The sequence below is a fragment of the Esox lucius genome, chromosome 2 (genome assembly GCF_011004845.1).
Source record: "Esox lucius isolate fEsoLuc1 chromosome 2, fEsoLuc1.pri, whole genome shotgun sequence".
Lineage (NCBI taxonomy): Eukaryota > Metazoa > Chordata > Actinopteri > Esociformes > Esocidae > Esox > Esox lucius.
The window spans coordinates 4,419,717-4,491,805 of NC_047570.1; the positions used below are offsets into that span (position 1 = coordinate 4,419,717).

Sequence of the window (72,089 nt, forward strand, 5' to 3'; positions counted from 1 at the left end):
ATTGTTCACATTATAGGTCACATTAAAGGTGGAAAAAGTTCTGACATGGTTTATCGTTGTCTCATTCTTTACATCATAAGAACCTGGCATTTTAATAGGGGTGTGTAGACTTTTTATATCCACTGTATACAGCTCTGGAAAAAATTAAGAGACCACTGCACCTTTTTCTTTCACGGTACATTATCCTTAGGAAGGTCACATTTTCTCACAGTAACAGGTTTACATTTATTCGGGCTCTATGAGAGAAATATTTGAGGGGTTGAAACAACAAGAACAATTATATAGCCATTATACATCCAAGGTCAGTTCAATTGCATTGTCTGCACTGTTTTGAGAGCATAAACCCACAGGAATGTTTGAATCTTAGCGTGTTTATATTTGACTATTGTCATTTTTAAAAAGTCACCTTAAATCATTAGCATTATACATCATAATGATGTATCTTATTACTTATTGACATTAACAGTGTTTATTAGGATATATACCTTTATGTCTTTGACAATCTTTTCATCAGACCTTTTGTACACACTGCTATTGCCACAAATGATACAATGTAAATGGTACAATACAAATTGTAAATGTAAAAGGGAGAGACAGGAAGTGTGTTGAGTAATGGACAACTACCGTTGGGGATTGGGGGTGTCCTATTTCAGAGGCCTGTTCTGTACAGGGGAATTGTGTTTCCAGTGCGCCGACTGGAAGGCCTTTGGGTATGATGAACACCACGTTGCTGCCATGGGAGAGCGTGGTGCTGGGCCTACCATGTGCTGGGACATTGTTCCCTGTCAAGTTTCGTGTTACGCCTTTGAATGATGAGCCTATTCCCAGATGACAGAAGCATGTGCTAACAAAGCTATGGAACCAGCAGCAAACATTATCCTTATGAGGTCTCGTGTGGTTTCTGGAGTTGTTTGTCTGATTTGTGTGGAAGTAATTTTGTTTTTACATGTTTGCTCTGGCATGTTTCTGAGTGTGGACAGAACCTTTTGTTTCATCTTCTGCAGGTTCACAGTTTTAGAAGACAGCTGTGATGGGTGCCCAGCTATATTTACTCCATTCAGGTCTAATTCACGCCCCTATCGTCTGGCCCCAGTGTCATACACTGACCTTTGAGAGGGAACACTATCTCACACAATGGCAAGTGCATTATTACCTCATTCACTTAATTAAAGAAAGACATTGGATATACACTTAAAGCAATGGTAAGCAGCTCATATAATGTATGTACTTGATGATCATTAAGACGGTGATCCAGAATCATCAATGAGACTGAATAATTTTGTTACTCATGCTTTAGGTGTCTATATCGTGTTGTCACCTCTCTAAGAAACTTGATTTTTCCTTTCAGTGATCTGAAAACTAAGTGACATGTCTGCATGTTGAAGAGAGCGGTTAGGCTGCGGCCGACAGGTATTGCTGCTGTAAATGTCTCTCTGCGGAGCTGTGAGAAGCAGAGAGAACAGATACAGCACAGTGTCGAGGACTTGACTGATGTGGCTGGCGCTCGTCCAAGAGTCAGATAATTGCAGAGCAGTGGACCCATTTAAAATATTTAAAGAGTGCCGAACTAGAATGACTTGCATAAGGTTTCAAAACCTAAAGACCCCTTCGGAAGAAAATGTAAATCTCCCTGTCTCTAGAGTCAGAGGTGAGTGATACAAGGGGCTGGTCATAAAAACACATTCTAGCTAAATGAACAGTAACAGACTGAGAACTAGTACCTCTATGTTATTAGTGTAACTGCTTTCATTATTAATAATTAATTATGGAACAAAAGGCACACTACAAATTAATTCCAACCTGCATCAGTTGATAGCCTTCTTGTTAAAGTAGCTGATTTTGTACACTATGACTCATATTTTGGTTTGAGTTTTAAGAGGGTAACGGTCTTGAGAAGTCCATGCAGCACTTAGATTTTCTGAGAATGCGTGGGCTAGCATGTTTTGGAAAGGGCGCACAAGGTCTTGTCAAGAATATATTTTCAAATGATTATATGGAATGAAAATCCAAAAGGAAATTGTCAAGAGTGGTTTACAAAATATGGCTGGTTATTAAGTAGCCTTAAGGCAACTGGGTGACAGATGTAAGAAAACTTGGAACATTCTAAAATTTGAGAATTTTTTTGGATCATGGATTGCCAGTGGAAACAATACTTGTTTTTCAGGGTAACATCTCATTCTAAATGGAATTCAAAGTCCTTGTTTATTGTAATTTAATGTGTCTTTTGAATATCTTTGTACAGGTCAATGAATGCTTTTGATGATGAAGTGCTCCTCAATGTAGAAATCTAATGTAACTATCTAATGTTCATTGCACATCTAGAATTGCCATTTGTACTGCAAATACATTATACTGAATATGTAATACTTATACATTTTCTGTCCTCTTCTATATGCACCTCTGGTTAAATGCTAACTGCATTTCATTGTACTGTACTTGTACTTGTTCAATGACAATAAAGTTGAATCTAATATAATGTAACATATTCAAAATATTGAATCCAGCCAATAATTTTGTAATCACTCTACAGTGAAATCAGAACTCAAAAATATTTTAGAAATGTATGCCAATTTATTGAAACTAAAATACTCAAAGCACGTCTTCCTACGCTTTCTTGGGTACTTCGTAGAAGAACATTTGGCATCGATGACTGTTTCTTGGGTATGCCTCTGACAGCTTTGCACACCTGGATTTGGGCAGTTTCTCCCATTCTTCCTTTTAGATCCTCTCAAGCTCTGTTAGACTGGCTTGAGGAGTATCATTGAACAGTGATCTTCATGTCATTGTTCAATGAGGTTAGAGAACAGACTGGCTGGGCCACTGAAGGACATTTACTCCAGCACTGTCATGGCTGGAGTAATTAATCTTTGCCCCATTCAGAGATCCTGTGTGCTCCTGATCAGGATTCTGATCAAGGACCTCTCTATATTTTGCTCCCTTCATCTCTCAATTCTGATCAGCCCCTAACCCTGAATTTCCCAGTTAATGAGTGGTACAGTACATCCCCCGTATCCGCGAGGGATCGGTTCTGCCAACCCTCACCGATGTGGAAAATCGTGGATAAGTGACGCACCCTTACAAATCCCTACCTAACACCCACTTACCCTACACAACATGCCCCGTTACCCCAGTTACCCTACACAACATTCCCCGTTACCCCAGTTACCCTACACAACATTCCCCGTTACCCCAGTTACCCTACACAACATTCCCAGTTACCCTACACAACATGCCCCGTTACCCCAGTTACCCTACACAACATGCCCCATTACCCCAGTTACCCTACACAAAATGCCCCATTACCTTTCCATGGTCTTATTGCACGATAATATTGTAAAAACATTGTGATTGGCAAATGAGATCACTGTTTCTTTATGACTTTCAACATGTCACTATAAACGGCGACAGATGATTATAGTACAGAAGATATAAAACACTTATAAATACATTAAATACACATAAAACAATGTGTTTTTTTTATAGAAAGACTTCATGCAATTAACCGGATTGAAATTAGCGTGTTTTTTTAGAATTTCGGACTTCAGTTCGCTGGGGGAATACTGTACCTTGTTTTTGCAGGACGTACCGCTTGGCAGTTAAGTTTAGCTTTTTTTTTTTTACCTTTGGTAGATCTGTGTCTTGTCTACAAAAGTCTACAAAAAGTTCTGCAGATCTGTGTCTCTGAAGTCTCTGAAGAAGTTCCTTGGACTCCAATCAAGTATTAGCAGAATCCCAAAATGGACACAGGATGCATCCAGGCTCAATTTTGAGTGTCATGGCAAAGGGTCTGAGTACATTTGTCCCAATGTATTTTCAATAAATTGACACAAATTTCCAAATTTGCACTTTAACTTTATCAGGTATTGTGTTTAGATTGATGGCAAACAAGTTAATAAGTTAAAAATGCAGTCTAAAAGAAAGCAAATTTAAAGAATCGTGAAAGTAAAGGGGTCTGAATTTGTTCTGAAAGCTCCTTATGTTAATGGACATTGAAGGAAATAATAGGAAAATAGGATGGTTGCTACTCAGATTAGGATCTTATTCGCATTATGGACATAACTCATAAATTATGAGGTGACATACCACCCATAAGTAATGTTTTTGCAATACCTTCAAGCCACTCTCGCACTGGAGTGCAGATCACAGAGACCCAACAGTTAGGTTTTCTATGTTTTTATTTAATATATTATATATTTTTTCTTTATTCAACATTGCACATACTCCGTTTTTGATCACATCTCATATTGCTGCCTACAAAAATTATATGAATGTAGAAAATCCAAAAGTCTGAAGATTTACCAAAAAATTAATAAAATAAAACCAAGGGTAGGAAATGAACAAGCTCCAAAGATAGTACATAGAGAGGAAGTAATCTGAAGAAAAGAATACAAACATCTCCGATTAGGAGAACCAAAGCATCATGCAGAAGAAAGCAAGGCTGGCCAAAACATGGTTACTTTATAACATTTGGACGGAAGAAATTGAAACACATCCTGAAATACATTTATGGGGAGTTTTACTATCAACTTCAAGAGACAGTTCCATTTTGCTTACACCCCTTGTAATAAATACCATCCTGTATTTATGAAAATGAATAGTTTGCACACATGCAAACGCACGCACGCATACACATACACACAGACACACACACAAACAAGCATTAACATTTAGTTGCATTTGAAAGAATAACCCATGTAATTTCCAACTTGATGTTCATGGTAAATTGATGTTACAGTGGTCCCATGGCTGAAAACGTATAACCAGGGTTGGGTAGGTTACTTTTTAAATGTAATCTTTTACAGTTAGAAGTTACCTGTCTATATTTGTAATCAGTAACGTAACTTTTGGATTACTCAAATTCAGTAACATAATCCGTTACATTCATATTAAGAGACATGGGAATATAACCAATTTAACACCTATAGTTGGATCAATTAAGAATTACAGTTTACACACCTGGCCATAAATTAATTTAGCCTTTGACCTTATTGTTTATGTACAGTGTCTTAGGAAAGTATTAAGACCCAATCACTTTTCCACATGGCAAATAAACAATTGTCTGCAATCTACACAAAATACCCAAAAATCACAAAGCAATTTATTTATTTTTTAATCTTGCCAATTTATATTAAAATAAAAAACTGAAATAGTTAATGTACTTAAGTACGAAATAGTTGGTCCAGATCCTTTGTCCAGATCCTTTGGCAAGACACTCCAAACTGATCTTAGATGCATCCTATGTCCTTTAATTGTCCTTTAGCTGTCTCTAGAACTTGATCTGAGTCCATCTGTGACAAATTCAATCGATTAGAGTTCATTTAAAAGGGCACACACCTGTCTATATAAGGTTTGCTTGTCCACTTCACCGTGTATGTCAGAGCAAAAACCAAGCCATGACGACTAAGGAGAATTTTGGAACCACCAAGGTTCTTCCTAGAGCTGGCCATCCAGACAAACTAACTGACTGGTCAAGAAGGGCCTTGGTCAGGGAGGTGACCAAGAATCCAATGGCTACCCAGAATGTCAGCGTACTCTGCAGATATGGGAGAACCTGTTAGAATGACAACCCTTTGTGAAGCACTTCATTAATTTGGTCTTTATGGTAGAATGGCTAAATGAAAGCCACTCCTGACTAAAAGGCAAATTACAAGGACTCTTTAGAGAGCAAAAATATTATCTGGGCAATTTTCTGACCATAATCACATTATTACACCTGAATACCATGAATTACGTTAGGCAACATCAAAGTAACACTCATCACTTGGCTAACACCATTCCTACGGTGAAGCATGGCAATACAATCATCATGCTATGGGGATGCTTCTCAGCAACAGAGATTGGGACACTGGTCAGGATTGAGGGAAGAATGAAAGGAGGAAAATATGTCCTGGAAGAAAATATGATCCAGCACACACAGGAACTCAGATCTTTCAGCCTGACAATGACCCTGAAGCACACTGCAAGGACAATGTTGGAGTGGCTTTCAAACTGTGTCTGTGAATATTCTTCAGTAACCCAGTCTGAGCCTAAAATATGTTTTTTTGCTTTGTCATTATGATGCATTGTGTGTAAATTGATGGCAAATACATTTGAACAATTACAAATTAAGTTCATGATACAACAAAATGTGAAGAAAGTAAAAGGGTCTGAATACTTTCCGAAGGCACTGTATGTTTCTAAACTATTGCTTTCTACTTCAATATAATGATTGGTCTACATCTGTGAGACACTAAAGGTCTGTCAGATTTTCAGTCATTACAAAATATTCAATAACCTTTGATGTTCAAAAATGTGACTTTTTACCTGAAAGAAAAAGGTCCATAGCTTTTCGCACCTACTTTAAATATACAGTTGTCTAATGTTTTGCCATACAACCCAACCGTGCCTCTCATGAATTACATTCATATGGAACTATTTTGTAAATCATTTTTAAGTTCTGTATAAATATAAATTGGAGGAATGATGTTCAGAATCATATATCCCCATGGTCCTTCACGTTTCGCTATTATGTGGGTCCTTAACATAATATATTCAAAATGAACGGTTAACAGTTACGGTTAACTGAGGGTTAATGTTAGGCATGACAGTACTGGTGTTAAAGTTCTGAATAAGTTTAGGGTTAGGTTACGGATACAGTACGGAGGTTAGGGATAGGAAGAAGGTTAAGGGTTAGGTCACAAAAAATTCCCCAACAAAACAATGTCTCGCCTCTTGCTGGAATCGAATTTGCAACCATCGAACTGAAAGTCAGATATGGAAATGTCGCTCACCATCCCTGTTCACAATGCCCCTGACCACCATTTATACGTTTCACCTGCTCAAACATAACCTGCCACCAACAATTGACTTTCAAATGGAAATACAGTGTTATTTACATTTGCATTCTTACAGCTTGAAGTCAATGTCTTCAGCAGCCAATGATAACTAATGATCTCACTTTTTAGAGGTTTAGAGCAAGCAGAATCCCATCGCCTACCCTTATGAAGTAATGGAGGTGACATTGAATGGAAATCATTACTTGTCATTCATGGACATAGTGCTTGCCAACACACCTTTCCTCCAGAAAAATATTGTGATGAATTCCATATTATGGTTCATTTTGAAGGCAGCGCCATGTTAAAGCTATTTGTAGATAAATAATAGCCTAATCACCTAAACAAGTCCTGTCTGATATCTGAAAAAGATAAAATACCAGGTAGCCTATTGTTTTGAGAAAGATGCATCAGTAGTAGTTTACTAAACCACATTTTCTATGGGTAGGCTAATATTAATGTAGGCATACTCTGTTTTTACCAGCAGAACTTAAGAAAATTTAAAAAGTGCTAATCACACACACCTGAGGCGTGCAACTTTTAACTTTCAATAACAGTGTTTTTTAAAAATAAAATGCTAGGTTTCATAATTATTTCGCTCAGTTATTCTTTCTGATTTTAAAAGTAATCCAAGAAGTAATCATACATTTTTTTAAACTGTAAATCCATTACAATATTTTTGCTGGTAATGTAATGGATTACAGTTACTGTTTTTTTGTGCAGTAATGGATTTTATATAATCCATTACTCCCCAACCCTGCATATTACTGTATATATTGGTTCTGTCTGGGTCCATATGAATCAAGTTAGAATAAGAGTACTGATCTTGGATCAATTTATATAACAATGAAATAAGATTGCATGGAGAGTGCAAACCAGATCCTAGATCAATACTATGAGACACTGATTGAATATGAGCCTAGTTTAGTCTGAAGACAAACCAGCTAGTTGTAGATTTTCTAATAAATTGTCACATCTTGAGGTGACACCCAAGATCTATAGTAATGATACTGTACATCTAAATAGCTTGGCTATGCTGCGTCTTTACATACATATATTCATGAAAATTAATTTATTTGAAATTGTCTTGACTGATAATTACAAAAATATGTTACCATAATGTAGTCCAAAATAATTTTTGTGCTCCTCAGACTATGCTGGATATAACAAGGACTTACAATGGCAGTTTTCTTTTTACATTCTCATCATCATGTGAAGTGCTTTATGCCAGGACATAACACTGACTGATATTTTCAATAGAAATCATCACTTTGGAGTGAAACAATGGATTGGGAAGATAGGACAACGGTCAGCTTTATTAAACACTTACTAAAAGTAATACGATAATATACTAGGAAGAGATTCAATAAAAAGATGCATATTTGTCTTTCATCATCTGTAAATAACTAATTACCTTTAAGGATTTGATATGAAGTACGTTTTTAGCAAAGGCTTGCATGGTAAGTATTATAATGTTTTCTAAACATTGAGGAAAATCAGCTCTCTATGGGCTCTAACTGAGGGAATGAGAACAGATGCCAATTAACTGTGTGTATGTGGAGAGTGTGTGTCTGTGGGTTGGTGTGGGGGGCTGAATGATTTGGATTTTCTATATTAGCAGACACAGAAAATGATTGATATGTAGACATGCTGATACGCAATTTTCGTCTCCAGATTTAAGTGTTCTCTGTCTTTTGAAACGTCACAATTAAGAGTCCATTGTCTACTCAAATCATACATAGCATGAGGTTCCACCCTTTCCAAAAAAATACTTAGAATAAAGAAACCTCAGTGCAGTTAATGCACCTTGGCAAAGTGAGACATTGCGATAATTGACAGGACACCCAAGTGAGCACTTCTTGATCTTGGCTGTTGACTGAATGTAGAAGGGATGGGCTGGAACGTAAGATGGCATTTGTTTTTTTCAAAAAGCTAATGATTTGTCTGACAAAGCTGCGACAAGCAAGCAATGCGTACAACCCTCTTTCTTTGAAAGCAGGCCGAAGGAGAGTGGGCGGATATTCGACAAGCAGTGAAATGAGAACAGCACAAAAGAAACAGCCCACTTGCCAAAATAACAAAAAATAAAGAGAAAAACAAATAATGCATCTTGTTGGAGCAGCATACAGAACATGTTAATTGTTAATGTAAATAAAAATGGAAGATGACTTCTGAAGATCTGAACATTGCTAACAGTCAAACAAAGTAGAATTGTTTCAAATGTCATGATTTGTGACACATTGTAGGATACAGAAATATAAACATCAGCAATATGTACATATGTTCTACTCGATGTGTATCTATTTTCACCACATCTCCAGGAAGGAAGTGTCCACCACGTACAATAAAATCAGGGTTTAAACTTTGGTTAAGGAATATTCAAGGCTAGGTTTAAAAAAATATATAACACACTTCCATGTTAGTTTGCATACAGTTACCTTTAAATGGATCGAGGCTTGTGTCAACAGAGCAGCTGGTCAATTCTATCACTAACATAGTTGTCACTGAAATACAGTTTGCATCTGAGGGAGAAAACCCTTCGGCGGATCACTGTGTGTGTGTGTGTGTGCAAGTGCACACCTGACATCTTTTTTTGTGTGAGAGACTGTGTGAATCAATGCTTACAGTGTGTAAGTAGCATCATTTTGAATGTCTTACACAATGTAAGAGGTGCCATTCTGAATGTTTATCTCACTTTGGAGACCCTACTATGGTTATATAATTACTTACGTCATAACTTGATGATGTGAATTGAAAGACATTATAGCCGGTAGCTGAGCGAGCAGCTCTGCCTCGAGCCAGCTTTATTTTGGTTGACAATACGAAAACGAGATAAAAATAGATCGACTCATTCGGCTGGCTGCATGTATGCAGGGAGCAACTCCACCGTTTGGTTATCAATGACACCTACAAAGCAGACCCAACTAAAACATTACAACCAAACAATTGTTCTCTATCATATTAAAATATTCACATCTGTTCCTTACAAGACACTGTTTTACACGTAAAGAAAAACATCTTTGAACTCAGATAAGTCTCTAGTTTCATCACTTCGTATATATGTTTATACTGTATGTAATAATTAAGGCAATCGTTTGGGCCATGACTTACTCATTTCCCTGCCTCCAGGCATACTAGGAAGGATTTCTGTTGCTTGTGCACGCTGCATAATGTCCCAGTGTCCAGTTTGTCCATTTAAACTTATGTCCAATTGCTTGGTTCAATCTTGCAGTAGATCTGTAGTTATCCATGTCCATTGTCTCATCCCAGATGACCAGTCATAATATTAGCTGTCTCTGAAAATTCCAAGAGTACCAGCCCGCACATCCTCCTAAGCCATCTACTGATGGCACTGCAACAGAAGAAAAACAGGACATGAAGTTATCTATGAATACAAGGTTATCATTCAAGGTATGATATAATAATATTGTCTCCTAAATGACATCATGTTTCCAAAAAAGTTGGGACACTGTGTCAAATGTAAATAAAAACAGAATGCAAAGATGTGCAATTTTAAACCCTACATTCAATAAGACAACATAACAAATGTTGAAACTGAAAATGTTTATTGTTCATCTCTGATGATTGTGTCATTGTAATTAATATACAGTGATGAATGACAGTTGAAATTATTGTTGATATTGATATTGACAGCGTTTTAGTATTTTTTTTTTTACTTTACTGAATGGCTTAATAGGCAGTCTATTGTCTACTTTATATACCTTATCACTGTTACAGTTGAACAAATCAAGTGTAAAATATTAATAAATGCAAATGTACTACATTGTACAAATATTGCATTATTTGACAAATATTTGTTTTATTACATTTTGTTCCTGAAAACCACCCTGAATGGTTTCCCAATCCAACAAAAAGTTTTGAACAACACATACTGCTGGTTACGTGATCTAATCAAATTTCAGAATCATTTTATTTCTTTGGAACAACACATTTTCAAGATTTGATCCAATCCAATAGCCAAAATTTAATCAAATTACTTCTGAACAACTGGGCCCTGGTTATCATTCCATGGTATATACAAATGCTGGTATATTATATTTGGAGCATTTCAGTGTTTATGAACAAGGAACAATCCCAATATTAGTACAATTATTTACATGGGTTATTTATTAAGTGGTATATCTGCAGCATACCATCACAGATAACAGTCGTTCTAGCTGGGCCATTAAATCAGAGTTATTAGTTTCTTGACAACCTCTGGTCCGCAGTTCATCTCAGAGACAAACTCCCTATGTAGTTCCAAGACATTAACCTGGATTACCATTGGAGAGCCTAGAGGCCAATGTGGAGGGGTGATTTCTGACCACTTGATTGCACCCTTTGAGGCAAGGCCTCATTGGGAAATAAACCAAGATTTAAAGCTGTGTAATAAATGTGTATAACAAAACCTATATAGTTATTGGTGAATATATGACGAATTCAAGGAAACCCTTTTCTTTAAAGAAAACAATGTTTCTGTATATATGCTTCGGTATTTGCAGGATTCACAGTTTGCCGTGTTGTATAGGCATATACAGTGTTTTGTGAGTTATTCCAGAGAGTAGAGAACTACAAATTGTCATGTCTCAATAAGTTTCAAGCTAGTGATTGATCCCTAGATTTCTCTTCAAATTAGCTTTTATACCAAGCCTAAAACCCACCAATTTGACACTGGGGTGAATTATTTGCAGAACTTTTTATGTGAATAATTAACGACATGGTCAAATTAGTGAGAACATTTTATCTGAATGGTATCCAAAAGACATGCCGACGGAATTAACAAAATTATTCTACTGCCTTAGTAATGATTTTGGTGAAGTTCTGCTTCCAACTTATAAATGAAGCATTATACTGAGGAAGCATTTTAATGCACTAGAAAGCCAATACATTTTTGCAAGTAGCTAACATTTCCTTGGACATACACCCACATTTCAAATTATTCTGTCGTACAAATTATCTAAATAAATTCAGTTTACTCAGTAACTGCTACCATAGAATTGTATGCTCACTCCCACTAAAGACAATTTGAGTGTCTCTCTTGGGGAAGAGACCTCAGATGCCATGTCTTGTGTGGTAAGGATGGGTGTCTGGGAAGTGTTATTTAACCACGTTTTTCACACCATTTTGGAGATAATTAATTCTCCATTGAGGCCCTGCCTCATTGCAGCAACGCCCAGCAGACTTGGGACAATCAATGTTGACCTACAGTATCTCACAAAAGTGAGTACACCCCTCACATTTCTGTAAATATTTGAGTATATCTTTTCATGTGACAACACTGAAGAAATGACACTTGGCTGCACCCTCATACTGATCACTGGAACTTCAACATGGCACCTCATGGCAAAGAACTCTCTGAGGATCTGAAAATAAGAATTGTTGCTCTACATAAAGATGGCCTAGCCTATAAGAAGATTGCCAAGACCCTGAAACTGAGCTGCAGCATGGTTGCCAAGACCATACAGCGGTTTAACAGGACAGGTTCCACTCAAAACTGGCCTCGCCATGTTCGACCAAACAAGTTGAGTGCACATGCTCAGCGTCATATCCAGAGGTTGTCTTTGCGAAATAGACGTATGAGTGCTGCCAACATTGCTGCAGAGGTTGAAGCGGTGGGGGGTCAGCTTGTCAGTGCTCAGACCATACGCCGCACACTGCATCAAATTGGTCTGCATGGCTGTCGTCCCAGAAGGAAACCTCTTCTAAAGATGATGCACAAGAAAGTCTATAAACAGTTTGCTGAAGACAAGCAGACCCATGACATGGATTACTGGAACCATGTCCTGTGGTCTGATGAGACCAAGATAAACTTATTTGGTTCATATGGTCTCAAGTGTGTGTGGCGGCAACCAGGTGAGGAGTACAAAGATAAGTGTGTCTTGCCTACAGTCAAGCATGTTGGTCGGAATGTCATGGTCTGGGTCTGTATGAGTGCTGCAGGCACTGGGGAGCTACAGTTTATTGAGGGAACCATGAATGCCAACATGTACTGTGAGATACTGTGGAAGAGGACCCCAGTGGGAACCTGTGAAGCTCTGGTGAACTCCATGCCCAAGAGGGTTAAGGCAGTGCCAGATTCTTGTAATTATTTTTTTATTTAACCTTTATTTAACCAGATAAGCACGTTGAGAACAGTTTCTCATTTGAAAAGTTGACATAGAGACATTGAGTTACACATTAATACACAACATCAAAATAAACAAATGAAGGGTTTGTACAGTAAGTGCAACAAATGTCAACATATGGAGGTAGATATTTGATAAGTATAATGGCATGGCAATATACTATACACTACAGTCAATGTGACATAGGGTCTGGGAGAGAGAGAGGTAGATTTATAGTAGTACAAAGTGGCAGTGCAAAAATAAAACTATAAAAAAATAAAAATAGAACTTTGAAGGTAGTTAAAGGGATAATAGATTCAAGCTTCAATCATTTCTGCAGTGTGTTCCAATCGTTAGCAGCGGAGAACTGGAAGGAGAGGCAGCCGATGGAGGTGCGAGCTTTTGAGGCAATCAGAGAGATATACCTACTTGAACGTAGATTAAGGGAGGGTGTAGCTCTGGAGATTAATGATTTTAGGTTAGGTGGGGTTTTGCCTAGTAGACACTTGTAAATGAGGTGATACCAGTGTGATTGTCACCGGGTGTGTAGTGAAGTCCATCTGATAGCACTACAGAGGTTGCCGTGATGAGTGTTATATGAAGCATTGGAGACAAACCGGATGGCGCTGTGGTACACAACATATCATTTTCTAAGGAGGGAATTTGATGCAGATCTGTAAATTACATCACCGAAAGTCTAGTATAGGGAGGATGGTCATTTTCACAAGGGCATGCTTGGCAGGAAGAGTGAACAAGGCTTTATTACGAAATAGGACGCCAATCCTGGATTTAATTTTGGAGTGGAGCTGGTTGATGTGGGTCTGGAAGGAAAGTGAAGAGTCTTACCAGACCCCTAAGTATTTGTAGTTTTCTTCATATTCAAGTACAGACACTGGAAACTGTCTGAGAAATAATTTGTGAACCAGGCCAGTCAGTCCTTTGAAAAACCCAGGGTCTTTAATCTGCCAATGAGGATGTGGTGACTGACGGAGTGGAAGGCCTTGGCCAGGGCGATGAAGACTACTGCGCACTAATATTTTTTATCAACGGCAATTATGGTGTCGTTTTGGACTTTGAGTGTGGCTGAGGTGCACCCGCGACCAGATCGAAAACCGGATTGCATGTCAGAGAGACTGCGATGGGATTCGAAATGGTTGACAATTTGTTTATTAATAAGGCTTTCGAAGACCTTTGAGAGGCAAGGCAGGATGGAAATCGGTCTGTAGCAGTTTTGGTCTAAGCTGTCCTCCCCTTTGAATAGGGGGATAACTGCAGCCACTTTCCAATATTTAGGGATCTCGGATGAGTCAAAAGAGAGGTAGAAAAGGCTGGGGATGGGAGCAGCGATAATTACCGCAGACAGTTTTAGAAATGAAGGATCCAGATTGTCTAAACCAGCAGATTTGAACGGGTCAAGGTTTTGCAGCTCCCTCAGAACATTGGCTGTCTGGATATGGGCAAAGGAGAAACGTGGGGGGCTTTGTCTGGATGCTACAGAGGGTGAAGGGCTGTCAGTTAGGGTCTGGGATGCCAGATGGAAAGCATGGCCTGCCATAGCAAAATGCTTATTGAAGTTCTCAACTATGGAAGACTTGTCAGTGATGACAGTACTATTTAGCCTTAGAGCTGTGGGAAGCTGGGCGGCAATGTTCTTGTTCTCCATGGACTTTACTGTGTCCCAGAACTTTTTGGAATTGGTGCTACAGGAAGCACATTTCTGTTTGAAGAAGCTTGCCTTAGCATTTGTAACCGCCTGTGTGTACCTGTTCCTGGTTTCCTTGAAGAGTTGCCAGTCGCAGGGATTATTCGAGGCTAGAGCAGTACGCCACAGAATGTTTTTATGCTGGCTCAGGGTGCTGAGTTCTGGAGTGAACCATGGGCTATATCTACTCTTAGTTCTAAACTTTTTGAAAGGGGCACGTTTATTTAGAACTGCCAGAAAGGCATCCTTAAAGAATGACCAGGTATCTTCTACTGAAGGGATAAGGTCGATATCCTTCCAGGGTACCTTGAATAGATCTAAATGATGGTGGCCACACAAAATATTGACAATTTGGACATTTTCACTTTCACTTGTTGCCAGCGGTTTAGACGTTAATGGCTGCGTGTTGTGTTATTTTGAGAGGAGAGCAAATTTACACTGTTATGCAAGCTGTACACTCACTATTTTACATTGTAGCAAAGTGTCATTTCTTCAGTGTTGTCACATGAACATATATATTCAAATATTTACAAAAATGTGAGGGGTGTACTCACTTTTGTGAGATACTGTATGTGCTAAACCCCAAACTCCAGATGATCCTGGCCAGTAGCACCTCACTCAGTGGGACTGCTGGGCTTTTTCAAGAGCTGGATAAAAACTCTGGTCTACCAATGTTGCAGCTACATACCTTACGAGGCAATTACTTTACAACTGCCTCAAGTTATGTGTTAGAACAGACAGTTCTGTACTATTTATACCCAACACTTGCTCCAAAAAATCCATTTGTGGGGACCTGGGTTGGTCCAGTTGTCTAAGCTGTTGAGGCATGGACTCTACAAGACCACTGAAGGTGTCCTGTGGTATCTGGCACCAAGACATTACAGCAGATCCTTCAAGTCCTGTAAGTTGCAAGGTGGAGCCGCCATGGATCGGACTTGTTGGTCCAGCACATCCCACAGATCCTCAGCCGGGTGGAGATCTGGGGAATCTGGAAGCCAGAGCAACACTTTGAACTATTCATCATGTTCCTCAAACCATTCCCAAACAATGTGTACACTGTGGCAAGGCACATTATATTGCTGAAATAGGCCAATGCCATCAGGTAATACCATTGGGATGAAGGGATATACTTGGTCTGCAACAATGTTTTGGTTGGTGGCACATGTCAAATTGTCATTCACATGAATGCCCAAACCCAGGGTTTCCCAGCAGAACATTCCCCAGAGCATCACACTCCCTCCACCGGCTTGTCATCTGCCCATACTACCCTGGTGCTATCACTTCCCCAGGTAAACGGCATACACGTACACAGTCGTCCACATGAGATAAAAGAAAATGTGACTCATTGGACCTGGCAACCTTTTTCCACTGCTCCAAGGTGGCGTCAGAATACCCTGGCTTTGGTCTTATAAAATTTAAATACCTCCCCCTATCCTAGTAACCAGTGAATCTATATGTTTAAACCCAGTCAGATTCTAACATAGGTTGTCCCCCAGGAGTTTAATCTCCTCAACCTCCTCAGTCTCCTCATTATTCAACATTAGATCAAGATAAGGTTTAGCATTGAGCAAATGGTTGGTCCAAAACTATTTCTGTGATATTTTGGGCTAGCTTATTGCATGTTTACTACTCCAAAACGAACTCAAGTACCTTGTTCATTGTTTCATAAATTCCTTTATTGTTTCAGCTGGCATGTATGCATGTTGTTTCATCTGTATGTAGTACATAATCACACAGGCTTTTTTCAAGGTCAGTGGAAGGTCATTTGTGGAAGGTCATTTATGAAAACAGAAAACAGTGAGACCAACATACTCATCTGTGTTCGTTTTAGAGCTGATAGGTAACTCTCGATCTTTGGGCTTAATGCCATAGCATTTTTTTTCTTGTCTTCTCATTATCTATATAAGCCAAACATCAACCATTTGTATGTTGAATGCCCTTCACTATAGGCTTTATAAGCATGCATGCCTTTGCCCAATATAATAAAATACACTCACTGGTCTTAGAACTGCACATACAGTTTGTGCTGATCTGCTCAGCTCTCCCACACAGGGCCAGCTCCAGGCATAAATGGCATAAGTTATTGCTTAGGGCCCACAGCCACTAGGGGGGCCCACAACCAACAAAAATCAATAAATAAATCTCAATCAGGCAATTGAGAGAAACAAATAGCACAATACACACTATTCCAATTACAAAATGTTATTCTGCAACTGTATTTATGTGTCTTATATAAATCAGTAACCTCATTAGCTGACTATTATTGTAGAAATGTAAAATGTTTTACAACCCTGTTTCCAAAGAAGTTGGGACACTGTAAAATGTAGATAAAAACAGAATGCAATGTGTGCAAATCTTTTAACCCTATATTAAATTGAAAATAGTAAAAAGACCAATTAAATGTTTAATGTTGAAACTGAGAAATGTAATTGTTTCCTGAAAAGTACATGTACACTTCGAATTTGATGCCAGCAACATGTTTCAAAACAAGTAAAAGAACCAGGCAAGCCTAGTTCAGCCGGCCCGCGATAAGAAGGAATGAATGTTGTTGCCCTAGCTGGATTCGATCCGCGGTGTGACAGACTGTATCTTTAACCATTACGTTATTTAAACAAAGGGTGTTGTTGCACGTTTTGCGTGTGAAGAGATGTGGTGTCTGTTTACTTCCTGCATTGTCAAATCAATTAGTCGAAACTCCACAGTTCTTGAAACAAGTTCCCTACATTACCTATTAACAGCCAAACCAACAACAGATATAACAGAATCGCAACACTACATTCAATGTGTTAAATTAGAAAGAGATTACTGTAGATGGCTAGCCAATAGCTATACAGTACCTATAATGAAAACAATGACTCCAATCACTCCATGGCTGGTTTGTTTCTTTAGAAAACAGTGATAGTTGAATAGCCCAACCATTACGATATATGAACTGTACAATGTAAATCGAAATGTTCCTTGTCTGTGCAGTTTGTCCATCGCAATATAATCGTGAACAGCTTTACTTTAGGCTTACTATAATGTAGTTCTGATGCTTGTATCCGGAACAAATCCTAATGACGACTTTGTTTGGTCCGTGGCGAGGATTGAACCCCAGTCAAAAACTGTCAGTCCATGTCTCTAACCACTACGCTATATAACAATTATCTGCCAGCCAGCCAGCCAGCCAGCCAGCCAGCAAGCCAGCAAGCCAGCAAGCAAGCAAGCAAGCAAGCAAGCAAGCAAGCAAGCAAGCAAGCAAGCAAGCAAGCAAGGAAGGGAGGGAAAGGAAAGGTCTGTCAGAAGAGAAGATGGTAAGAGGTTCAACACTCTGTGAAAGACTGCACGGGCAAATAGGGCAGCAATTTAAGAATAACCTTTCTCAATGTCAAATTGCAAAGAGTTTGGAGATCTCATCATCTACAGTACGCAACACAGTATGTTGCTGCATCCACAGTTAAAAAAAAACTACTGTGCAAAGAAGAAACCATATATAAAAATCTGCCTTCCCTGGGCCCACGCTCATTTACAATGGATAGAGGTGATGTGCAAAACTGTCCTGCGGTCTGACAAATCAAAATCTGAAATATTTTTGACGCATTATGAAACAAAAAATACAAGAAAGGAGACCCCAAACTGTTGAGCAGCTGAAATCCTATATCAAACAAGAATGGCAATACACTTCACTTTCAAAACTACAGCAATTGGTCACTTTCAAAACTACAGACAATATCGATGGCCCGATGGTCCCGGGCCAGTAAAAAAACGTTTGCAAACAGTCCCTGACAAGCCCTGCCAATAAAGCCCAGCGGATGGCTGACAATCCATCTTCAGGGCCCTTTACCGTACAGGTCAGGAATTTAAATGCAGATGCCCACTGGGTGATGCACAACTTATAACACATACCTAGTAACTAAGATGGACCAGCTCACCTTGTTCCCCGGGAATGAATGAGTTAGTGTTTTATTTAAAAGTGAAATGTTTTGTTGTCTGTTATCTTTTTATACAATTTCATACTTAGGAATGCGATGAAAGAAATATAAAAATAGTTTTTGTTTTATTTATCCAGAATGCTTTTCATGGAGAATTAAACATGCAAAGTAACAAATGTATTTGGTTATATGTTGTAACGCTGATGAATGACAACTTTTGGGTCCAGTAAGTTATATATAAACTTACTGGACCCAAAATATATTTGGGTATATTAAGTTTCAAACCCATGAAACTTACTTAAAAAATATTAACGATGAGCCCTGCCTCAGTTCCCAAACGCTTACAGAGTATTGTTAAAAGGGGTGATGCAACACAGTGGTAAACACTTTTTTGAAACGTATAGCAGGCATCAAGCAGGGCAAAACAATAACGTTTCTCAGTTTCAACATTTGATATGTTGTCTCTGTACTATTTTCAATAAAATATAGGGATGAATGATTTGCACCTCATTGCATTCTGTTTTTATTTGCATTTTACGCAGCGTCCCAACTTTTTTGGAAACAGGGTTGTATTAGTAATAAGTCTAGCCCGCGATTTCATCTTGTAACAATCATGAAAACAATGTTTACTCTCTTTTGTTCCTGTGATGGCATCAGTAGATCTGTTTTTCACTGCTTCATCTGTTTTGATGCTGTCACAGTAGCTTTTTCCGGACTGGAAATACTAATGCTTTTTGCTAAACAACAGTAGTGCCTAATGTTGGCATTGTTGAAACCTCAGATTCAGACCATTTTAAGGGAATCGTTGTTATTAATCCTATTATAAGGTTATGATGGTTAAAGAATGAAATCTAGCTAGACATTACATTTTAACTGTAGTCAGGGTTTATAGCCTATATGGATTCAGTTGGTTGCAGTCAGCCAGAATAACAATGTTACGAACTGTAGTCTATGAGAGCATAGAGGGCCAGGTTAAACAAGGCTATTGTATCTTAAGTTAGAGGTAAAAGTCAATTATTTCATGGAAAGCCTAAAATGTCTGTGAAGCTGTTTTATTTGAGTTAAAAACTATCCTGTACATTTAATGCTTTCTTAACTTACCCAGTGAAAGGTGTACAAACGTTTTTGAATGCTATTTAATATTGGGGTAGGTATAATGAACAATAGCTGCAGCAATGTATATGTGACAAGCGTGACGTGTGTGCATGCAATTGTATATGTGATGTGTCAGTATACATCTATGTATATAGGTGTACACTATGAATCTGTGTTTGTGTGTATGTGCGGTGTGTAAATGCTATTGGCCATGTAGACAAAGTTTTCAATACTGTTGGCATATATTCACTGCTGAAGGACTGTACAATGAAAGACATTTGATAATTATGGACAATTGATAATATTTCATTTGGCAGTCATTTTGTCTTATGATTTGGGGTAGAAGCTATGCAAGGTCCTGATGTTTACTTCAGGCACTGGGCCCTCAGGCCATGTCTGCCATTCAGCAGTATAGAGACTAGATTTTGTCTGGAGTGGCTGGAGACATTGACTATTTTAAGGGCCTTACTTTGAGACAGCCTGGTTTAGAGGTCATGGATGACAGGGGGCGTGGCCCTGGTGATGAACTCGACCATTCAGGGCCTTGCGATCGAGGGTGGTGCAGTTGCCATATCAAGCTGTTATGCAGCCAGTCAAGATGCACATGATGGTGCAGCTGCAGTGCTTTTTGGGGATCTGAGGGCAAATGTTAAATGTTTTTAGCTTCCTAAGGGATAAAAGTCTCTGATTGTCTTTCTACAGAACTGCCCGAGCGTGTGTGGACCATGTTTATTGGTGACGTGGACACAAAGGAACTGAAATGTCTCTAACCACTCCACCTCAGCTCCCTTAAATGTAGATGGACCCTCTCTTTACTGTAGTCCATGATCAGCTTCCTTGTTGTGCTGACGGCGAGGGAGAAATTGTTATCCTAGCATGAAATGGAAGCTTGTGCTTCTGGAATTTAAAGACTGATTGAGTAGGTGACATTTTTGGAGTTGTACTCCAATTATAGAGATTGTGAAAGAGACAGTTCCTCAGTTTAGGGTTCTTTCATATTTTTTAAATCACTCAGCTGTGATTATCCAATTCTCTGCCAGTTTTTCCATTCAAGCTGTTATCTGGAAATAAGAAACATGAACATCAATACTGGGATAAAGCACTATTAATTTAGCAATGACAAAACAAAAGAACTAAGCAATTACCATCTACAATGAAGCCTTAAAACAAGGTACAAAAGGCCAGCAACAAGTTTGTTTTCCAGGTTGCTAACTTGTTCGTCAACATTTCTAACAATGAACACCGCAACTAGCAATAAGTGCCATGCGGGTTACAGTATTTAGAAAAATAGGACTAAATATTGAGTGATTTGTCAGTAAAACAAATACATTGTTTTCATAGTGTTTTTCCATTTGTTATAGAGGTGGTGTTGTTGAATAATAAGGATCCCTGAACATTGTGTACTGTCATGTTGGTGCTGATTTGTGGCCTGTGTCCTCACAACCACAAGCTTTCAAACTTAGAATTTCATGTTTAAATGAGGTATGATAGAGATTCTACTTACTGAGATTCACATACTGTTTAAACAACATATTAAACATTCAGCCCAAAGAGAGGAGTTTTACTCTTTATCGTAAAAGTCACAGACTTCATCTTAAACTCATCAATTGATTAGAAAATAATGTCTATATTAGAGTCTAAACTTTTTTGGCCGACGACCCCATTTTGATATATAAGAATTCTCGCAACCCCAACCATGTGAAGAAACATTATATAATCTAACTTTTTTTATTTGAGGCTATGAGAGTCAATTGTAAAACAATCTCCCCCGACCACATTTTCATATCAGGTGACCCCCACATGGGGTCGCAACCCTTAGTTTGGGAACCTCTGCCATAGGAGTATGTGGCAGATATATGGACAGAATGATATTATGATTATTTGCTGTAGTCCAGTGGCCATTTATTTATTTTTTTTACTCTGCAATCACATGAACACTACCCAATTCACTGCTAACCAATGGTCTTTTTCTGGTGCGCCAATATGAATGGTCCAGGGAATTGTTTTAATTTCCTTTCCTTAATGAAATTTCTCCAGTAAGAAGTAGCAAGAAACCAGGCAAGCCTAGTTCAGCCGCCCGTAATTGAAAGTGGTGATCGTGGCTGCCCTCTCGAGATTCCAACCCTGGTTGCCCACATGAAAGGCTGTGTCTTTAACCACAATGCCACAGAGCTGCTCATTTGCCATGTGTCAGTATAGCATATTGAAATTATATAATATTGTCATGCATTAACATCACGTCAAGTTTGAATATTTCGTTAGACACCATTAACCATCGTGTTAAACTGAGTAATGTTTCTAATTTAGTTTACCTCCACCACAAATAGTATCTATTAACTGTATGGCTTTTACCACTGGCCGTTTTAACAGCTTATTAGCCATTCGTGAATGACATTGATACAATAACTACTGTATCAATATAGGTGACGATAACTGACTTTTACTTCAAGTGAAAAGACGAGAAAATCCTATACCCAGCGAAGTGTTTGACTATCCTGAAGAAATCCTAAGACATAAATCGAAAATCCACCAGAAATAGTCGCAATATAACAGTAAACTAGTGATGGCCATTCTTCTAGCAGCAGGATATTATGCTAGCAGCGCTAACTCAGATTTTCCTTTTCCAAAATAAAAGCCATCATTGAACTATATTAGGCGATATAATTAACAATTTAGTTTGTTTAATGTCCGTTCCAATGTTGTTCTTGTCTGTTGTTTTTTTACATACTAGATTGTTAACTATATGGCCTTATACATTTTAATTATGGCTTTTATTGTGACAATGAAAATCTGAGTGCTGCCAGCATAATATCGTGCTGCTAAAATATCGCTAAAGAAGCCTCGTTTGGCCATCACTACAGTAAAACAGTTTCATTTTAGGCCACCCGTAGCTACAGAAAGTTGTAGCCAGCGAATTTTTTGTCTATTCTGAACAAAGCCTCTTTTACCACTGGCCGTTTTAACAGCTAATTAGCCATTTGTGAATGACACTGAGTCTCTATCAATATAGGTGACGATAACTGACTCTTGTCAAGTGAAAAGACAAGACAATCGTGTAGGCAGCGAAATGTTTGTCTATCCTGAATATCCTAATATACACCAGAACTGTTTCATTTTAGGTTTCCTATTATGTAGCTACATAAAGTTATATCCAGCAAAGTTTTTGTCTGTCCTGAACCTCAGACATAATGCGTTTAGACTGTTAAGTGAGTGGAACGCGGGGACCTGTTGTTTCGTAGCTCGCATCTTTAACCACTACGCTATTTATCAAGGGGCAGTCAGTCAGTCACTCAGTAAGAGACATTCGCTCTTCTAGGCCGGCTCTGCTTACGTGGTCTGGCAAAAATAACACTTTCAATTTGTGGAAATAATAATAATGCTATTTTGGTGTATTAGCTGATTGACAAAGAAATTCTGAATGTTTGATCAGGATAAAATAATTGGATGGTAGTTAAAGGGGTATGCTGTCTAGACCAGCTGACCAGGCATGTAAATGTAAATATCTTCACATTTATTTGCTAAGGCTGGCACTAACTGAGCATTTCAAGTGCCAAAGGTGCTTCAGGTACATGATTAAACTTTTTTTTGTTGTCTAGGTTGGTCCTGTAGCCTAAGGCATGGCCTCCGGAGCACCAATACTGTTAAAGTGTGTGCTTGAATTCAATCAACTTCTTTCTCACCAAAAATGTTCTCCTATAAATGTCACTGTGTTTGGGATTTTTTTTTTATTAAAATGAGATTTGGAGAGCAACCAATACAATCACACACAAAAATGCAACATTTCACAGACCCCCACCTTCTATGCACATTCAATTGGCGGGAAATACACAACACTGGACACTAATCAGAAATGTTATGATGTCTGTCAAATTATTTATGGATTGTACATCAGTTACTCCGTTGTGTTGCTTCCATGGTCTTTAACATAATGAGACTTCAGTCATATTGAAAAACTGAAGTTGAACAAGGGCTAATTACTTTAAACAGGGGCTGATTACCGTATCATCTATATTGTTACACTATAGAGGCTTGGAAATACGTTCACCAGCTCCTAATAAGGATGCACCAAGGAATGTTTAGTTGTATATTAGATCTAAAAATATGGTTGTGAGTATTGTGAAATCTCCATTAAATACCATTACACAGTAAGTGTCCTTTGACCTCTTACATCACCACTCACTTGACTACAGTACACACTGGGCAACGCAAAGTATTCACACTGCAGTGATACACTGAGAGTATCTATGGCGAAAAGGTCCCACGTTACCTCGCTTTGACAGTAAACTATTTAGATTTTGAACTTTTTACATTAAAAAATAAGCATTGTTATTCAGAATGATTCCATTGTTAAGTAGTCATAGAACATTTTTGAAAAGCATCCTAAATTGCTTTTGAAATTGCAATAACCTCAAAAATGAAAATAAATTATTGCTTTGCTAAATTAGACAACTAGCAACAAACAAATAGACTATCAGTATGACAAATGAGAACCAAATTTGATGCCATAAATTCCAACATTTTACAAAAAAACAATGAACTTATCATGTATGAATGTATTTTCATGAATGAACCCCATAAAATATCTTAGAATCATGTCACAATGGTCCAGATTAAATACCAGCCTGGTATCGGAATAATCATTTCTGAGTTTCTAACTTCTAACAAATATGGCACATTCCCAACTATTAACATATGTTCAATGCTGCAAGTTAATTAACAGTGAAAAATGCAATAACTTTGTAGCTGCTCACTGAGCTTCAGCAATATCACACAAACTGCTTCAGGAAAAAAAATAACAGTAAATTATTTTTTCTTGAGACAAGATAAATCAAAGCAAGGCATAATGGAACTAATCTAGTAATTGTCATCAATTCTTTTCCTGTGACATTTTATTTACTACTTCCAACTTTCAGGCACTTGCAATAAAAAATGGCATAGCTGTGAGCTGTGTTTCGCCAGAGTCAACCGTGTAATTAAGGCTTATTGTTTAGTAAAAGAGTTTTGTAGAATGGCCTTGAAGAAGATATCAAAGAAATGGAATGTTAAACCAGGAAGTAAGACAGTAAGGAGAGAGTTAAGGGTTTAATTGGTTGGAGTGGCCTTTCATGGGGAATCATAGTTTAAACTAACCTCTCAAGGGCTTTCCAGTAGACTGTTAAATATTTTGACATGCTAAAAGTAGTCTACACTGACGCAATAAAAATCATGTTGCCAAAGGTAAATAAACTACGATTTGAGGGAGTTCTGAAACATCTTTTCACAATCCGACAAAGACAATGTTTATTAGGTGCTTGCACCATGGTGAACTCAGTTCTGCCCAGGCATAGTTAGTCTATGTATATCCAGGCACTGTACAAGGAAGACACACTGTTTTACTATGACCTTCCTATTCTAAATTACCTGTGAAGTAGCTGCCTATACTTACTGCCAAAATACTTTTAGGCACAGATAGATATATAAATTATAACCTCATAAGCAATAATGACCAACCCAAAGGCACATCTTTCCCAGATATCATTGAACAAATCCCTTGAGGCAGTGATAGACTGGTAACATGGAGACTCATCATAAAAAAGGCTTGCTAAGATTTTTGAACAGCCGCATTCAGATACAGAAACTCAGGAATCAGCCTGTCATAAAGGGCTTCAAGACAATTCAGAGACTGTAATGAGAACGCCACACTGTAGCTTGCAGGGAATTCAGACAGACAGCTTTAAAGACCCAACAGACACGTAGCTCAGGGGAGAAGGAGGGTGCAGGCTTCACTTCCTGCACACTGACACTAATCTAAAGGCTGTGGGATTCTTGCCTCACTCCCCTGCAGGCACTGCTCCTAGATCAGTCCTGACATTCATAGACTATAAATATTCAGGCCAAATACATCGAACATACACACACACACACACACAATCAAAATTCTGTTTACAATGCACCATTTAAAACATTTTAACATTTATAAATTAACTAAGATGGAACAATTTATTATATATTTTATCTATTTGATGTCCAATTTAATAGTCTTTTATTTTAAACTTAATACAATTTAGAAATATTTGGTATACTGAAATATTAGAAATTTCTCACCTGGGTTTCTCAAGCTCATTTTGAGCCCACAGCTGCCAAATATATGTTGAAAACATTAATTAGTTGTTTTGCTGCTGTTCATCTCTACAGACATATCAGCAATGTACTCTTTGCTAGCACGGTTGAGTGGCCTCACAGACACTGTTGTTTCTTTTACTCATTGGCTGTGCCGTACTGGTCATCTGTGCTGGCCAAGGGAGTGCATGCGGTTGTGGTTCTCAAGTTGATTTAAAGCGACAATGGGGGGCGCCATTGGGAAAGCACATGTGCAATGCACTGTGAGTCATATGACACCATGACAGACCGTCACGGCGAATTAAAGGCACGATGCTGGCGGGGGCAACAGTCACAAAACATCATTAATGCAAAAACGCCCTCGTCCCCTCTAAACAAGCTCTGTGCACATGGTTTGCAGGACTGGCAGGAGTAGATCTATGAAATACGGTTTTTAGGAGAGAATTCACTACAAATTGACTGAGGGAACGTATGCATCTGCTACTCAAATCACTTCAGTCCCACAAAAGCTTGTTTGTGCAAACATTGTTGAACAACTTACGTTTAGAAACTATTCTACAGGCCAAGCTGGATCATATGCTTACAAGTAGAAAGTAAACCAGGTTATGTCAGGTTTTGGTGCAGCAAGAAATGCAAAAGACATGGTGCTAATATGATATGAGTATGAGTATAACAGAAGTCCAAAGTAAGAATATGCAATACACCACAAATGATGCTCCACACCCCTGGGTCAGTCAGTGTAATTTAGTTAATGCCAAATCTCTGTACACAAAGCATTAATGACCCAAAATTAGCCAAAATCATACCTGAAAAATCGGAGAAATCAAGTTGATTAGCAAGACCTATTAACCTGAGCATGTGTGTCAAATATTATCACTCTTAGTTTAACTGATCACAAGATACAATGTCACCAATATGAATATTCTTGAATTGTCTTGACAGTGTTTGCAACATGTATTCCAAATGTTGTTACAATGTGAATAGATTTAGCTGAATATGCATGTAGTGTATGTACCAGACCATGGCCACATTCCTGTTCATTATTTCCTAGTGGACAATTTGTTTTAGGTAATAGCATGAAAAATATGTCTATCAACAACCTTTGTCCATAGATTCAGCATCTAAAGTTATGTGCAGATGGGTACACTAGATATTTTTCCCAGAATGACAAACGGAGGAAAATGTGTAATGGTGGACCTATACAAATTCAATTACACTGATGTTCAAGATAACACTGTTTTATATTCATTGATTTACTAAAATTAAAAACTGATATTATGCAACCTAACTAGATTAGAATGCAAAAGCTACTATATTATTTCTCTTTGCAGGAGATTAGACACATGATCTGCAGTCACCAGATCCCCAAATTGGGAGATAAAAACATTTTCATGATTGTTTTCCCTGTATCTTTTAAGGACTCAGATACACTGTGTCTGTGTATCTGAGTCCTTAAAACACAATCCTTTACAAATTACCAAGTCAGGGAAATTGAAGAGTGTGACAGTAACCATGTTTCTATCCAACCATTAAATGCAGATTAATTTCATAATGTAGAAACAAAGTCACGACTGGACTGATGGAAAGTCACTTACATTTTATAAAAATGTGCAATTTGTTTGTTCAACATGATGCAATCTTTTTGTCTATGTAAAATTAATGCAGTCATGAAATGGCAGTTGCAACTCCTTTATGCACAAATATTGATAGAATAGCCATTAAATTGAACTAAACTTGGTTTTATGCAATGATTCATGTGGTATTCCCACAAAGTATGAAGAATATTTGAACTTGAAATGGTGGTGAAGGTGCACAGTAACAAGCTTGATGGTCCTCTCCAATAAACATTAAGGGTTAGGGTTATTCTGGTGACATGATTTTTCATGCTTGGTTGCCATTTGTCTTGACAGATAAAAAGAGTTTGAGATTTGATATATAAAATAGCAAAATATTAACAGTGTTTAAAAAAATGTGGAAACAAAAACAAAAATGTTTTCATAGTTGTGATGTCTTCAATGTGGATTCTTCAATTCTACTATGTGGAAAACAGTAAAACTATTTAGTAAAACTAATGTGTCCTGACTTTTGACTGGTACTGTATATTCAGGTATTTTATGCTTTTTTGGACATTAAAGTGGAGTAACAAAGAAAGAGCAAAAAAAAAATGTTGCTGCAAAACATACAATACAGTTGTAAAACTGACCATCCTTCAGTTCTACGCTTTGGTGATGGACTTCACATGGTTGCCATTAACATTCACCTCAATAAATTAAAGGGGCACTGTGTAAAATCCTGTCTCTAACGTTTACAAGACTGAATTTAAACAATAACGTGACTTGTCCCCTCCTCTACACTTACGAAACATGATCAGAATAGTAGTTGCTAGTGTTGGTTGGGGGGAAGGTACTGTAAAGTGTCTAGCAAGTAAAGAAGATTACACGTCAGTGCAAACTGATGGATGGACTGGCAATACATTTTTAATGGGTAATGTCCAAGCATTTAGAACAATTTAGTAGAAAAAAATATTTAATACATTAAGTTAAAACATAAACTGCAGATGTCTTCTGGTCATTAATGCTTTATTTATTTATTTATTGCTTTATTTATTTATTCTAGTATTACAGTAAAAATCTTACTTGCCATATGCACCTTTAAATGCAGTTTCTGGTAACAATTGCCATCAGCTTTGTTACCAGGGCACCCTACAATACTCAGCCAATGACTTGAATGACGTGCAAAAGACTCTAAAACTAAAAATCGCATCAGTCCTTACACTTTGAAAAAACAATTGCCTAAACGTCTTTCAGATGGGATGTTAAAAGGGTGTCCTGACTCTCAATAGAAAAAGTTCCAATCTGGCTTTCAAATCTTCATGGCTACCTAATCATCCCTAGCTTCATAAAAGGTTGACCTTGTAAAGGTCAAATCAACCTCACGTACACCACATACAGACCTATACAGTTCCTTGCAAAAGTATTCAACCTCCTGTCCAATTCTCTCATTTTATGGAGCTACAAATGTTACATTTTAATTTCATTCAGTTTGATATTTAATTTTACAAGACTAACATTCAAAATCCATTTTTGTAAGAGAAAAATAACTGAAATATTTAGAAAATATTAAATATTAATATATCGAATGCCTTGTAAATGCCAGTCAGTACTGTTCAATCACTTATTAAGAAGTGTAAAATTCAGGGATCTATTGATACCAAAGTTAGGTAGACCAAGTCAGGTAGACCAAGAAAGATTTCAGGCAAAACTGCCAGCAGAATTGTTCAGGATACAAAGAAAAACCCACAGGTAATCTCAGGAGAAATACAAGCTGTTCTGGACAAAGATGGTGTGGTTGTTTCAGGGAGCACAATACGACGATACTTGTGCTGCATGGAGTTGCCTGAAAGAAGCCTTTACTGTGCCAATCCCACAAAAAAGCCTGGTTACAATATGCCCGACAACACCTTGACATGCCTCACAGCTTCTGGCACACTGTAATTTGGAGTGACGAGACCAAAATAGAGCTTTATGTTCACAACCATAAGTGCTATGTGTGGAGAGGGGTCAACAAGGCCTATAGTGAACAGAATACCATCCCCACTGTGAAGCATGGTGTTGACTCACTGATGTTTTGGGGGTGTGTGAGCTCTAAAGACACAGGGAATCTTGTGAGAATTGATGGCAAGATGAATGCAGCCTGTTATCAGAAAATACTGGCAGACACATGGGAAGCCCTTGGACTTTCCAGCACGATAATGACCCTAAGCACAAGCCCAAGTTGACCCTCCAGTGGTTACAGCAGAAAAAGGTGAAGGTTCTCGAGTGGCCATCACAGTCTCCTGATCTTACAGGTGCCTTATGCAGCATTTTACATTTAAAATATAAGATAATAACCATTACATACCATCAGTTAACGTTAAAAAACTGTCTCTGGCAGAGTGTCAGGACTGACACTATCCCCAGTGCCATGGTTGCAAAGTAAAATGCTCCAGAAACGAAAATATACAGAAGGAACACGAGCATAAGACAAAAGAGGGCACATTATGCATTTGATGGCGAGAGCTGAAGTTTGTGTGAATAGTGATGCAGAGTTGGCTACCTTTCTTCTTGACAAGTAGGTTACATTGGCTCATTTAGCTAGTTGGCTAGATAGTGAAGGAAATCTATGTTACTTGATGATGACGGAGAAACAATAATACTACGTAGAAAATCATTTGATGTTCTTGTTTATTCTATTTATATGAGCGCTGATTTGTTTAACAAGCTAAGTTGTGTCTGAGCAGACAATCCTTGATTCCATTTCTGGCTGGAAAATAGTGTTACAACCTGGTGCAAAATGTTTAAAAAAATAACTTGCTTTGTGGGTTGTTTGACTAAACCTCATGCATAAGTGAAAATTTCTCACAAGAAGCAATTATATTGCCTTTTAGCTAGATTTAGGCTTGTGCAAACTGACCAAAGTGTGCATATTATTGTTCCAGCTAGCACTAGCTAGCACAATTATGGTTTCATGGTAACTAGATAGCCATCAACGAGTCCCTGAATTATGGCAAGGCATCTAACGCAATAGATTATGTTTTGAGGTTTAGCTGTTTACTTTGTTTATTCTGTGTCCCGTAGTTATGGAAAGGGCCCATCAACTTTAACCCCCATTTGAAACGAAAGTCTGTGTTCATTGTTCCAGCATCGATGGTTGGAAGTGACACTGCTTCAAACAGGTCAGTATGCTCATGGTTTGTAATGACAATGTCAGATCCTAATGGAGTTATAGAACCGATATACAACTCACTGCTGATAGGTGCCATTAAATTGCATAAGGCACCTTTAATAACATCGAGCCACTCTGGGGAGATCTCAAATGTGCGGTTCATGCAAGACGGTCAAAGACTTAACATGACCTGGTGGCATTTTGCCAAGATGAATGGGAAGCTATAACACCTGCAAGAATTCAGGGCCTCATAGACAACTATTACAAAAGACTACACACTGTCATTGATGCTAAAGGGGGCAATACACAACGTTTGCTCATTCATGTTTTCTTTACAAATGGTACATATTTTACCAATTCTCTACTAAGGGTATGCAAACTTTTGAGCACAACTGTAGTTTTTCACAGGGATTTCTGGCCTCTCCGTAGCTACTCTCACAAGTGTCCTTCTTGTCTGAGTGCTGATTTTTTAATGGTAGCCTTTTTTAGAAATATCTGACTGGTGTGCTAATAATTGATTCAACTCTGCTTACTGGGATATCAAAAAACTTATTTTGTACCTTTTTCCTAATCTATGCATTTGTTTTACTTGACCACCAGCTGAAAAAAAGGCATTGGTCTTCATTTTCCTTCAAATTTAGAGTAAGCTGATCCCTTATCAGTGGTGTATATCCAGAAGATTTGACAGCTTTAGTGCTTCACAGGTTGAGGAAACTGGGAGCTTCATTGGGTAATTTCTTCCTGTGTAATCTTGGAGATTCCACAGCACAAGAGTTGCTTATTTTTTTCTTAAAACTTTTTCCAACCTAAAATGTAACATTACAATATATTTTTTTCAGGGTAAAAAATTATTTAGTTTTTGTATTTTTAAAGAAAATATCATACAACAAAATTTGAATGTACTCTTTATATTTTCTAAGTGAAATGAGAGAATTGGTCAGGGGATTGAAGACAATCCAAAGTATCGTGTCTCACTTTTGTAATGTAATACAAAAAACCCCAGCTGTTTTCATTTTCTTTCTATGTTCCAGTCAAATACATACAAATATTTACTGCTATTATATTGCTGCTGGCAATAAAAGTCTTCATACTCATCTTTTATATTTTTTTCCTTGATGGGAAAACTGGTTGGTTTTGTTTGTCCCTAATATTTCAATCAATCAATCAAAATTTATTTATAAAGCGCTTTTTACAACAGCAGTTGTCACAAAGTGCTTTACAGAGACACCCGGCCTTAAACCCCAAGGAGCAAACAACAGCAGTGTTGAATTTCAGTGGCTAGGAAAAACTCCCTAAGAAGGTCGAATTTTAGGAAGAAACCTAGAGAGGACCCAGGCTCAGAGGGGTGACCAGTCCTCTTCTGGCTGTGCCGGGTGAGATATTAAGAGTCCAATTGGAATAATAAATAAATTTCTCTTGGCTAAATCCAGAGTATATTCGATTTTAGACTAGGTCAGAAGTATGACCAGGTGGACAAGGACAGGAACAGCAACGGTCCCCCCAAACCAGGTAATCCGCCGGTGTGGACCAGGACCTCATCTCCTTCTAAAATTTAAAATTGGAGGAAACTGAGAAAAGTTAGTAGTACATCCCTCATGTCCCCCAGCACAATAATATAGCAGCGTAACACCTTGGAAACTGAGACGGGGGGGTCCGGTGACACTGTGGCCCTACCCGGGGGAGGCCCCGGACAGGGCCCAACAGGCAGGAAATCAATCCAACCACATTGCCAGGCATCAACCAAAGGGACACCCACCAACCGCAACCCCCCTGAATGAGGGCCGAGTATTGCTAGCAGCGTACAGCCCAATTGCACAAGTGCGCAATAGAGAGTCAACAACAAGCCAGTGACTCTTCCCCCGAAGGGCATTGGAGGGAGGGCATCCCAGTGGCGACGAGAGCCCACCTGGCAAGACAGCAAGGGTGGACAGTATCAAGCCTACTGGTCACCTTCACGCCCCCGGGCCAGGCTACACCTAATTATAAACCGTGCTGTAGAGATGAGTTTTTAGTAGACACTTGAAAGTTTGCACTGAGTTTGCATTTCTAACCTTAATTGGCAGATCATTCCACAGGAGTGGAGCTCTATGAGAAAAGGCCCTGCCGCCAACTGTTTGTTTAGAAATTCTAGGTACAATTAAAAGGCCTGCATCTTGCGATCTAAGGTTACGTGTAGGTATGTATGGCTGGATCATTTCAGCAAGGTAAGTAGGAGCAAGTCCATGTATTGATTTATAGGTTAAGAGTAAAACCTTAAAATCAGCCCTAACCCTAACAGGCAGCCAATGTAAGGATGCCAGGACAGGAGTAATGTGTTCAAATTTTTTTGTTCTAGTTAGGATTCTAGCAGCTGTGTGCAGCACTAATTGAAGTTTATTCATTAATTTGTCTGGATAACCAGAGAGAAGAGCATTGCAGTAATCTAATCTAGAAGTAACGAAAGCATGAATTAATTTTTCTGCATCAGTTTTTGATAGAAAGTTTCTAATTTTTGCGATGTTTCGAAGATGAAAATAAGCAACTCTTGAGACATATTTTATATGTTCTTCAAAAGAGAGGTCAGGGTCAAGGGTAACGCCAAGGTTTTTTACAGTTTTTTGGGATACGACCATGCAGCCGTCGAGGTTCACAGTGAGATCTGCTAACAACGCTCTTTGTTTTTTGGGTCCTAAAAGGAGCATTTCTGTTTTATTTGAGTTTAAGAGCAAGAAATTCTCTGTCATCCACTTCCTAATATCTGAAACGCATGCTTCCAAAATAGCTAATTTAGGGGCTTCTCCATGCTTCATTGAAATATATAACTGTGTGTCATCAGCATAACAGTGAAAGTTAATATTGTGATTTCGGATTACATCGCCCAGAGGGAGCATGTATAGTGAGAAAAGTAATGGGCCCAGAACCGAGCCTTGAGGAACTCCAAAGCATACCTTTGACTTGTCAGAGGATATGCCATCCACACTAACGAACTGATATCTTTCAGATAAATAAGATTTAAACCAGGCTAGAACATGTCCACGTAGCCCAATATTGGTTTCCAGTCTCTCTAAGAGAAGGGAGTGATCAATAGTGTCAAAAGCAGCACTAAGATCAAGAAGCAACAGGACGGATGCGGAACCTTTGTCTGAGGCCATTAGAAGGTCATTTGTTACCTTCACGAGTGCAGTCTCAGTACTATGATGAGATCTAAAACCAGACTGGAATATTTCATAAATGTTTTTTGTCTTTAGGAAGGCATTCAGTTGTTGGGAAACACATTTTTCTAAGATTTTTGAGAGGAACGGGAGGTTCGATATTGGCCTATAATTGTTTAATATGTCGGGATCTAGATTAGATTTTTTTAGAAGAGGCTTAATTTCCGCAATTTTTAATGAGTTTGGTACGCATCCGGAGGAAAGGGAGCAATTTATTATGTTCAGCATTGGCTGACCTAGCACAGGAAATAACTCCTTAAGTAATTTTGTAGGAATCGGGTCTAGCTGAGAGTTTGTGGGTTTAGAACTCATTACAAAATTTGTAAATGTGTCGAGCGATACAGTATCAAAAAACTCAAGTGTCCCCATAGACACCTGATCAGGGAGGTTCCGGAAATTTTTTGGACAACTGAGATTTTTAGGACCATAACTATTTAAGGATTCAGTTATTTGTTTTCTAATGGTGACGATCTTTTCATCAAAGTAGTTCATGTATTCATTACAACTAAAGTGAAGACCCACTTTCAGAGAGTTGGTCTGCCAGCTCCTCAGTTCAAAAGAGACAATTTGAGAGCAGGTTCTTGTCCTCCTTCAGGCAAAGGGCAGGTGGCCAGTACAGTTAAATTATGACCAAAAACTCCTGCCACCTGAAAATGTTTCTGCCCTGTGCTGTGGCCCTCAGTAATTGGCAATCTGCCCCACAGAGACAAACAAAACTATGGAACACTCAAAAGTCTGCAACAACTAATCAATAAAACGTTGATAATAAAAATATTTGGTAACAAAATAAATTATTGATTAGTGGGGTCTATGTGAGATGGAGCAGAAAAAAAGATGGAGGAGACTGTGGTGTTCAGCATAACCTAGTTTAAAACAATTGTCCGTTTTCATTGAGCTTTTTCTTTTCTTTCCAAAAAAGTTGAAAAGGAAAGTTTCGAGTGAGGAACAGAAGCATTCAATGGTCTCTTAATTTTATCCTTCTGTTCCTCACTCAAAACCTTCCTTTTCGACATTTTTGGAAAGGAATGAAAAAGGTGCAGTGGTCTCTTAATTTTTTCCGGAGCTGTATGAATGTTAGGTGTATGTATCGTTATAATACTTTTTCTGCAGGAAGGTTTCACTGTATTTCTGTCTATTTACTTAATTTTATGCATTTAAACTGTCTGATTACTTTGTGCAGTGAGTCCAAAAGAGACATTTGGAATGAAGTGAATGGGACTGCTCTGTCAATGCCTATCTTTGCTCTTTGATATGTTAAGTCAACTTTGGGTGTTAGTGTCCATCTGCCATTCTTTTGGGGGGCTATATGAAGTTGATTACACATGATCAACAATAACATTGGTGAATCTATTTCCATGTAACATTGGGATGGTGCATACTTCTGAATAAAACGATCTGTGGTCCAGTGGTAACCCTGCTCATGTAAATATGCGTCTCCACCCAATGACCAACGCTCAATACCCATTTCCACCCCTCACCACTGTCTCTTCTCTCCACCTGTTTCTCTATAATTCTAATTTTCAATAAAAAAGATTGAAAAAAGCTATAAAAATGAGTACAGAGAGTGACCAGATTAAGTAACAATATGTATTCATGTTTCCTATACTCCATTCATCACATTTTCCTGCTGGCTGGGTGTCTCCAAAATCTGTTATATCGCAGTGTGTCAGGATATGATGTCCTACAACCTGTAAAAAACAAAGGAGGGGGGAGAAATTTACCTCACTGCTCAAATGCCTGTGCTGGTGGCTACAGCATTATCTTTATTCAAGTGCAATCATTTTATTAACCGTTCAGCAAATGTACAGTCCTTCAGAAAATATTCAGACCCCTTCCTGTTTTTCCAGATGTATTTGTTATAGACTTAATTTATTAAATATGATTTATTTTTGCCAGCAATGTACACTATTGACAAAGTGAATTCACATTTTTAGAGATATCAGAAATATCAGAAATTTCTCATGTAGGCTACATAAGAATTCAGACCCTTTATTTAGTACTTTGTAGGAATGCCTTTGGCCGCACTAACGGCTTTGGCAGCTTCACCAGATTGGATGGGGAGCATCTGTGAACTGCAAACTTCAGGTCTCCCCACAGATGTTCGATGAGGTTCAAGTCCAGGCATTGGCTGGGCCACTCAAGTACATTCACACACTTGACCAGAATCTACTCCAGCATTAACAGGTCATTGTCATGGAGAAATAACCGCATTCTGAGGATCTCTGGATCAGGACCTCTCAATACATTGCTTTGTTCACCCTTCCCTCAAACCTGACCAGTCTCTGCCACTGAGAAGCCGCCCCATAACATTATGCCCACACCACCATACTTGACCTTAGGGATGGTACTATCCAGGCAATGAGCAGTACCTTGTTTTGCCAGATACAGTGCATGGCCTAATAGTTTTATTTTGATCACATCTGCCCAGATAATCTTTTTTCTCATGCTCTCAGAGTCCTACAGGAGGCATGTCATATGTCTTTTATTTAGGTGTGGTTCCTATCTAGCCCCTCTATCATAAAAGTTACATTGATGGTGCTGCAGAGATGGTTGTCCTTCTGGCTGGATCTCTCATCTCTTTAGAGAAACTTTGAATCTTTATTAAAGTTGCCATTGGGTTCACTTCCCTGACCAAGGTCCTTCTTGCCCAGTTACTTAGTTTGGCCGGGTGGCCAGCTCTTGGAAAAGTCTAGGTGGTTCCAAATGTCTTCCATTTCACAGTAATGAATGACAAGCAGTTCCTGAGAACTATGCTTTAGCCATTTTTTGCAATTTGTTTTATAACCATCCACAGATCTATGCCTCAACTCAATTCTATCTTGGAGGTTTATGGAGAGTTCCTTGGACTTCCTGGCTTGTTTTTTGCTCTGACCTGCACTATGAAGTGTGGGACTTGATATAGATAGGTGTGTGTTTTTCTTAATTATGTCCAATCAATTGAAATTGCCACAGATGGCCTTCAAACAATTTCTAAAGAAATTTTAAGGGTGTCCAAAAGAAAAAGAATGGATATGAGCTTGATTTGGATTGTTATGGGTCTCAGTACTTATGTACATTAGTTCGTTTTTTTCAATGTCAATAAACTGGCATGCATTTTTGAAAACATAATTTGTCATTATGGAGTATTTTGTGTAGAGAATGAAGTATAACTCAACAAAATGTGGAGAAGATTCACTTTCTAGAGGAACTGTCCAGGCTTGATTAATTTATTTACAGTATGAGTGCAATACTCATTTTTACTAGTAATACTCGACTCAATGGATACGAGAAAGGAAAATGAGAGTTACCTAATTAACGTGGGTAAACCTTTTTACATCAGCAGCTGTCACAAAGTTCTGATACCCAGCCTAAAATCCCAAAGAGCAACCAGTAAGATGTTGAAGTACAATGGCTATGAAAAACCTTCAAGAAATGTAAGATCCTAACAAGAAACCTAGAGTGGAGACAGGCTACAGGGGGTGTCTAGTCCTCTGCTGGCTGTGCTAGGTGGAATTTATAAGAGTACCTTGACTTGCTAAGGCCAACCGTTCATCAAGATACATGCAGCAATCTAGCAAGCTCACTAAACAGACTCATTAGCTGTGCTCAATAACTTGGCTGGCCAACAAGCCTGGATTGAACAGAAAACTGCTGGCTTCATTTCCTACACTTTTCATTAGATAGTGTTAAAATGTATTACCTCCAAATTAGTCAGGCAGGCATGTTTTCTCCTAGCAAGCCAATGCAAAGGAAGTGAAACATTATCAGTTGCCCTCTTCAGTCCCTGAAAACAAATGGAGAAAAGTACATTCTGCTACCTGTCTTTTGTTGGCTAGAAAGTTCCCTAATCCATGATGTACAAATGGTCTGGGTCTTTACTATTGACACATTGCTAAATCTATGATTAGTTTAATTGTTAATCTCTAAACAGCAGATATTGAAAGGGAATGATTTAATTTCAGAAATGTCTCCATGTGTCTTAACCTCTCATTCAAGACTGCAGAGCTACATAAGCCTTTGTGGAATACAGTAAATATATGAAAATAAATGTTATACTGTAAAACGGTAATACTACATTTTGGTAGCAGAATTGATTATAAGATGTACATTTCATGACATACACTTCGGTCAACTGGTCAAATCTTAATTTTCTTTGCAATTACAAAGGGAAGTAGACTAAAAGCTTACATAAACACACCCGCAGTTTTCTAAATACATCAGACAAATGACAAAAACTACACTCCTTTTACTATAGTATGTAAGTCTTTATTTTCCTATATAGCCTAAACCAATGTAAGTCAATGTCTAATCCAATTTGAATCCCATGAAGTACTCCCACAACTTGAATAGTTTACTGAAACAAAGGTTTCTATCACTTTTAAGACAATAACATATTTGTATACCTTTCTATCATGCCAGCTATCTAGCCATATCAAATAATCTAATGTCTTATCTTCATAAACTATACTTCATCCAAATCAAATAATTCTGTGTTTTGTTTTTATTCACTTTCAATTACGTAGTGAATAGCCTATTATTGGACACCCAGTACAACATTTGATTAATGCACTACCCTTGATTTGAAAATCACAGACATTTATGTTTGGGAAAAATGAAGGCTGGTTCGGACCAGACTAAATCTTAACCATTCACAGGTGTCTATGTTTAAAGAACATCTAGTTCAGCCCCATTTGGGAAGGCAAAATGTTTGTCTATCATTGTTTCAGATTTTGGCTGCTCATTGGCTTCAAAATGGCACAGTGGTTAAGTCATTGCATCACAGTTTAGCTGTTTAATTGCAGCCAGGAGTTCACAACCTGGTCATGACATACAGACAATGCCCAGGGGTCTGTTAGTGAGGGAATGTCAGACACGGATGCCATGCCAGGTGAAACTCTATCGACTCCTTGTGGCAGGTTAGGTGCCTGCAAGCTCAACTGTGGTTTTTGGCTCTAAGGTTGTTCTCTCCTCCAGGCACTTATGTTTAGGCATCCTAGATGAATGTGCAGTGTGATTGGGCATCACAATACTGTCTAGGAGGAAGGAAATAATTGGGTAAATATTTTAGATATTTTTTTTTATAATAATACAATAAACAAAGGTTTGGTCCAGAATTCTTTGTATGTTAAAAATCAAGGCCAATACTGATTATGGTTCTTACTTGGTATTTAGTAGTACCCTGTGAACTACACGACTGAGAAAACATTTGACTTTGATAGATAGTAGTTAATAAAACAAGGAATGATTTTGTTTGGGTTGTTGGTTGACATGACAGAAAGGTTGCTACTCTGATATTTTCTTATCTAAAATGTGGATAAAACATTTGCTACAGTATCCACTATAATTTTTTAGGGCTAAAGTTGTGGGTGTCACGCATTCACTCCCACAGGTTTAGGCTATACAGAAAAATATTAAAAGCGAGAAATTCCTTTTGACAATAGGCCTGTATAGTAAAAACCTGTTGTTTTGTGTGATGTGTTTGATATATTTTTAATACTGCTGGTGTCTTTATGTGTGCAGCTACATTAATCAAGTGGAGTGCCAACTGAAATTGTCCCTCAGTGTTTATCAGAGATCTCAAAAAAGGTTAAAAATGTTACCACAGAACCCTAATGTTTCTCAACTATAATGCTAACCCAATTGATTATGTTCACTGTGACTTTATTTTCTAAAGAAGGTGTAATCACATGAAAGTATTATCTTCAACAGAACATATGTAACAGAATTTGATGAATAAAAAAACATTATACTTACACTTCACAACGTTAGTCCTTATACTTTTGGAAAAGTTTTTCCCAAGTGAGGATTTCTGTGTCCCATTAATTCTGAATTTTATTGGGTGCACAGTGTTGAAAAAGCATATCGGTGAAGGATACATGAAATGCTGCCTTCAAAAGCCCCTGAAATAAGGCTTTTTAAAAGACCGGTCGCTACCTTGGGAATGGGAAATGGCAATTTTGACGTGAAGCTTAGTAATGCCACCTTAAAAAGCAGAATCCTTGTTGATCGTGACACAAACTATCTACAACTCACCGACTCCCACAGACAAAGTTGTGTGCTGTCATCTGCTTTTATAAACTATGAGGCTGTACTACCAGGCAAGTCTAGTAGAAGGAATTTTTATTTTTCTTTGCAGGGTGTCTTGACTATGCTACCAATGCCACAGTTTAAAATACTAGATTTATTTCTAAAATACCAGAAAATATCACTTTTCAGTAAACTGTAAAAATGAAGAACAGAATTAAGGTGTTTCTCTATAACTTGGCATAAATCATTCTGCAGTTGTCACAACCATGATAATAATAACTATAATCGTAATATGTTAATGTCTTGTTTTTTATTTTAGGAAAGTTTACATCTATTTTAACTAAATATACAAAAGTGAAAACAAAGGTTTGTGACTGGAATAAGAAAACCCTCCATGGTGTGATGCCAAAGCCAAGCTAGCATTGGATTCTCAAGCCTGCACAGCCAAAAGCAGAAACATTGATGTGTCTCTGACTCCTTACAAGAGGAGAAATGCCAGAGTGGTTGATTTATAGCTTCGCTTTCCACCTAATAAATCACACAATGCTGCAAAAAAATTATATCAGCAGTCATCTCTACCTAGACTTCCATCCCTCTTCTCTGAATGCATTTATACTGCCAATGACCTTCATCCATATGAGAGCGATAAAGCCATATTGTTTTCGATGGATTGCAGCTCTTGCCAATTATCTACCCATGACTGCTGTTAATTTGTGGGTTTGTGTGTGTGTGTGTGTGTGTGTGTGTGTGTATGTGTGTGTGTATTTGTTGGGAGGGAGTGTGAGAGGGAGGGAGAAAGTGAGTCTGAGAGAGACGGGAGAGAGAGTAAGAGAGGTAGAGGGAGGGAAAAATAGAGTCAGGGAGGAAGAGAGGGAGTGAGGGAGAAAAAGAAAGAGAGACAAATAGGGAAAGAGAGACAGTGGGAGACAGGTAGAGTCAAGTGAGTGGGGAAAAAAGAGAATGAAAGACAAGGAGAGTGAGTGAGAAAGAAAGGGAATGCGAGGGACAGAGAGAGAGTGATAGAGAAGGAAATAACCATAAGTCATTTAGTTTTGTGTGTGGTGATCCACTGTTCTTGTTTATCACAAAATATTTTCCAATGTTTTTGTGCTTTTGTGGTGTGGTAACATGTCGATGTCAGAATACAAACAGCAATACAGTAGGTACAGTCCATAAAAGATTACGTTAGCTACAGTGGTCCCTGGTTTTCTCCAAGTTAGTCAGACAGCTAATCAGCTAATTTGCGACACTGCTTTCAGATGTGGGATGGACAACAATAGAACTGATATGACCTTACCCACACTAGTGTCATGATAGTTATTGTTTATCCATTCGTCTTCATTAGGGACATGTACTGCAGGGGTGGGGGGTGACAATGACAATAATGTAGGTGGATTGTTTTGCTGCCTATCAAAATTGGTGCAGATTTCAGTGAATTCATGTGCAGTACAAACCTACTTCAAGGAAACAAACATGATCACCCCATTTAAATGGCCAGGCTCCTCCTATAACACACTGAGATGAAAGTGATCTCACTTTGCCTAAAAATCAGAACCAGTTTTCCATAGAAATCGAATTGAAAGGAATTGTTGATAGGCATAACAATTAAGCCATGAAGACATGTAGGTCAAAAGCTCCCTTATTGATTTTGTTAAAAGGGTTAACAAAAGTATACCATCTAGACTTGCAAACAACGCCACAATGCTGTGAATAACTGTGTTGTTGCCGAGTTCAAATTATTCCATTCTACTCTTGGCTGTTAGTTCAAACTGAAGTGAAATGTTATTTGTTGATTGAATGTATCATTCCATTATGTCTAGAAAGGCACAGTGGCAGACTGGATTTTTTGCACTTCTGATACTGAAGTGCTGTCTGTTGTGGATTATGCATCTCCCAAGATGTCTGATATGCTATAGTGTGTCTACATGAGCCAATACAGGGCCAGTTATTCAGAAAAGCTTAACATTAACTGTACCAAGCTGAGGTGGTTAAGTCAATATCCACTATTATTAATGTAGGGCTTCTACAGTTATTATCATGTGTGGCTGCAAATATTATTTTAGAGTATGTTTTATAAGGGGGGTGGGTCATATGAAAAAAAATTTAGGTTGAGGAGGAGGGTGTTTTTTAAGATGAAACCTTTGGGTTGAACCAGTAAATTATGAACTGTCCCTGACCACAAAGTGTAGTTACCAAAATCAGTTTTCTTTATAATCACTCTTTACGGTAAATAAAGTGTAGATGAAGCAAATAGAGTATAGGTTGAAGCAATTAATAGATGGCCTATAACATACGCACATTAAGTAAAGATTTAGAGTCATGCAGATGATAACACATGCAAATGATAACACATGACGCATAAATAAAGGCAAATAAAAATGTTTTTGGTACAGTTTACTTGGCACAAATAGTAAAACATTGCATCTGCAAATTATCTTAGGCCAGGAATCCAGTAAGCCAGGGAACACTGCCCAGGCGTCTGGACCAGGCTGAAACATTTAGACCTCATTAATGAGTAGGAGAAAGTGGATGTGAGGGGACAAAAAGGGGGTGCTGCGAATGCAAACAGTTGATAAAAAACTGATATGGTTGTTTGCTATCTTTCTATGGGTTTTCCTTGATTAGTTAGGTCGAGCTAAATCTTGGTCTAATTGCAAAGGGTCTGGAAGCAGGTGATCATGATTAGTTGGTGTGATTTATTACAGAAGAATTGTTTCCACAGAGGCTTTCTGGAAATTTCTGTGTGAATCCGCTGAGGTATAAAAGATATAGCATCTAACAAAAGTTACCTCCTTGTTACATTCAAATGTTTCTGCTGTGGAAAGATACAGTGGAATCCAGTAAGCCAGGATTTGATACACTGCCGATTTAGCAGGTTTTTCCACTTACAAAGCATGTAGAGGTTTATAATTTTTATCATAGTTACAACCAAAATACAGAAAATCACATTGTATGATTTTATAATAATTAATTTGCATTTTATTCCATGACAAAAGTGTTTGATCTCCTACCAACCAGTAAGAATTCCGGCTCTCACAGACCTGTTAGTTTTTCTTTAAGAAGCCCCCCTGTTCTCCACTCATTACCTGTATTAACTGCACCTGTTTGAACTCGTTACCTGTATAAAAGACACCTGTCCACACACTCAAACAGACTCCAACCTCTCCACAATGATTAAGACCAGAGAGCTGTGTAAGAACATCAGGGATAACATTGTAGACCTGCACAAGGCTGGGGTGGGCTATAGGACAATAGGCAAGCAGCTTGGTGAGAAGGCAACAACTGATGGCGCAATTATTAGAAAATGGAAGAGGTTCAAAATGACGGTCAATCTCCCTCAGTCTGGGGCTCCATGCAAGATCTCACCTCGTGGGGCATCAATGATCATGAGGAAGGTGAGGGATCAGCCCAGAACTACACGGCAGGACCTGGCCACTGACCTGAAGAGAGCTGGGACCACAGTCTCAAAGAAAACCGTTAGTAACACACTACGCCGTCATGGATTAAAATCCTGCAGCGCCCGCAAGGTCCCCCTGCTCAAGCCAGCGCATGTCCAGGCTCGTCTGGACCTGCGGATGACCATCTGGATGATCCAGAGGAGGAATGGGAGAAGGTCAGCTTTTTGGTCTAAACTCCACTCGCCGTGTTTGGAGAAAGAAGAAGGATGAGTACAACCCTAAGAACACCATCCCAACCGTGAAGCATGGAGATGGAAACATCATTCTTTGGGGATGCTTTTCTGCAATGGGGACAGGACAACTGCACCGTATTGAAGGGGAGGATGGATGGGGCCATGTATTGCGAGATCTTGCCTTCCCTCAGTAAGAGCATTGAAGATGGATCGTGGGTGGGTCTTCCAGCATGACAACGACCCGAAATACACAGCCAGGGCAACTAAGGAGTAAGCCTAGCCTCCAGTAAGAAGCATCTCAAGGTCCTGGAGTGACCTAGCCAGTCGCCAGACCTGAACCCAATAGGAAATCTTTGGAGGGAGCTGAAAGTCTGTATTGCCCACCGATAGCCCCGAAACCTGAAGGATCTGGAGAAGGTCTGTATGGATGAGTGGGCTGCAGTGTGTGCAAACCTGGTCAAGAACTACAGGAAACGTATGATCTCTAATTGCAAACAAAGGTTTCTGTACCAAATATTAAGTTCTGCTTTTCTGATGTATCAAATACTTATGTCATGCAATGAAATGCATACTCTTCACTCACAGTTGAAGAGTACCTATGATAAAAATTACAGACTTCCACATGCTTTTTAAGTGGGAAAACCTGCAAAATCGGCAGTGTATCAAATTCATGTTCTCCCCACTGTAAGTAAAAAATTGTCTGCCTTGTATTTTGTTTTGGTCAGGGCTCAGGGTTCTTGTATTCATATGTTCACATAACCAATTATAGGGAATTTTACGTGGCTTGAAACCCAATTTAAAGCAAAATATACCAGATTAATCAGAAGCCATGTTAGAATTTAATAAGCAATCCTATAAATTAATTTAGAAAAATATGTAGGCATTATGACAGGATATATCCATCAAATGGAGTGTAAAACACACAACACACTTGTATATTAATATTTCTATGATAATAGAGTTATTAGCACTATGTTATTACAATGTTACTATAACCATACAACATTAGACAGCAGAGATGCGTTTAAACATGAATTAATCATATTTTCCATGTAGTTTATTTTAAAAGGTGCTTCATGTAATTTAACAGGATTTAAATTGTTAAATTGGTGAACAATTAAAAAAGATTTATAAATGGCACTTACATTTTCTCTAATTGCTGAACAACCCAGGTACACACCCAAATAATAAAAAAACTGCACTTGTGTCCATAACTGTGTGAAATGTTGAAATGAAGGCAAAGTGACATTTTTAAACAAATCCGAATGTGTGAAGAATAATGCAGCACCACACAAAGATTTAAACCACACCACGCAGTTGGAGGATGGAAACCACTTAAGGACACAACATGTAGCACATCAAAACAGACCAGAAACTGTGATCCGTTACAGATATAACAAGTTCACCCTCCATTGCTAACTTCCAGTTGAATTTCACTGACTCCAACCCACAGGTACTGTAAATGCCAGATGGAGTCACAAAAGAAATCTCTCATATTTTAAAAGCACTGAGGTCTGCCAGTGGTTTGTTAGGGAAAAACTGCACTGTGTACAACCCTGACACATATTTTCCAAACAGAGGGTGAGAGTTGGAAAAAACAGACACACACACACTATACAGATGCGTGTCCACATACACACAGATGCACATTTTACTTTGACATGTAATGCACACACAGCACATGCAAAACAAAGGATTCTATCAGAACATTCCAGTCCCGGTTGATATGATAATGCTTACATTAACCACAAACATTCTCCTCTGGAGCTGATCATGGCCCCCAGCCCGAGGGAAAAGTGTTTTTAACATTATGCCTGGGAACACAATAGTGTAAAAGCATAAACCTCAGCTGATTGATCAACTCTGATTGCCCAATCTGGGTTCTAAAGCTACACTAGAGAGCCTGTTGTATAGTTCAACCTTCCAGGTTTTAACGTTCCATATTATTTCAATAAGCAATTTGGAAATTACATAATACTCAGTAGTGAAAGTATGAAGAGGTCATGAGTTTCAACTTTTTCTGAGTAAAGGTATCATTGACTTTTATAGGATCTCTTACAGTTTGATCGGTATCATCATCCTTTGGACCTAAACCAAGACAAAGCTCATTTAACACCCCTGGGTTTTCTATTTTTTGTGCCATGACAGTCCGGCTGTACAGAAATAAGGTTGCCGGCAGTACAACAGCAAATGGCATAAAGAAAGGTTATTTTTAAAATACAAAATCTCTCTCCGACACAGTAGGAAATGGTATCTGCTATTTATAGCCTCAAACATGCAATTTTTCAGCCGGCACTCAAGGGAGGGCACGAAGTCCCAATTAACTCAGCGGAAACTCACCAAGGCAAACACTGAGATGACTAATAATAAGTCAGCCACTCAAAAACAAGCCTGACAATATCATAGCGTTGTACACATGTCATAGGTCAACGACTAATATTATTTTCAAAAATAATGTATTTCTTCTAAACAAGAACGTTAAACAACTAATAATGTTTGTTTAGTACAACATGCATAATCGGTGGTGGGATGGACATTTGACTGGAGTTTACAGAACGCTTTGGTGACCTAATGACATTTTACAGCAGCTTAATTGTTAATAAACATGACTCAAGCAACATCGTTCAGAATAGTGTTCCTTTTTAATTACATTTTTAATTGTACAGCTCTGTGGTTTAATGATGTTATTTTGTTACTTTTGAAGCATTAAAAGAGTAGGCCTTAATCAACATAAAAGATATAAGGGCGGTTTGCCGAAGACAGATTAAGCTTAGTCCTCCTCTGACCTTGCTTTTTGGTCCAGGAGTAGAATTATCACGCGTCCAGAGATCGAGCAGTTACAGTACAGTCCATCTTTTGTATCTCTTGATATGCACTGAAATCACAGTGTGGGCTGTAATAATCACTGTCCAGCAGTTAGAATCAGTAATATCACTACAATAAACAGTATAGAGTATATTATCAGCTACCAAGTATACAATAGATTGCTTGCAATGTTATCAAAGCAGACTCCCATCTGTGTAATAGTTCAGTGTAATATTTAATCATTTATTTTCCACCAGCATGTGCAACAAACATGTTCTTCATGTGCTGTATAATAAAAAGGAGATGCGCTCTACCGCACTGTAGAAAAATATAAGAAATAAACCAATTGTTATTTATGAAAATATAATGAAGAGGGATTTTTCCATAACTGACTTAACAGTTGTTCAAGACGCCAGCTCCAGAATACCTCTGACGAGGGACAGAAAACCACGGTTGTATAAAACCCAAGACTTGGCTTAAGGGAGAAAGGACTTACTGTTAGGGGCTGGGGAAGCAAAACAAAATCCTAAAAGAGAACTTTGTTGTTTCCTGCGTAATCCTCCAAAAAAGTGATATTTGTGCCAAAATAATTCTATGGACCTGGTCCAAATAAAAGACAGAAAGCCTATGAGCAATGATTACTTTATAAGAGAAGTGGCATTTGCCTAGGGGCGTATCTGCTTGCCTTCATCAAAACCTCTTTGAGGAAGCCAAAACCAACAGTATTTCAGCATTCAAGGGCTTACTGGCATATTTTTGAAATATTTCTATATTTTTTTTAATTAACGATAATGATCATGAAGCAAAAGTCCCACAATTGCTCCTTATGAAGAAAGAATAGACAAAACATTTATTTGAATAATGCTATGAAAGGACCGAGAAGTACATAAAGAATTTAACTACGGATGTTATGTTGTCAGGAATAGAAACTAAACAGTGGCCTTCTCCACCCCTCAGACATTCTTCTGTTACCTTGGTTGGTTTAAAAACTGCTCCCATTGATTCAGTCTGCTCTGTACTAGTTACAACATGACTTACAACATGAGTTTACTAAAATGGCCAGATCATTTTGGGCAAAAGCAGAAGACATAGGTAGCATATGGACTGTTCATTATTAATTTATAGACAGTTTTAATTCACTTATAAATACTTGTTTGAAATGGTTTATCAATCACAATTCCAACAAAGGAGAATACTTTAGCTGTTTACCTAAGACACCAATATCTACTAACAAACCCTTAACAAAGTATACCTTGATGTAATTGAAAGGATAAAATGATATCCATACACACAAAAAACTTTAAACAGTCCCCTCCAAAATTGAAAAATTCAGGGGAACAGCCACAATGAGTGCTCAGAGAGAAATTAAGGTTAACTGTCTTGCTAATAGAACAACCACTTTTTTCATCTTGCCGGCTCTGGGATTCGGATGCTGGTCACATGCTCTATCTGCCATCCCCGTGTCACCTAGCTTGGTTTGAACAATTTCACTTTGACAATGTATGGGACCATATCTTTCAGAAACATCACAAGGCATCTCAGCATTCTGTTACAATAACGGTGCACTTCCATTTATCACATTGGAAGTGAACAACAAAACAGCAACTCCAATGCACTTTACGCAGGGGATTTTGGTCTTTGTAGTCCTCCAGGCTGCCTTCTGAGTCATCAACAGCCTGTAGGCTGACTCCTTATGTACAGCACAAACAAATTCATGCAAGACACAGACATACATACAGACAGACACTCTCTCACACACACACACACAAACACACACACGCACACCCTGGAGACTTGGCATTAATCACTCCGCGTTAAAGCTTCCAGTCACTCCAAAGCAGGACAGCAGAGTGGGAAACTAGGTCTACACAGACTCCAATTATGGCAGCCATATTGGGAACACCTGGACTAAAGAAGCTCCTGCTTGGGATTTTAAAATCTAGACTAACGTTTACATAAGCTGATCAATACAGAAGGAGGCTCTGACCACGGCTAGTCTGGGATTGGTGGTTTCAACATCCACTGGGAGTGGCTGCTTTTAGGCATGAGTGACAAATTAGTTTGCTTGATTTCATCTTTCCCTTAGTACGAACATGATCTTCCTCATAAAACTGTGTTACATAATGAGTACAAAGGGTACTTATTCCAATTGGGAAACATGAATTTACAGACGTGCAAAGAAATGATGTGGTGATGCACATCATTTTGCCACGTGTCATCTCTAACAACAGCCCTTGGCATGCTGGCCATATACAACATCCCCTCGAAACTCATTGCTAAAAGTAACCTACATTTATAACGTGTAACATTTACACTAAAGGTCAGAATATTCATTAAATCAACTATGTCTACTTGACCCTATTAGCTGATTATTCGACTAAATTTTGTACCTCAACACTACAGAACCATGGATCATGAGGAGTAGCTCATTGCTTACTTGTATCTCAATACCCTGTTCAAAACTCACAAAGCTGATGTCACATCTGGAGCTATTAACGTTTACCAGTAGGTCACAAGCCTTCCAGTGACCCGCCAGCATCGCCAGGAGGCGAAAGGTTTACAGTTGAATAGACACTGTATTGCATTAATTCTAAAGCTAATACATCACTACTCTGCAGGGTCTTTCGCTTGCACCCCAAGGGACAACAAAGTCAGAGTTATACTCCATGTGACAACACTGGGAAGTGCTTACCTGTCCAGAGTTGTGCCAGGAGTTAATTTCTTCCTGTCCAAGTATATACATGTAGCTTAAATGTAACTTACTTACATTCATGTTTAATTGAACGAAATCCAAATAAAGTCTGAATCAGACACAGGAATATAGACTCACAGAGGTAACAACAATGTTGTCTTTAAGTCTTTCTTTTTTAATGACTATGTAATGAGAGTGGTACAACTGTCATTATGCTGTATCGTCACAGGGCAACTGTTATCTTCATACGAGTCAGGAAATCCGGAAACCCTATATGCACTGGCATACATGTAACGTGTAACAGGACCTCCATACCTAGAATGAAGTAACACAATCCACTCCTGCTCACACTGTCAGATTATTTCAGGTCATTGTAAAGATCCACTGTGAGATTTTGTGTTGTAAACAAAGACCCGGGTTCCTATCTTTCAGTAGAGGCCTATTACATCATTTCTACATTGGTACCTACATTGAAACCTTGAGGGGGGGAGTACATTTACACAGAGGTTGGTCTCTAAAGGCTCCTGTGTGTACATTAGTCAGTCTACTCTGCAAGTGTGAGCCACAGAAGGATTGTTTCCATATAGATAAACTTTTCGGATTCCATTTGCAACAATTGTAATGCAACACCACATAACATAGGCTATGAAAATGTCAAAGGAAAGCCCATACAACATGTCCAAAAGAGTAACAACTGTGAGAAGGCTGAAAACACAAATTGAATATGTTTTTGCATCAGAGCCAAAATGTAAATATTCTCAATAAATCAATATCAAACAAATAATTTAAGGGGTGTGTATGTTCACAACTGATACTGCAAAGACCTGAAATTGGACTTAACATTGCAATGTCATGTCCTAACCTCTTTTTAACCAAGTCAGTTGGCAAGCAGTGTCTCTTGCTGACACAGGCTTACCTAACTAGCGTCTCATCATAAGCCAGGTTGCTCAACCATTCGGACTGCAGGTGTCAAGTTAAATGATACAAGTTTGGTGCCAGGCAGCAGAAACAGAAAGCAGATGCTGAGTAGCGTTTTTGAAAGTAGGTCTTTATCCTAACTAGCTAAATTACAATATACTGAGGCAATAACAAAACACATTTTGAGCCAGATGCTTTGTTAGTCTAGATGTACTGTTTCAAAAGACCAGTGAATGCCAGTAAATATATCTTTCTGACAGGCGTTGACAGGTTTTCTGGAAAAAGATTATGAGCTCAGAGTGCAAGAGAGTACAAATATTTCTTTATACAACTCAGTTTTTAAATATTTAATGATTGTATTAGGCAGGATGTCAAGGTCTCAAAAGTATCAATGCTGTCAACATCAGTGTATGTGTGTGTGTGTTTGTGCGTGTCTGTTATGGGGTGAAGTAATCTGGCATCTTGACGCTGCACAATTCTAACTATGCAGAATTCTGGGTTAGTTATTACTAAAGAGTATTGGGTATTATATTGGGTATTATATTTTTACATTACTTTTTTAATACAGTAATTTATCCAGAGTGACTTACATGATAATGCATCATGCTTCTAGCTCCAGAATATAAACAACTAAGCAGTTATGGGTGACTAATGAAATGAATACAGTCTGCAGGCTAGTTGTGGCCTCTGTAGCACATTAGACTATTGTTTACTTTTTATTCAGTTGGCCTTATCATAAGGCTAGCAGCAGGTAGCCTACTGGGTAGAAGTTGAATAAGAAACAGAAGCGTTGACGGAATGAATAAAAGAGCCAGTAAAGGTCTGTCAATTTGACCTTGAGCTAGGCACTTCTCCCTAAATTGTAGATCCCTAAATATTAGATTACTACCGGATTACTACCAACAATAAAAACCTATATATAGTAGAGCCTACTATAAATTGTGGTTAACACTGTCATAAATCTGATTCAAAAACACAAGTAATATTCTCTTTCATCAACTACGTTGCCACGTCTCCAAATATTTCCAGAGCGCGCGTCACATCTCAGGTGTGCGCACGCGCATGCGTTTGTGCTTGCGTCAGTTTATATAGGCCCACAGTGCATATGGTTATTCAAACATGAAGCATACAAACCGGCAAATGCGTATTTAATGGTGATTGTAGCCTATATGGGAACATACCTTGGAAGATAACTGCCTCCTGGAAATCTTGGTGCTCTCTGGGATGACCAACAATCCTTCCTTTCTCATATTAGAGAAATATTGTGCACCAGGTCCAGCGAACAAGAGATGAAGTTCACAAACCCAAAGTTTCCACGATGACAGTCATTTTTTCCTAATAGGTTTCCGTCGACGTCGGTGTAAAGGGATAGGCCTATTATACTGTCAGTTAGTTTGTAGTGGTTTTAAAGGGACGGGGGTTTTTGTCGCGCAAGGCATATCCGTACATGACCTCCAGTGACAGCCAGTGTGGATCAATTTCTTATGTCTGTCTGCAGAGTAACTGTAATTCATGTGCTTCATATCGGTTGTCGGTCAATAGAAGGCTTTATTTCGGCCTAAACATAGCAAAGGAGGGTGTTTGCCAAGTGTCTCACTTGTTGACATTAGTCTTCTGTCAATTTTCTTTTGAGAAATACAGATATAATGCTTACTTACTCAACAATCTCACACATGATTTGGTAGCTCTTCAATGTTTCCAGATCAAATTATCATTTCATTGTGTACGAAAAAGAGGGGTTAAACCAAAACTAAAAATTAATATGAAATTATTATTCCTTTGTTCATAATGCAAAAATATCTCAATACTACAGCCAAACCATCTGAGGCTGTCCAGGTTGCCATGTAGTTGGCCTACAGTTTCTGTCACTCAAGATAACTTTCAAATGCATCACTCTTGAAAGTCCGCAGTTCAAACGAACTCTTACAATAGTGCAAACTAAAAACGTTTACTTTATTGCATAATAGCAAAACAATATCCGTATCTCCCTTTCAATTGTTGACAAATGAAACTCATAAAGTGCGTATGCATTAGCCTGCCTCTTCACTATTCTCGATTTCATTTAGGCTATAGATTTATGAGACCCAAGTAGGTCTATCTGATTTCATCTGATTACATTGGTCATAATAGTAAAGCTTTTGATTTGGGCGTCTATTTTCTGTAGGCCTATATTCCTCTAAAAAGCAGCCACATGACAAAATAAAACACCGTATTTGAGCTTTCCAAGATCTAGCAAAATTTAAAGTGTGTACGTGTGTGTGCGTCTGTCGGTGAGCGTATGTCGGCTATGTGTGCGAGTGTGCATGTATGGGCGCAAATTCGCACTTATGTGAGTATGACCACCTATGAGTGTGATTTGAAAGCATATCTTCGCAATAACATTTAATGTTTTGTCATCACACATCAGTCTGTTGTGACTTTGAGCTGGTACTGTTTTTTCTGCCAATATCTGTCCCATTTCCTTTACTTGGGCTTTTGTCCACCCCACACAGCGACTCTGTAACCCCCTCCTCCATCTCCATGTACTCCGCTTTATCACCTAGCGAAGAACCAGAGGGAGATCCTTTAAATTTCTTCAGGAAGTTGGGGAAATAAGGGCAGGTAGGTGGTGGGGTTTCAACGACCGGCGGCGGGTCTGCTTCATTATCTGTCTCCCTGTGGTAGAAGTAATTGAAGTTGGATACAATGACCGGCACTGGAAGAGCAATGGTTAAAACGCCCGCTATGGCACAGAGCGAGCCCACTATCTTGCCACCGACCGTTATAGGTTTCATGTCTCCATATCCAACCGTGGTCATGGTGACGACTGCCCACCAAAAAGCGTCGGGAATACTTGTGAATTGAGAAGCGGGTTCGTCTGCCTCCGCGAAGTACACAGCACTCGAGAACAAAATAACACCAATAACAAGGAAAAATATCAGAAGCGCCAATTCCCTCATACTGGCGCGGAGGGTATGTCCGAGGATCTGCAGTCCTTTCGAGTGCCTGGAGAGTTTAAAGATGCGAAAGACTCTGACAAGACGGATTATTCTCAAAATGGCAAAACTCATTGCCTGATCCCCTTTGCCTTGCTGTTGTGCAAGATCTGTGCCGAGCGTGATGAAATAAGGCAAAATTGATACAATGTCTATAGTATTCATAATGTTTTTAAAGAAATCAGTTTTACTTGGACTTGCAAAGAAGCGCACTATGATCTCAAACGAAAACCATATAATGCATACCGTCTCCACAATGAAAAATGGGTCGTTAAAAGGAGTCTGTCCGTGGGGTTCCGTCGAATTATCTCTTGGTTTAAGGTATTCTTTTTCGTCCCTGAACTCTGGCAACGTTTCCATACAGAAAATGACTATTGATATTACGATTACCAGAACAGACACGACTGCAATCCCTCTTGCAGGTTGTGAGCTCTCTGGATATTCAAAAAGTAGCCAAACTTGGCGTTTGAACTCGTCCTCTGGTAAAGGTTTTTCCTCTTCTTTGACAAAACCCTCATCTTCACGAAACTTCAACATTGCCTCCTCCCCGAGTTCATAGAATTTCACCTCTTCCGAAAAGATGTCAAAAGGTACATTTTGGGGTCTCTTCAACCGCCCCCCTGACTGGTAATAATAAAGAATGGCGTCGAAGCTTGGTCGGTTCCTGTCAAAAAAATATTCGTTCCTTAGAGGGTCGAAGTACCTGATTCGTTTTTCCGGATCTCCCAAAAGAGTATCAGGAAACTGTGTGAGAGTCTTAAGTTGAGTTTCAAACTTCAGCCCCGACACATTAATAACAACTCTCTCACAGCACCCATACTCACTGTAAACATTTTCATATCCTGATTGGGGACGTCTATCTGTGAGTGAGACGGTCTCTTCATCATCCATATTACAGAGAAAACTGGACCTCTTGCTTCCCCCGTCCTCCTCTTCTCCGCCTTCTGCCTCGTCCTCCTCTATCATATCCTCCTCGGATCCAAGTAGCGCCAACTCTGAGTGGCGCAAGTCCCCGCCGAGGGTCTGACGACTCCTTCTCCAACGTCCTACACCGCGTTGCTTTTTCCTTTCTCTGAGAACTTGCTGCTCAGACTCGTGGTGGTGCTGCTGTGGCTGTTGCAAGGAGGAGGGGCGAGAAGCGGTACCGCCGCTACTGTTGTTGGCATTCGATGAGGAGGAGGTGCGAGACTGATGCTGCTGGTGGTTGTTAAGGAGATGACCAGATGACTCCCCTCCCTCTCCACTTGCTGCACCTTCAGCAGCTGCTGCTGCTTGCTGTACCTGTCTTTCCCGTTCGTGCTCCCTTTCCCGTGCGCGAGCATACCCGTAAGGAAGTCGAGTTTTGCACCCATTATCTGCACCTATCATAGCAAACTCCATTTTGAGGAGGGTATGAATTCAGTTCCAGTGAATGCTATAGTCCCTTTAGCGACGACTCGTGCAGGCGAAATGGAAAGTGACACGCTTTAGCCAAGGGCGCACGTTGGTTTATACTGCTTTGACAGGTATCAGGCACCTGTTATTCAGTGAGGCTTAGGTGAGTTAAGAATGCGCAATTATACATAAATTGTTTTAATATAGTTCACGATGTCGATGGTATAAGACACAAACTGAATATATTCTTTGTAAACGGACTCCATATTTCATGACATCATTGTAACATCCAAGTGAATATAGATTAGAGGATGTGTAGGCCTTTGATGAATTTCCAATTTATATCCTTTTTATTCACCGTATATTGGACAATATGTTCAAAAAACCACCTCCCGCAGGTGGTTAACTCCAGTGTTAATACTTGCTGAAATACGGCATTTTTGTCTTCTCGTGGTTACTCCTGGTTGCCATCTTAGGTGATGAGAAACCCGTCCCTTTTATCCTGTACACCTTCAGTGATTCTTAACGACTTTAATCCTCTGACGTCTTCAGCAGCTGCAAAGGAGAAACAGCAGTTCGATTAGACAACCTACACATTTCTGTATTCAAATCTACCCTGTTTGGGCGATACATGCAGTATTGCCTACGCATCATCAAATTAAGACTATAAAACACATTTAAGACATGAACTCCAATAATAACAGTGAATATATTAACATTGAATGCAACATGAATTATTAATACATAATAATTTAAAACAACAACATTGCAACAGGAGACAACGCATGACAACTCTGCAACAAGCCTGTGTAGTTATACATTACGCACGAAATGTGTTACCTCCGTTCAGAAAAGACCCCACCTTAATTAATTCAGATATTGTACTTACATTTGCTAAAGGCCAAACGAAATCGTCTCAGCCCCTTAAAAAATATGCTGTAGGTGAGGATGCAATTCCTTGGTTTGCGCAATTTCGCGTCTTGTTTTGGGAATAATAAAATCCCTCGACGTTTCCAACCAGCGAACATATCACCTACACACCCGTGTTCGATTGCACTCAAAGGATGACACTTTGGACGCGTCTCGACGTTGTCTTCATTCAATTCAACAGGATCTATGATCACTTTAGTATCACCCCCGTTGTCGAAAAAAAGATTCACCGCTGCATCGGTGCTGGCACCAACAACAAAAAAAGCACACAAAAACCGCAGGTGTAACGATTATCAATAGCCAAGCATGTTAAAGAAGCTACGTCGGAGAGAGGACGAATAAAAGTTTATGCTCACATGTTAAATAGCCCACGGTTAAGTCGCATCACACACATCTGTCCGTTCCCCCTACCTCCCCTATATTTCCCATTGTGCGTGTTATTGAGAAGCAGAGCCTAGTACAATTCCAGCATGTACCGCAACGCAGGCAGAACTCGATCATCCCCCAGTGGATAGAACAGGTCACTACGCACCTCAACCACCACCACCAACAGTGAGATAAACAAGTAGAAGTGTTGGCATCAGTGTCAGTTTTGGAATGATATAGGATAAGGACCTGTCTTTTTCCAAGTTAGTCGAAGTTGTCCTTTAGATTTTTTTTTCAATCTTATTTTACCTGGTAAGTATGACAGGGAACACATTCTCATTTTCCACATGGACATAGGAGTATTTAAAGTTAGTTGTCGTGCTCACTGACAGAAATACATATTTTTCACCATGCCTACCCTGGCCATTTCTGAATCTAAATCATGTGTTGCTGTCTCTCCTCAAGCAACAGCCGAATCACACTAACACACATACAGGCTGGGATCTTGGTTGAGTGCATATCAATCAGAATCTCCTTTTTAAGACCTGATTGAGGAGACGTTCATAGAGAAGGGACCTCTGTCTTTCTTGTTTGGTGGGTTTTGAGAGGGAGAGGGGGATTAATGAGCAGGTGTGCTATGCTTCTGTAAATATATTTGCAACAAATACATTTACAATACATTAGTTTGGAAACACCAGTTTGTTAATGTTTTTGAGATTTGTTTCCCCAGGAAATGTTTTGTGGGTGCAGAGAATGCCTCAGAGGATGCTGCTAATTTGCATTGCCCTTAGTGCCTTCCAACCACTCCTCTGCTAGTGGAACAGTGAAGGCTCACACCCAGTGAGCTCGGTGTTGAGATTTTTTTAAACCTCTGAAAAAAACCCTGGGAGGCACCATGGCAGGTTGACTTGAACAAAGTTGAATCTTGACATCAATGTCCACTCTCCATTACTATTCATTGCAGATCCTGCCTTCATTCGGTTAACATTTTTTGTGTCTGAATCTGGGCCAGTTACAGGCTACTTGTTATATAGAGGGTCCAGTAGCCAATACAAAAGTATGTTATAGTATTTTCCTATAGTAATATATGTTACAAGAGTTTTTGGTCATTTTATAGGCTAAGATACATGTGTGTATACTAATATGTAGTGTTGTGACAAATTTTAAGGCACTTGAAAGTCGAACTAAAGCCATTTATTTGGTTAGTAAGTATTATATATTATTGTATAAATTGCATGTAAGTTGTGATAGTTTCCTATACTTAACTGAATGTTGCACCGACATTAACTCTGCTTCCTTTTGTCTTTTTTAACAAACTCAGTCATAAAAAAGAGCAGTTGATAGGTCAGTAATCAGCAGAGATGAATAAGGGGGCATTAATATTACAGTTACCCTAAATTGTTAGGAATACTTAAAAACAATTTACAACAGGGTTGTAATTGTTCTCATTGTATTGCATGTGGGAATCTATTGACCACACGCAGTAAGAAAAAACTAATTGACCAGCACAAATGAAAACATTCAGCAGCATGCACAGCACAGCGATCTGCAAAAAATTCAATAAATAAACACACTGGATAGCCCCACAATCCAAACAAACTAAAATTAGAAATTATATTGGCAGTTTGTCACTACAGACGCTGAACAGCGCCATGCACAGGCAGCTCATGTAATGAGTTATAATATACTGTGGCTTCAGAAATGATTCAGGTCCCTTCACTTTGCACACATTTGTCGTGTTATAGACCTCATTTCCAATTGATTATATACACTACTGTTCAAAAGTTTGGAGTCACTTAGAAATGTCCTTGTTTTTGAAAGAAAAATTTATCAATTAATATAACACAAATTGATCAGAAATACAGAGCAGACATTGTTAATGTTGTAAATGACTATTAACTATTCATTTTTAATGGAATATCTACATAAGCGCACAGAAGCCCATGCACAGCAAAAATCAGTCCTATGTTTCAATCGCACGTTGTGTTTGCTAATCCAAGTTATTCAATTTAAAAGGATAATTGAACATTAGAAAACTATTTTACAATTTAAAATGTTTGCACCTGTCTATACACCGATCAGCCATAACATTATGACCACCTGCCTAATATTATGTAGGTCCCCATTTTGCCGCCAAAACAGCCCTGACCCATCAAGGCATGGAATCCACTAGACCTCTGAAGGCGTCCTGTGGTAGCTGGCACCAAGACATTAGCAGCAGATCCTTTAAGTCCAGTAAGTTGTGAGGTGGGGCATCCATGGATCGGACTTGTTTGTCCAGCAAATCCCACAGATGCTCGATTGGGTTGAGATCTGGGGAATTTGGAGGCCAAGTCAACACACTGAACTCATTGTTGTGTTCCTCAAACCATTCCTGAACCATTTTTGCTTTGTGGCAGGGCACATTATCCTGCAGAAAGAGGCTAATGCCATCAGGGAATACCATTACCATGAAAGGGTGCACATGGTCTGCAACAATGGGTAGGTAGGTGGTATGTGATAAAGTAATATCCACATGAATGGCAGGACTCAAGAAATTCCAACAGAACATTGCCCAAAGCATTACACTCCCTCCGCCGACTTGCCTTCTTCCCATAATGCATCCAGGTGCCATGTGTTTACCAGATAAGCGACACACATGCACCCAGCCATCCACGTGATGTAAAAGAAAACATGATTGATGATTGACCAGCCCACCTTTGCTCCATTGCTCCATGGTCCAGTTCTGATGCTCACATGCCCACTTAAGGCGCTTTCGGTAGTAGATGGGAGTCGGTATGGGCACCCTGACTGATCTACGGCTACGCAGCCCCATACGCAACAAACTGCAATGTATTGTGTGTTTTGAGACCTTTCTATCAGTACCAGCATTAACCTTCTCAGCAATTTGAGCTACAGTTGCTCGTCTGTTGGATTGGACCGCACAGGCCAGCCTTATCTCCCCACGTGCATCAATTAGCCTTGGCAGCCCATGACCTTGTCGGTGGTTCACCACTTTTCATTCCTTGAACCACTTTTGATAGGTACTGACAACTACAGACCGGGAACACCCCACAAGGGCTGCAGATTTGGAGATGCTCTCACATGCCATCACAATTTGGAACTTGTCGCTCAGATCCTTATGCTTGCCCATTTATCCTAGTTCTAACATCAACTTTGAGGACAGAATGTTCATGTGCTGCCTAAGTTGTCCCACCCTCTGACAGGTGCCATGATGATGAGATTTTCAGTGTTATTCACTTCACCTGTCAATGGTCATGTTATGGCTGATAGATGTATTAGATACCACACTTCACAGTGCATGTCAGAGCAAAAACAAAGTAACTCAGTATTCACTAAACATCTTAATTCTAAAAGTATTTCCCAACTTGCACCCAGCATCCCAAATGATTTAGGAGAAACTCTTAAAAACAATGGGCATGTCAGTCCTAAGTTTAGAACTCCTAAATGTTTGGTCTAACACTATTTCACAATGCATTTTAGCGCTAAACCAGCTCGTAAATCTGTGAAAAGTTAGGGGTAGTCAAGAGGACTCCTTAGTCACCAAAGCCAAATCACAAACAATCCTTAAAGGACTGCTGCTGGAAATCCACCTCGTAATCAGTTGAACATTTTAGAAAAATGTAATGATACTGAGCTTTTAAGGTATTGCCTTAATCGCGAAGGTATTATGATCATAGTAGAGCTATGATGCTGTAATTTCACTAACAAATAGAAACAACCAAATAACACCGGAGATCAAGGTTGTGACAGCTCTACGCTACTTGGCTACAGGGAAAATACAGCTATGCAGTGTAGACAAACAATGTATATCTCAGTCATCTGTCAGTAGAATATTACATCAAACATTTAATGCACTCTCAGTGACCCCACTTCATCCGACAAAACATTCGGTTTTCTCTTGATGTTTGCCGACTACAGAGAAACACTGCTGACTTCATAGCCATAGCTTGACCACCCGGTGTAGTTGGTGCATGATTGCACTAATTATTGCACCATCATAAGATGAAGGCGCATTTGTTTACAAGCTGCCCAGACATGTATGAGGCCGACAATTAGCTGAACATATCTTGACTAGTCAGTATGTCATTCTTGGTTTCATGTTTAGTCAGTAGGCTACATTTTTATTTGTATATCTTTGTTTCAATATTGCGACATGACACATCCTTGTATGGTATCAGCCTATTAGCCAATAATTGTATGTCAGGGCTGGATTGTAGAGATGCCCTCTAGTTTTGTTGGACCCAATTAGAGGCAGCTGCCAAGCGTTGTCGCTAATTCGGGATCCTATTTAAATTCCCCTTTTCCACACAAATTTGTGGATCATTGTTTGTGTCAATGATCATTGGTCGCTATGTGATCATTGGTCACTATGGCGCCATAGTTTTAAAGGACACTCCTTTAATCCAACGATTAAAGGAGTGTCCATATACCACAGCTCTGCGCCTCATGTCCTGCCTCCATACTGTGACAGAATGATCCACCACACCAGGACCAAGCAGAGCTGGACAATGGAGTAACCTTGTATGTATGTATGTAAGGAGTTTCTGAGAAGGAGTACCTCCATGGTCAACTGTAGATTCACACCAGGATCCAGGGCAGCAGGACAGTTGGGGGAGCTCCACGACAGTGATCCAAGGGGCAGGCCCAGCGAATGGCCCAGAAGATCCCCCCATACAGTTTTTTGGGGGGGCTATGGGGCCTGTTGAAGGAGTAGGAAGGAAAGATTTCACTGACACTGGTGCCCCGCCCTCCCCACTTGGGTGTTCCTGGTCTTGCAATCAGGAGCCTGTGCCTTGGGGGGATAATGTCAGGGCCGGACTATAGACATTGCGTCTAGGCATCTCTGTGTTTAGTTTTGTTGGTCCCCAATTAGAGGCAGCTGCCAAGCATCTCTAACTGGGGATCCTATTTAAGTTGCCCTTTTTTCACTTTAACCAGGCAAGCCTAGTTCAGCCGGCCCGCAATTTAAAAGGGATAAGTGTTTAGCCCTCACTGGATTCAAATGCAGATCTCCCACATGAAAAGCTGTCTTTAACCATTAAGCCACAAAGCTATACGTTTGCTGGGTGTTGTTATAGCATCTCGACATTAGATAATTTTGTCATGCATTAACATTACGCCAAGTTTGAATCTTTCACTAGACACCATTAAGCATTGTGTTCAACTGACTAACGTTTATTATTAAGTTTACCTCCACCACAAATAGCATCTATGAACTGTATGGTTTTTTAACAAGGGCTAGGTAGGTTTTTGTAATCCGTTACTCCCCAACTCAGTCAGTCAGTCACTCACTCAGAGACATTCGCTCTTCTTGGCTGGATCCGCTTATGTGGCCTGGCAAAAATGGGAGAACATGCCAGAAGGACAACCATCTCTGCAGTACTCCATCAATCATGCCTTCATGGTAGAGTGACAAGATGGAAGTAACACAAAAGGAATATTACATGCTACCTGAAGGACTCTGAGAGAATGAGGAAAAACATTATATGGTTTGATGTGACAGAAATCTAACTATTAGGCTGAAATGCCAAGAGCTACTTCTGGTGAAAATAAGATACCACTCATCTGGCTAATACCATTCCTATAGTAAAGAATGGTGGCGGTAGGCAATGGGGAAGCTTCACAGAGGCAGGGACTGGGAGATTGATTAGGATTGAAAGAAGGAACTAAGAAAAATAAAGAAAAGTGCTTAAAGAAAACCTGAACCGAAGGCACAAAACTATATTGTACAGTGTATAATATAATAATTTTTATGGCAAATGTATCCAAATATCATGAGAAAGCTCAGCAGAAAATAATACAACCTGTGAAGTTTTGTTTACAATGTATCTTTTCCCAGATATAAACAAAAATGATTGGCACCCTGAAATATTTCAAAGAAATAAATTATGTTTGAATCCAACGGATTGTGCATTGAGCAGTGTAGAAGGGCAACATTTTAAAGCTTTTCTTTGGGTCACCATCTTCACAATTAGACAACCATACCAATTAGCAACCATGCCAATATGCAACTTGGAAGTGTTACCAGACACTTGAAGTTAACTAAACAACATTGACACTTGGATTGGAATCAATTTCTATAGCCAGATGACACAGAAATTGAGGTCCTCAGCCAAGCACACCAGTGGTGGGTTTGAACTCAATACCTACTGTAAAATATGATACCAGATCTTTGATTCAATGGGGCAGTTTTTTTTCCCCACTGTTTTTGGGGACACTGATAAGTTAAACAGCCTAATTAATTTGATCAAGTACCATGACATTCATGACAGAAATCCAGTTGCCACTGCCATCTTAGTTTAGAAATCCAGTTGCCACTGCCAATTAAAATAGTATTGCAGCTATACACACAGTGTCACGTTGGTAGATATGGAGACGGAGGCAAGTACAGAAGTTCGAGGGTTTCCCCCTTTTATTAAACAAAAATAATGAAGAAACTAAACTGAGTGCCGGGCACTACGATAAATCCCAAAAGTTCAATGGGTCCGTGGCGCAGGAGCACAGGAGCACAGGAGCACAGGAGCACAGGAGCACAGGAGCACAGGAGCACAGGAGCACAGGAGCACAGGAGCACAGGAGCACAGGAGCACAGGAGCACAGGAGCAGAACAGGTGTACATACATATACACGCAATGACCAAAGACGACAAGGAGAAAAGGGCTGAACTAAATACACTGAGAAACGAGGAGAACAGAAACAGGTGGGGGCTAAACACAGGTGAACTGAATATACCGATCGACAGAAACAAGAACAGGAAAGACCATACAAGGACAAGACAAGGACACACAGAAAACACGAAGCGGAATGGTCCCTTCCGGAAGGGGCCATCACAGTACCCCCCCCCAAAGGCGCGGACACCCGGACGCGCCCAAACACCCAAGGGGGGGGGACGGGCAGGGCACCAAGGCGGAGGCTCGGCTCCAGGATGGGGACCAGGGACTGGAACCGAATGGAGCCCCTTAGCAGAGCCTTGATCCGGCGGCCCCAAGGAACCAGGAGCCCCGGCCAGGACAGCCGGCGGCGGGTCGGGAGCGCCCTCGCCGGTCCCGGCTCCTCCGCCGGCTACACCTGCAGGCTCTTCTGCCGGCCCCTGCTCCTCAGCCGGCCCCGGCTCCTCAGCGGAGGAGCTGGGGCCGGCTGAGGAGCCGGGGCCGGCGGAGGAGCCGGGGCCGGCGGAGGAGCCGGGGCCGGCTGAGGAGCCGGGGCCGGCTGAGGAGCCGGGGCCGGCTGAGGAGCAGGGGCCGGCTGAGGAGCCGGCAGGGGAGCCGGCGGAGGAGCCGGGACCGGCGAGGGCGCCGCTGGGGCCGGGACAGGCGAGGGCGCCGCTGGGGCCGGGACAGGCGAGGGCGCCGCTGGGGCCGGGACAGGCGAGGGCGCCGCTGGGGCCGGGACAGGCGAGGGCGCCGCTGGGGCCGGGACAGGCGAGGGCGCCGCTGGGGCCGGGACAGGCGGCGACACCTGGGCAGGAAAGGGCGCCGCGGGATGAGGTGGCGGCTCCGGGGCAGGAGAGGGCGCCGCGAGTTGGCGCCGCGGGATGAGGCCGCCAGTCACCGGCGGGCTTGGGCCACCAATCCTCCTGGGGCGGCTCGGGCCACCAATCCTCCTGGGGCGGCTCGGGCCACCAATCCTCCTGGGGCAGCAGGGGGCGCTGGCTGCCTCTCCAGGGCAGCAGGGGGCGCTTTAAGGCCAAACTCTTCTTCCAGGAGCCCGAGGAACACTTCAGCGGACACACACTGGATGTCCCCTTGGTCCCATAGCTCTCCTGCCCACTCGCGTGCCCGACCGGTGAGCAGGGAGAGCACCAAGGGCTCAAAGCCGGTGGCGAGACAGATCTTGTTGCCCTGAAGATACTGAAAGACCTGCTCTAAAAAGGGGAGTAACCGTTCAGGGGAGCCGTTGTACCTATCGGGCATGGGTGTGTCCACTACGGATGAAGGAGCAGGGAGTGGGACGGCAACAGGCCGCGGAAAAGGAGCAGGGGCTGGGGCAGGTAGCGGAGCTGGAGCAGGGACTGGGGCAGGCTGCGGGACTGGAGTAGGGACCGAGGCAGGCCGCGGGACAGGAGTAGGGACCGGGGCAGGCCGCGGGACAGGAGTAGGGACCGGGGCAGGCCGCGGGACAGGAGTAGGGACCGGGGCAGGCCGCGGGACAGGAGTAGGGACCGGGGCAGGCCGCGGGACAGGAGTGGGTAGCGGGGTGCGCCAAATGGCCAGCCTGCTACCACGCCAGCCCGCTCGGGGAACCTGAGGAATGAGACCGGGTGCAGACCAGAATGAGTCTCTGGTGGTCAGTTTTCTGCGTCGGCTTTGCCGTGGCTGACGCGGGCCTGGGCTCGGTGAAGGCCACCGGGGGATCCAGCGGTCCAGAGGGTGACGGTAGGGGTCCTCCTCCTCGGAGTCTGAATCCGGCCATCCGAGGAGTTCCCTTACCGTCCACTTCTGCTGCCTCCTTTCTGTTTGGTTGGTCATTCTGTCACGTTGGTAGATATGGAGACGGAGACAAGCGCAGAAGTTCGAGGGTTTCCCCCTTTTATTAAACAAAAATAACGAAGAAACTGACTGAGTGCCGGGCACTACGATAAATCCCAAAAGTTCAATGGGTCCGTGGCGCAGGAGCACAGGAGCACAGGAGCACAGGAGCACAGGAGCACAGGAGCACAGGAGCACAGGAGGTGTACATACACATATACACGCAATGACCAAAGACGACAAGGAGAAAAGGGCTGATATAAATACACTGAGAAACGAGGAGAACAGAAACAGGTGGGGGCTAAACACAGGTGAACTGAATATACCGATTGACAGAAACAAGAACAAGACAAGGACACACAGAAAACACGAAGCGGAATGGTCCCTTCCGGAAGGGGCCATCACACACAGACTGAACCACATTAGGAATCTCAAAAGATTCTCTTTGAAATATATTTATCTGAGCAATAAAATTGTGCACTTCTATTCAATATAATGTTTTACAGTCATGTTTATCTTTATCAAGTTTGCCAATCATTTTGGACCATACCTGTCCAATGCTAAAATTGCCCTAAAAAACACAATAGTGTGAGTATATCACTCCTCACCTCCATTTGCTCCTTCAACGGGTGATTTCCCAAAAAAGCACGCAATCACTTTTATTATTGTAGAAGACATGAGACTTGCTTGGTTAACCAGTTGCCAGGTACCAACTACATTCCAATCATAATTTGCCTACAAACAGCTCGGTTCTCATGGGTTTGTTCATGAGATAATAATGGAAATAAGACAGGTGGTCTGAAAATAATGCACATATACAATACGTGCTCTGAATTATTAAAGGAGTAATGGGATTTTCTCCTATACTAATAGACAAATTGTAATGCGGTATGCAAATCAAATTTAGAGCACATGCACCCTCTTTAAAGGTGCGTGCAGTCAAAAACATAATTCCATCTAGGAAATGTAATTGCATACTCATACTCATAACACTCAAAGTAATAAAACAATTGTAACAATGCAAGAAGTCTGTAATTTCTATAATATGTACTCTTCAACTGTGAGTAACAAAACTTCTGAAAATCACATATATGATTTTTAAGTAATTAATTTGCATTTTATTGTATGACATAAGTATGACATCAGAAAAGCAGAACTTTGTTTGGTACAGAAACCTTTGTTTGCAATTACAGAGATCCTACGTGTAGTTCTTGACCAGGTTTGCACACACTGCAGCAGGGATTTTGGCCCACTCCTCCTTACAGACCTTCTCCAGATCCTTTAGATTTCGGGCCTGTCGCTGGGCAATACAGACTTTCAGCTCCCTCCAAAGATTTTCTATTGGGTTCAGGTCTGGAGACTGGCTAGGCCACTCCAGGACCTTGAGATGATTCTTACTTAGTTGCCCTGGCTGTGTGTTTCGGGTCGTTGTCATGCTGGAAGACCCAGCCACGACCCATCTTCAATGCTCTTACTGAGGGGAGGCAAGATCTCGCAATACATGGCCCCATCCATCCTCCCCTCAATACGGTGCAGTCGTCCTGTCCCCTTTGTAGAAAAGCATCCCCAAAGAATGATGTTTCCATCTCCATGCTTCACAGTTGGGATTGTGTTCTTGGGGTTGCACTCATCCTTCTTCTTCCTCAAACACGGCGAGTGGAGTTTAGACCAAAAAGCTCTATTTTTGTCTCATCAGACCACATGACCTTCTCCCATTCCTCCTCTGGATCATCCAGATGGTCATAGGCAAACTTCAGACGGGCCTGGACATGCGCTGGCTTGAGCAGGGGGACCTTGCGTGCGCTGCAAGATTTTAATCCATGACGGCGTAGTGTGTTACTGACGGTTTTCTTTGAGACTGTGGTCCCAGTTCTCTTCAGGTCATTGACCAGGTCCTGCCATGTAGTTCTGGGCTGATCCCTCAACTTCCTGATGATCATTGATTTCCCATGAGGTGAGATCTTGCATGGAGTCCCAGACCGAGGGAGATTGACCATCATCTTGAACCTCTTCCATTTTCTAATAATTGCACCAACAGTTGTTGCCTTTTCACCAAGCTGCTTGCCCATTGTCCTGTAGCCCATCCCAGCCTTGTGCAGGTCTACAATTTTGTCCCTGATGTCCTTACACAGCTCAGTTCCAAGGTGTTACGCTGCTATATTATTGTGCTGGGGGATATGAGGAATGCACTACAAACTTTATTTTTTCAGTCTCCTCCATTTTAAAATTTTAGGAGGAGATGAGGTCCTGGTCCACACCTGCGGATAACCTGGTTTGGGGGGCCCGTTGCTGTCCCTGTACCTGGTCATACTTCTGACCTAGTCTAAAATCAAATAGACTCTGGATTTAGCCCAGAGAAATTTATTTATTATTCCAATTGGACTCTTAATATCTCACCCGGCACAGCGAGAAGAGGACTGGTCACCCCTCTGAGCCTGGGTCCTCCCTAGGTTTCTTCCTAAAATTCGACCTTCTTAGGGAGTTTTTCCTAGCCACTGAAACGTAAATGAAAGCCACTGGGTTTTAAGGCCGGTTGTCTCTGTAAAGCACTTTGTGACAACTGCTGTTGTAAAAAGGGTTTTATAAATAAATTTGATTGATTGATTGATTGGCTCTCTGGTCTTGGCCATTGTGGAGAGGTTGGAGTCTGTTTGATTGAGTGTGTGGACAGGCGTCTTTTATAGAGGTAACAAGTTCAAACAGGTGCAGTTAATACAGGCAATGAGTGGAGAACAGGAGGGCTTCTTAAAGAAAAACTAACAGATCTGTGAGAGCCAGATTTCTTACTGGTTAGTAGGTGATCATATACTTATGTCATGCAATAAAATGCTAATTCATTATTTAAAAATCATACAATGTGATTTTCTGAATTTCTTTTTTAGATTCCGTCTCTCACAGTTGAAGTGTACCTATGATAAAAATGACAGACCTCTACATGCTTTGTAAGTAGGGAAACCTGCAAAATCGGCAATGTATCAAATACTTGTTCTCCCCACTGTATGTACCAGCTTTACACACAGCACCAGAGTGACTTTGTTTAAAAAGATTTTGACAGATTTGCTCCAGGCTGTTTAGGTTGGTTGGATGATGCTTGTGGACAGAAATTTTCTAAAAGTGCTACAGATTCTCAGTGGGATTGAGATCAGGACTTTGACTAGCCCACTACAGGACATCCAGCTTTCTGTTGTTGGACCACTCCAATTAGGTGAAATGTGCATTTCCTCTCAACCTTCAGTTTTGTAGTATTTCCTGTAGTATTTCCTCTAAATCTCTTGTAGTATTTTCCTGTATTTTGCCCCATTCATTCTTCTTTTCATTTGAACAAAATGCCCAGTCCCTGCTGATGAGAAGTAACTTCAGAGCAAGATGCTGCCACAAGCATATTTCAATATACATAGGCCTTTGGCTATAAAGCTCTATCTTGTTCTCATCTGACCACAAAACCTTTCCCCTCATTGTAGCTGGGATGCTGGCATGCTTTCAGATGGGAGTTTTTATTTTTCTTACAAACATTTCCCAGTATATAACTAAACACAGGGAAAGGTGGATGTGATACACGGGGCCCAGGGCAGAGCCCAGGATTCCTGGCGATGGCCCTGCTCTAATGCTCCAAATTCTAAGTAAAATTATCAAATTTGGTTTACCAGCTGCATATTGATGCCGCAATATATTTGAAATAAGAAATACAAAATAATCTATCAATATTTTTAGGAGCAAGAGTATTAAGCCATGTACCAAATTATTTGTAATTCGTCAATTAATATCTTCTTTGGTTACAGAGAAATTTAGAAAAAAGTTAATGTTGTGCTTGCCATTAACCACAATGCATTTTGACATAAATCACATCAGAAAACATTTTAAATCTGGGTCCATCTAACTCAGTTGATTGAGCATGGTACTTGTCACGCCAATGTTGTAAAAGGTAAGAGAGTCGGCTTAATTACATAATTATGTCTGACTGATCTCCATTGCATTTTAGATTTTGTGTCTCATTACATCAACCAATATTTGCATTCTGTTGTTGTTATTGTTGTTGTAAACATGATCCTTCAAACATGAATTTATGGCACTGTGGGATATAAAAGTGTTTTAAAACAGAACATAAGAATAATAAGTTGGTCGGACTTCCCTAGGACATCACTGACATTGTGCCCTATAGGATATTTAGTCTTAGTCCCCTGAATGTTTTGCCACATTCCCATTTGAGAATGGGCTTTTTTAGGTAATTGTATGTTGCAATTTGGGTTAGTTTTGTTTAGTTTTTGTTACTTTTGATTACATGTTTTGGAATACTTTTGGATGCTTGTTTGAGGTACATTTGGGTTCTTAAAATTTTGGCGGGAAGTTGTTTGTGATTCTTTTGGCAATTTTCTAGTATCATTTTTAGGTTGTTAGAGTGCTTTTCTTCTTTTGGTAACTGATTGAATTACTTTATGGGTTTTTAGTGCATTATTGTTTAGTTTTGAGGTAAACAGGTATGTCATGGGTAATTATCTGTATTATGAGTAAAGTTTTTGGGTTGTTTATGGTTCTTCTGGGTTCTTTTGGGAAACTGGGGATCTTTTGAGTATGTGTATAGGTCGTTTAGGGCAGTGGTTCCCAACCAGGGTTCTAGGACCCCAGGAAGAGCTTGGCCTATCCATGGGTTACTTTAGAATACCCAGAGTTGGGGAGTAATGGATTAGAAGTAATAAAAAAAAAAACTGTAACTAAAATATTGTGATTAGATTAGAGATACTTCTGAAAAAAAATATTATTATATGTACAGTTGTGCTCATAAGTTTGCATAGCCTGGCAGAAATTGTGAAATTTTGATTTGGAAAATATGACTGATTATGCAAAAAAATAATAAAAGAAGCCATTTATTATCACATAGTTGTTTGGCTCCTTTTTAAATCATAATGATAACAGAAATTTCCCAAATGGCCCTGATCAAAACCTGATCAGAACTATATGTTTGGCCTTGTTTGGCCTTGTTAAAGACACACAAGGTGACACAAACAGGTGAAATGGCAATTAAAGGTGAATATCCCACACCTCTGCACTTTTTAAATTGCAATTAGTGTCTGTGTATAAACAGTCAATGAGTTTGTTAGCTTTCACATGGATGCACTGGCTAGATACTGAGCCATAGGGAGCAGAAAAGACCTGCGTAACTAGGTAATGGAACTTTATAAAGAAGGATATACAAATATATGCAAAGCCTTGCAACTGCCAGTCAGTACTGTTCAATTACTCATTAAGAAGTGGAAAATTCTGGTATCTCTTGATACCAAGCCAAGGTCAGATAGATCAAGAAAGATTTCAGCCAAAACTGCCAGAAGAATTGTTCAAGACACAAAGACAAACACACAGGTAACCTCAGGAGAAATACAGGCTGCTCTGGAAAAAGATGGTGTGGTTGTTTCAAGGAGCACAATACAACATTACTTGAACAAAAATGAGCTGATGCAATAAAATGCTAATTAATTACTTAAAAATCATACAATGTGATTTTCTGGATTTTTGTTTTAGATACCGTCACTCACAGTTGAAGAGTACCTATGATAAAAATGACAGACTTCTACATGCTTTGTAAGTGGGAAAACCTGCAAAATCTGCAGTGTATCAAATACTTGTTCTCCACACTGTATATATATGTATCTTTTAATCCTTTTTTTTTTAAACAGTTAATTAAACCCAAACAACTATTGTGCGCCTCAGATGTGTGTGATCATCAAGCACACAAAAGTGGGTGCACATAACCAGATTATGTCTACAGTAATATTATCCGATCCATATAAAATGTGATTTAGTTATATACTATCGATGCATCTTTCTCAGAACAATGATAGGCCTACCTGGTGTAATATCTTATTCAGACAGGAATTGTATAGAAGATTAGGCAACTGTTTGTTAGATGGCCCTGTCTGTAACATGGTAGTTCCTTCAAGATAAAACATGATATGGAATTTATCACGATATTTGAGGAGAAAAGTTGTGTTGGGAAGCACTCTGCCAAAGGATTAGTGACTTTCTACTGACTCTGATCTTGCAGAGTTGATCAGTAAAAAGGTTGAATCTTTCGAGTAATTTCATTTGAGTCAGTAATGCCTACACCCCCCCCCCCCTTCCTGGGGCCAATGAACGCTCATCATCATAATGTCGTTTACGTGTCTTGTCTACTTTAGCAAACGCTTGTTTTACTCTATGATTACAACTATGTTTATCATTACAATCCAAATACTACATTAATTACTGTAGGCCATGTGTCCAACTATCTGTTACAAACATGTATTTACAATGCTAATTTCTTGATCAACTTAACTTTGAGAATGTCAAACTAACAGCTGTTGGACAGAATAGGCTACTGAGCTGGAAGCCAGCAGTCGGAGTAGAAATCCACTGGCAGACGTTGAAATGAACTAAACAACCGTTCAATTCAACAATAAAACTGACAGTCAGTTGTTCACAAGTCTTTTTTACTTAGCCAAAGGCTCAGTGTATGATCTAATATGTGTTTATCATTACAATCAATAATCAACGACTACATTTAACAATAAAACAGACCAAGTCAATCGTTCACAAATCTTTTTGACGGACCGCGTAGGCGGAGCCGGCCAAGAAGAGCGAATGTCTCTCACTGAGTGAATGGGTGAATAACTGACAGAGTTGGGGAGTAATGGATTACAAAAAATCAGAAACTGTAATCCGTTACGTTAACAACTAAAATAGTGTAATCAGATTACAGATTCTTTTGAAAAAAATGTATGATTACTTTTGGATTAGGTGCGGGAAATAATAAACGACATGCATCAGGCTTGATTTTGTTTTTAAATGTTTTGAATGTTTGAATGCAAATAACAATTGCGCGCCTCAGTTGTGTATGATCACCATGCGAGCAAAGGTGTGCGCGCATAACCAGATTAGAGACGGATGAAGCACTAGTTACATTTTTCGTTAGTTGGGTGGCTGTTAAAAACAGAGTACAGTATATCTATGATAATATAGCTAATAATATGGATAAAATAGCCAATCCATATAAAATGTGATTTAGTTATCTACTATCAAATCATCTTTCTGAGAACAATGATAGGCGACAAGTTTTTTTCAAGTTAAGATTTATTAGTCAAATGCACCGAACAATCCCAGGAACAGTTGCACTGAACAACTCAGGAATTGCTTAGAAGATTAGGCAAACAATTGTTAAATAGCTGTAACATGAAACTGCCATTGTAGCTGTAACATTATATGCAATTTATCTTGATATTTGAGGAGAAAAGATGTGTTGGAAAGCACTCTGCCAAAGGATGATTGCATTTCATGTAGCCAACTCATGAGCAGATGTATAGTCACATTTTATTTCTTTCATTTACGTTTTGAAAATCCATTGCTGGTTGCCCTAATAATCGCAGGTTACATTCACGCTAGTAAAACATTATTGTGTGCTGGTATTCACGATTGCAAACGTGTTTTCTAATGTCTCTTAATATGAAAGTAATCTAAAAGTAATTCAAAGTAATCAGATTACGTTACTGAGTTTGAGTAATCAAAAAGTTACGTTACTGATTACAAATGTGGACAGATTTGTAACTGTAATGTTACAACCCTGCTTGCTGGCTGGGCAGATGACAGACCCATGTTAAATAGCGTAGTGGTTACAGAAGCGGGCTGGTAAACTATAGGTCCTGAGTTCATATCCCCTTGAAGGTGAAGCGAGGTCAAATTATGAATTATTCTGTATAAACGAAAACTTCACTGGCTAAAACCTTTGATAGCTACATTGTAATAACTTAATAAGAAACATTAGTCAGTTTAACACAATGCTAAATGGTGTCTAGCGAATGCTGAAACATAATGCTGTAGCGTAGCGGTTAAAGACCTCAAGTGCCTCTCATGTGGAAAACCTAAGTTCAAATCTATTGAGAGCAGCAACATTTGTTAATTATTTCTAGTAGATTCCATTATTCTTTTGTCTTTTCACTTGATGAAAAAGTTAGTTATTGTCACCTTTATTGATAGTTATTGTATCAATGTCATTCACGAAAGAAAGAAAAAAGTATGTTGTTATGCCACTAAGGAAAAAATACCTTTTTATCCCATGCAATGAAATAACTTTGGCAGACTTGCTAGCAATGGCTCAATTCTTATGACTATTCCAGTAACTTAGTAGATACCGGTAAAGCTTATTACTGGCTAATACGCTGTTAAAACGGCCAGTGGCAAACACCATACAGTGCATAGACGCTATTTGTGGTGGAGGTAAACCTAGTAAAAAACGTTAGTCAGTTAAACTGTATCAATATCATTCACTAATGGCCAAT

The 72,089-nt window shown here is 39.7% G+C and overlaps 1 protein-coding gene across 3 annotated transcripts; it reads right to left on the reverse strand.

The window, feature by feature from the left end:
- Nucleotides 1-4,211: 4,211 nt before the first annotated feature.
- On the reverse strand, nucleotides 4,212-55,351 carry kcna4 (potassium voltage-gated channel, shaker-related subfamily, member 4). 3 transcript variants are annotated; one of them, XM_010897084.3, is made up of 3 exons: nucleotides 54,909-55,351; nucleotides 50,852-54,574; nucleotides 4,212-10,164 (listed from the first exon to the last, which is right to left on the reverse strand). In XM_010897084.3, exon 2 carries the CDS (start codon nucleotides 54,023-54,025, stop codon nucleotides 52,067-52,069), a length of 1,959 nt encoding a protein of 652 aa, XP_010895386.1. In that variant the 5' UTR covers nucleotides 54,026-54,574; nucleotides 54,909-55,351; the 3' UTR covers nucleotides 4,212-10,164; nucleotides 50,852-52,066. The 3 variants fall into 3 exon arrangements, with proteins under 3 accessions (XP_010895386.1, XP_034143510.1, XP_034143509.1); XM_034287619.1 differs by lacking the exon at nucleotides 4,212-10,164 and adding an exon at nucleotides 15,549-15,606; XM_034287618.1 differs by lacking the exon at nucleotides 4,212-10,164 and adding an exon at nucleotides 35,238-35,306.
- Between the last annotated feature and the right edge of the window lie 16,738 nt (nucleotides 55,352-72,089).

Excerpts from the sequence above, each read along its gene's own strand:
- kcna4 (XM_010897084.3), bottom strand. The coding sequence starts at position 54,025 with ATGGAGTTTGCTATGATAGGTGCAGATAATGGGTGCAAAACTCGACTT.